General features: G+C 44.7%; 3 long non-coding RNA genes across 4 annotated transcripts; all 3 read left to right on the forward strand.

The window, feature by feature from the left end:
* Positions 1–11,442: 11,442 nt before the first annotated feature.
* On the forward strand, positions 11,443–52,051 carry LOC142740652 (uncharacterized). Its single transcript, XR_012880841.1, has 2 exons — positions 11,443–11,518; positions 51,927–52,051. It is a non-coding gene; the product is annotated as an uncharacterized LOC142740652 (long non-coding RNA).
* Positions 19,588–20,601, forward strand: LOC142740650 (uncharacterized). The gene is made up of 3 exons (XR_012880838.1): positions 19,588–20,155; positions 20,232–20,337; positions 20,430–20,601. It is a non-coding gene; the product is annotated as an uncharacterized LOC142740650 (long non-coding RNA).
* Positions 26,665–27,638, forward strand: LOC142740651 (uncharacterized). 2 transcript variants are annotated; one of them, XR_012880839.1, is made up of 3 exons: positions 26,665–27,192; positions 27,269–27,374; positions 27,467–27,638. It is a non-coding gene; the product is annotated as an uncharacterized LOC142740651 (long non-coding RNA). The 2 variants fall into 2 exon arrangements; XR_012880840.1 differs by having other exon boundaries at positions 26,665–27,187.
* Positions 52,052–72,089: the final 20,038 nt, after the last annotated feature.

The following is a 72,089-nucleotide window of genomic DNA, read 5'->3' on the forward strand; positions in this document are numbered from 1 at the left end:
TACTTACCCGGATGCACTCCGCACAGCTTATCCCCCCTCGCCTTTTTTTTTTTAATTCTTTATTTTCATGGCCGACAACCATATTTTTACATAATAAAAAACAAGAATACAGCAAATACAGAAAGGAAAATGAAGCACATAACCAATAATGAGAGTACAAAGTGTTTAACCACATACTGAAAACCTCAAGGGAGGTATAACCACATGTGACATCTCCCCCTTGATCTGATTGACATTCCCCTCTGAGAGAAAGGAGCAAGAGAGACTAAGCGAGATAAAGAAAGATAAATGAGAAGGATAAGGGGAGGAGGAAGGGGCACCACTCCCCACCGAGGAGGTCCTGCAGCACCCAAGAAGATCCATTGCGGGTTATCAACCAACTTCAAACCCACCCAGAATGTCTTTATAGGTGTCAGTGTCCTGGAACACTATCCAAGGGTACCACGTTAGGCAAAACCTAGCGTTAGTATCATGAACGCTTGAGGTCAGATCCTCCATGTGCATTAGATCGTTGACCATCGAAACCCAGAGGGACAGAGTAGGTGGGGAGACATTTTTCCATCTTAATGGAATGCAATGTCTAGCGGCCATCACTAAAAAGTGAAGCAGCGAGCTTTTGTAGATATTTTTTGGAATGTCACAATGATGTAGGAGGAAGAAGGCCGCGTCCAAACGAGAACTGGTATCTGTTACCTCGGAGATCACTCTCTTCACTCCTTCCCAGAATTCTGCGAGTAACGGGCAAGACCAAAAGGTGTGGAGGAGGGTACCATCTTCCCGACCGCATCTCCAACAGAGAGGTGAAACTGTCGGGAAAATACGATGTAAACGAACCGGGGTCCTGTACCATCGCGAGAGCAGTTTAAAACTGGCTTCTTGGTAACGCGAGCTGATCGAGGTTTTATGAGCCAAAGTAAGGATGCGGGTACATTGACTTGCGGTAAAGCTGATGCCCAAATCCGCTTCCCACTCCGCGATGTATCCTGGCGGGGGGAGGTCCGGCGGGTTTAGAAGGAGATGGTAGATCGTGGACAGTGTGTGACGGGCTGGTTCGGAGCCAACACACATCTCTTCCAACGGGGATCTAGACTCTTGAAATAAAGCCGGAGACGATAATGAAGAGAAAAAATGGCGGAGCTGAAATATGCGCCAATAGCCCAGAGGCTGGAGTTCCGGCAGATGCGACAGCTCCGAAAGGGAGAGCCACTCCGCGTTCTTAAGGAAGTGCGCTGCCCTAAATATACCAGACGTGAACCAAGCCCGGAAGACCGAATCTGTCAACCCTGAAGGGAAAGCAGGATTCCCCAGAATCGGAAACATTGGAGAGCAGATGGGCAGAAGGCTTGATCGGACCTTATGAAGAGAACAACATCGCAGTGTGGGGCTGATAGTGGGATGTTGGTGAATGGATTTAAGAAGTCCGCTTTGCCACCTGAAGAGGGGCCTCCGTGAAGCTTTGCTCAAGACCCACCCAAGACTTGTAGGGGGCGTGTCTACACCAGTCCACAACGCGCGCTAGATGAGTTGCTATGTAGTATGAACGGATGTCAGGAAGTGCCAGTCCCCCCGCCTCCCGTGTCCGACACAAGAGCGTTCGACTAAGGCGTGAAGGCTTACCATTCCATACAAAGGAAATTTGTAAAGAGTTGACTGCTTTCAAGAACGAGGGTGGAATTGCTATAGGCAGCGCTTGGAATAAGTAAAGTAATCGGGGAAGAATATTCATTTTAAAAATAGTGCAGCGACCCATCCACGTGAATGTGCCCCTCCTCCATCTGGCACAATCCGTTTTCACTTCGGTAAGAAACACTGGGAAGTTCAAATTAAAAAGCTCTTTAAGATCCGCCGGGATGCGCACTCCCAAGTATTTGAGCGCCTTCGAGTTCCATTTAAAGCTAAAGGATTGTTCCAGTGTGCGTAGAAGGGAGGAGGGTATGGAGACATTCATGGCCTCGGATTTGGAAAAGTTTATTTTAAAATTGGATAGACTGGAAAAGTGACGAAATTCCTGCATCAGATTCGGGAGGGAGATAGACGGGTTAGTCAGGAAAAACAACAAGTCATCTGCGTACGCTGCAACCTTGTCGACCCGAGTTCCCACCTCTAGGCCCTTAATGTCGAAGTTCGCTCTGACATGCCGTAGGAATGGTTCCAAGGTCAGGATAAAAATCAAGGGGGATAAGGGGCAACCCTGTCGGGTCCCGTTGTGGATGTTGAATTCCTCCGAAAGGATCCCGTTCACGCGTACCCTCGCAGACGGGCAAGAGTATAGCGACATTATCCATCCCATCATTTGTGGACCAAGACCAAGTCGGAGAAGAGTTTCCTCCATATACGTCCAATTAACTCTGTCAAATGCTTTTTCAGCATCTGTTGACAAGAGCATAAGCGGAACTCGAGATAGATTAGCCTTATGAATGAGATTGATTGCCTTTGTGGTATTATCACGGGCCTTTCTGCCCAACATGAACCCTGCCTGGTCAAGATGTATGACACCACTGAGTAATGGGGCCAAACGCCCTGCCAAAATTTTTGCAAAGAGTTTGACGTCTGCATTAAGAAGGGAAATTGGCCTATAGCTTGCGCATTGAGAGGGATCTTTCCCTGTCTTGGGGATCACTGCAATATGTGCCCTGAGCGCGTCAGGTGGGACGCGAGCGGCGGAAGAGAAAGAATTCAAGGACGCTAAGAGATGCGGACTAAGGACAGCGAGGAATTTTTTATAATAGGGAAGCGTAAACCCATCAGGTCCAGGTGCCTTACCAGAGGCGGAGTTCTTGAGAGCGTCGGATAGTTCCGGCGCGGTAATTGGGACCTCCAGCGCATTGAGAACCTCCTCAGACAGGGAGGGGAGGCCTGACTCCGCAATATAGGACTTAATATTTGCACGGAAATCTCTCGAGAGCGTGGCCGGATTGGTAGAGTCGGTGTCATAGAGTGAAGCATAAAAGTCGCGGAATTGCGACACTATGTCCAAAGGCATATTAACTCGAGTGGAAGGAGAGGTTGTAATAAACGGTACATAAGTGTGCGCTTGTTGGAGGCGCAATGCTGTGGCAAGAGACTTGCTACATTTGTTTCCGTACTCATAAAAGTGCCGTTTGCATTTGGCGAGAGTGGCTTTCGCCTTGGAAAGGAGTAAGGTGCGTAGCTCCTCACGTTTTTGAAGTAGCGCCACTTTTGCATTCCAGTTCGTGGGACCGTTTATGCGTGAACTCCAGTGCCTTAATTTCCGTTAGAAGCCGGGTAATGGCCAACGCGCGCTCCTTTTTCAACCGGGACCCATGCTTAATGAAGGTTCCCCTTACCACACATTTGTGGGCCTCCCATAGTACCCGTGGATTCGTATCAGAGGAGTTATTAGTGACGAAGTAGTCGTCAAGCGTGCGCGCTACATCAGAAGAGGCCAGGGAATCCTGGAGAAGCGAGGGGTTGAGTCTCCATTGGGATTGATGCAATATAGGAGTTTGCAAAGTCAAAGACAATGTGACAAGTGCATGGTCAGAGAAAGAGATTGAGTCAATGTCGGCAACTTGAACGGTTGGAAGAGACCGGTGTTTGACAAAGAACAAATCCAGTCTGGAGTAGACATCATGGACAGACGAGTAAAAGGAGAAATCTTTGTCTGCTGGGTGTAGTAAGCGCCATGTGTCCACGAAGTTGTGTTCGTGGAGCGCGCGTTTAATACGGCGCAGCTGGGAGTGTGGAATTGACGAATATCCCGTTGAAACATCCATGGTAGGCTCTAAAGCAACATTGAAATCCCCCCCCAAAACGATGGTACCCTCTCCAAACTCCTCCAGCACCTCCAGAAAGCCGATCAAGGCAGAACCTTGTCCCACATTGGGCATGTAGAAGGACGCAAAGGTGTAAATCTGAGAGTCTATGTTCCCCTTGGCTAAGAGCATTCGCCCCATCACATCACTGCGAGAGTCCAGGAGTTCCCACGGTAGAGAGCGGGAAAGAAGGATACTCGTCCCCCTGGATTTCGGGTCAAGGGAGAAACTATGATAAGCGTGAGGAAACCATTGATTAGACAACTTGAAGGGTTTCTGCTCACTCAGATGCGTTTCTTGAAGAAAAGCTACATGCAAGTGTCTAGCCTTCAACAAGTTAAACAGAATGGATCGTTTCCCAGGACCATGCAGCCCCTTGACATTCAGATAACCTATCCGCAGCTCTTTCTGGGATTGACTTGCCATGTCCCCGGCGGGGAGAGGGGAGGGGGAGGGGAGAGAGGGCAAAGAAGGTAAAAGTGAAAGACCAAGGGAAGGAGGAAAGAATAGAACAGGGGCCCAAAGGCCGGCTCCTTATAGGTATGGAAACCTGTGGAGAAAAAGTTAGTAACAGAACGGGGATAGGGAGAACCAAAGGCACAGTGGGGGGGGAGCCCCATGCAGCAGGCAGCACAAAAACATAAACAAATTCAAACTCGTCCGCTACCCACCAAGAGATGAGTAAGGGAGGCAACGATACTTTATAGACCCTGGCTCTGCAAGCAGGGCCCTATGTACAATGAACCAATTACCTTTTCCCCAATAACAATCGTAAATAACCACAAAGATTACCCATTCAAAATTATCGTATAAGTGTGATATCCACCAGCTACCGTTGCCTACAATGAGGGCAGTAAAGCTAAAGGGACATTAATATGTAAAAAGGGGGAGGGAAAGGAGTACACCTAGGCGTCAGACGAGAGCGGAGGAACAAGGAGTGGGAGAGGCAGAAGAGGGCTAAGAAAGTCAATACAGGCGTATACATCCCTTACCCCATTAGTGTACCCGTCAGCCAATCTTATAACCTATTAGTTAACAGGAAAATAATTCAGCCCTAGAAAATACATTAAAACATCCCGATATACATTAATGGAGACTGGCGCAGTGGTGCCGACAAGGTCCAGACCACTGCGCCATTCCCCATCCGATCACCATTAGGAGAGCGGGAGGGAGAGGGAGGGTAGGGAAAGGGAGGGGGGAGGGGATCAAGAATAAAAATGAGGGGAGGGTGAGGAGAGCGACAACAAGGGACAACAGAAGGTTACAATGTAAGCCAGAGTATATCTACGTTTCTGAGTATAATTGAGGAATCAACTGCTGCATCATGAGTCCCAGGGGACTCTCAGCGATCCGCTGTAGTATAAGCGAGGCAGCTCTCAAAGTTCCACTGAAAAAGAAAAACCCCTTCTTTGGAGTGGTTGGTAAAGGCACTTGTGACCGAGAAAAAGAACCACTAGGCACTGTAGGAGGCAAGAAGATACTAGGTGCAGTCAATACGTTGCCACGTGGTCAAGGCGAAATCTCAAGAAGGGAATCCCGTTCAGGCCTCTGGAGGTATCGGCAGCGACAGGTCCGGTTGAGATCCCGGTGACTCTCGGAACGGGGGCCTGATGCGGGGTAGGCTAGGGCGCCTATTGCGCCGACGTTGAGGCGGTTCAGGCCGGTCCAATGCCAACCAATCCGGTACCGGAAACGGCTCAATCTGCAGGAACCTGAATAGTGCATCCAGATCCGAGAAATGGCGAAGAAGAAAAGTAGATGCCTCTCTCCTGACGACCACGTGGAACGGGTGTCCCCATCTATAGGTGGCTCCTGTCGCTTTGATCCTTTCCAGTAATGGGTGTAGGAGACGTCTCATGTAGAGTGTACGCGGGGATACGTCCGGATAGACCGAAACCCTGCAGCCATCAATGGACACCGGTCCATGTGACCATGCTCCTCTGACAATTAGATCCTTGTCAGAATAGTAATGTAAGCGACATAGGACGTCCCGGGGATTTGAAGGGTCGTGCGTGCCGGGACGGGAGACTCTGTGAACACGGTCTAGTAAGAATGTAGCGTCTAGAGGTCTATTGGTGACCGTATTAAAGATGGCGGTAATCCTGGTCGAGAGATCATCTCTGAGGCCCAGATCTGGGAGGCCTTTCAAGCGAACATTGTTTCTGCGGCCCCTGTTTTCCTGATCATCCAACTGGAGTGCTAAGGACTGCATGTGTGATCTGTTGGAAATGGCCGCCTGCTCCAGAGCTAGCACTCTGCTATCAATAGAAGAAACCGTGTGGTCAGTGGTATCAATCCTAGTATCCACCCTTTCCACTTCTTGTTTTAAAGCAGCGATATCTTGTTGGTGGGATTGCTCTATTCTTGTGACCAGGGTATCTAAATCCTGTCTGGTGGGGAGAGCCTGAATCAGTGCCCTAAGTGAATGTAAATCCGCATGCAGGGATGGCTGTAATGGCAGATCTTCTGCAATATTAGGCAGGGGCACAGAAGCTGTCGGTAGCACAGAGGGAGGAAGGGCAGGGGACACAGGCGGTACCTCAATAGAAGCGACTCCATGCTGTGATGCGGTCGTGCGTCCCAGCGTGCAGGAGCCTGCAGGCATGTTCAGTGTGCCGTCTGATCTCCTCGTGGCCGGCTGCTGTGTGGGATCCGCCATGACACCTGGAGGCCTCGGTGTAGTTTGCGGCGCTTGCAAAAAGCGCTCCATACTTGTGCTGCGCGTCTGAGAGCGCGATAAGGAGCGGGAGGGTGTTGAGCCTAGTCCCCGACGCATTCCGGGCATCTCCTGCCGGTACAAGACGGACTCTGACTGCTCTTTACTCCACCGCTGCACGGAGCTCCCCCAAAGCACGACTTCACTCCGCCATGGCTAAGCCCCGCCCCCCCCCCTCGTCTTTCCCCTCTGAGCCCTGCTGTGTTTCCAGGCAGCTGATAACAGCCACATGTAGGGTATTGCCATACCCGGGAGAACCCACATTACAGTTTATGGGGTGTAGGTCTCTGGTCAAAATGCTCACTACACCTCTAGATGAATGCCTTAAGGGTGTAGTTATTAAAACGGGGTCACTTCTTGCGGGTTTCATCTGTACTGGTACCTCAGGTGCTTCTGCATACATGACTTCGCACTAGAAAATCCCCAGTAGGCCAAATGGTGGTCCTTTCCTTCTGAGCCCTCCCATGGGCCCAAACGGCAGTTTATCACAACAAATGGGGTATTGCGGCACTCAGAACAAATTGCGCAACAGAATGGGGTATTTTGTTTCTTGTGAAAATAAGAAATTTTCAGCCAAAACTACATATTATTTGAAAAAAATAATTTTGTTTTCATTCCCAGCCCAATTCAAATAAGTTCTGTGAAAAAACTATGGGGTCTAAATGGTCACATTACCCATAAATGAATTCCTTGAGGGGTGTAGTTTCCAAAATGGGGTCATTTGTGGTTGGTTTCTATTGCTTTGATACCTCTGGGGCTCTGCAAATGCGACATGGCACCCGAAAACCAATCCAGCAAAATCTGGACTCTAAAGAACACACAGCGCTCCTTTCCTTCTGAGCCCTCCCATGGGCCCAAACGGCAGTTTATCACCACAAATGGGGTATTGCTGCACTCAGGAGAAATTGGGCAACAAAATTGAGTATTTTGTTCCCTGTGAAAATAAGAAATTTTTATAAAAAATTACATCTTATTGGAAAAAATGTCATTTTTTTAATGTCACAGCCCAATTGAAATAGGTGCTGTGAAAAAACTGTGTGGTCAAAATGCTAACAACAACCATAAATGAATTCCTTGAGGGGTGTAGTTTCCAAAATTGGGTCACTTTTGGTGGGTTTCCATTGCTTTGATACCTCTGAGGCTCTGCAAATGCGACATGGCACCCGAAAACCAATCCAGCAAAATCTGGACTCCAACAAACATATAGCGCTCCTTTCCTTCTGAGCCCTCCCATGGGCCCAAACGGCAGTTTATCACCACAAATGGGGTATTGCTGCACTCAGGAGAAATTGGGCAACAAAATTGAGTATTTTGTTCCCTGTGAAAATAAGAAATTTTTATAAAAAATTACATCTTATTGGAAAAAATGACATTTTTTTCATTTCACAGCCCAATTCAAATACGTGCTGTGAAAAAACTGTGCGGTCAAAATGGTAACAACAACCATAAATGAATTCCTTGAGGGGTGTAGTTTCCAAAATGGGGTCACTATTGGGGGATTCCTACTGTTTTGGCACCTCAACACCTCTTCAAACCTGGCATGCTACCTAAAATATATTCTATTTAAAAAGAGGCCTCAAAATGCACTAGGTGCTTCTTTGCTTCTAGGGCTTGTGTTTTAGTCCACGAGCGCAGTAGGGCCACATGTGTGACATTTCTAAAAACTGAAGAATCTGGACAATACATATTTAGTAGTGTTTCTCTGGTAAAACCTTCTGTGTTACAGAAAAAATAATGAATAAAATTGAAATTCAGCAAGAAAAATGAAATTTGCAAATTTCACCTCCACTTTGCTTTAATTCCTGTGAAATGCCTGAAGGGTTAAAAAAAACTTTCTAAATGCTGTTTTGAATACTTTGAGGGGTCTAGTTTTTAAAATGGGGTGTTTTATCCGGGTTTCTAATACATAGGCCCCACAAAGCCACTTCAGACCTCAAGAGGTACCTTAAAAAAAAGGCTTTTGAAATTTTCTTAAAAATATGAGAAATTGCTGTTTATGTTCTAAGCCTTGTAACGTCCAAGAAAAATAAAATAATGTTCAAAAAACGATGCCAATCTAAAGTAGACATATGGAAAATGTGAACTAGTAACTATTTTGGGTGGTATAACCGTCTGTTTTACAAGCAGATGCATTTCAATTCTGAAAAATGCAATTTTTTCACAATTTTCTCTACATTTTGCAATTTTTCACCAATAAACACTGAATATATCGACCAAATTTTACCACGAACATGAAGCCCAATGTGTCACGAGAAAACAATCTCAGAATCGCTTGGGTAGGTTTAGGCTGGGTTCACACGACCTATTTTCAGACGTAAATGAGGCGTATTATGCCTTGTTTTACGTCTGAAAATACGGCTCCAATACGTCGGCAAACATCTGCACATTCATTTGAATGAGTTTGCCGACGTACTGTGCAGACAACCTGTAATTTACGCGTCGTCGTTTGACAGCTGTCAAAAGACGACGCGTAAAATTACAGCCTCGTCAAAAGAAGTGCAGGACACTTCTTGGGACGTTTTTGGAGCCGTTTTCTCATAGACTCTATTGAAAACAGCTCCAAAAACTTCCGAAAAAACGTCACGAAAACGGCGCGAAAAATGCAGCGAAAAACGTGAGTTGCTCAAAAAACTTCTGAAAATCAGGTGCTGTTTTCCCTTGAAAACAGCTCCGTATTTTCAGACGTTTTTGGCTCAGCGTGTGAACATACCCTTAAGCATTCCGACGTTATTACCACATAAAGTGAAATATGTCAGATTTGAAAAATGGGCTCTGAGCCTTAAGGCCAAAACTAGGCTGCGTCCTTAAGGGGTTAAAAGAAAGGTGTTATAATTATTTTTTTTCTATTTGATATGTTTTCTTTTATGGGCATAATTTTTCTAATTATTTTAATATGTTTCCGAAGGTAGCTATTTATTCATAAGTTTGTACGTCTGTGGGGGCAGCCAACTTTATTTTTATTTTTCATACTGCTCATTTTTGTTTTGCAGGTTCCGCTGGACCATTTGGAATACGTCGTAGATTCGTTGGACTACTTCGCTGATTTAAGTTTTATTTCTTTTTTTTTAATAAAATGGTTAAATTGGATTGTGGGGAAGAGTTGTCATTTCAATAAAATAAATTTCTTTATGTCTCTGTTTTTTAATACTTCATTACCACCTTAGTAATGGCTGCTGTCTGATTGAGAGCGTCCATTACTAAGAAGGGGCTTAGTGTTAGCCAGTAATAAGGCTAGCACTAACCCCTATTATTACCCCGGTACCCACCACCACCAGGAGTACCGGGAAGAGCTGGGTACGATCCAGCACCCGACCGTCTGAAGAGAAGGGCGGGTACTGGGGTGGCCACAGGCTGGTAATATCAGGCTGGGAATGGCCAAAAACCATGGCTCTTCCCACCCTGGTAATGCTAGGCTGCTGCTTTATTGTATCTGGCTGGTTATGAAAAATGGAGGGGATCTCACGTAATTTTTTTTCTATTATTTTTTTTTTTTTAAAAGACCCCACGTTCCCGCTATTTTTCATAACCAGCCAGATACAATAAAGCAGCTGCAGCCTAGCATACCAGCGTGGGAAGGGCCACGTTTTTTATCCCTTCCCAGCCTGGTAAAACCAGCCTGTGGCCACCCTGCTGCCTTATCGTCGCTTCAGATGGTCGGGTACTGGATCGTACTCCCCTCGCGGCAGTGAGAACCGGGGTATTAATAGGGGTTAGTGATAGCCTTTTTACTGGCTAACACTAAACCCCTTCTTAGTAATGGACTCTCTCAATCAGACAGCAGCCATTACTAAGGCCATAATAAAGTATAAAAAAAAACAGACATAAGAAAAACTTTTTTATTGAAATCTAAACTCCTCCATGCAACCCTCTTTCACCATTTTTTTTTTTTAAAAGTAGACCATCTAAGTAGTCCAATGCTCCAGCGGAACCTACCAAAAAAAAGCAATATAAAAATTTAAAAAACTTAAATTTGCCACAATAGAAACTAGAGGTCAAGGAAAAATAATTCCCCTTCATGTAACTGCTTCCTGTCAACTGAAAAGTCATCCGCCAGAGGGAAAAATGTTTCCCCATGGTGCAGTACAAGAAAGTCTAATTCCCAGGTCAGGCTTTCTAGTACTCCGCCATCAAGAAACATTTTTCCTCCTGACGGATGATTTTTCCATTGACAGGTAGCAGAGTTCTTCCGCAGCGGTGTTAGGGGGGCAAACTCGCCAATTGCCCAGTGCCCCCAGAATGGGCTGCTACTCTTGGGCCAGTGCTGTGTGCTTGCCCCGCAGACTAAAATTTGCCACTTAACCCCTGGCCATTGGCTCCCTGCTCCGCCGTTTGCTCTTGTAGGCCACTGCCTGGTTTAGACCTGAGGCCTACAAGAGATCGGGAGCATGCTGATGACATCAACTGCCCGGCACGATGACATCACTGCATCATGCCATCCACGCCGGGCCACGGAACTCAGTTAAAATTCATAAGTCTATTAGGTAATAAAAAGGGGGCATAAATAAGTGGCATACAAAAGGGGGCATCCTTATTGTGGCTGCATAAAGCAGGCATTTGAGTGTGGCAGAAAAACTAGCATTAGTACTGAATGGGGGCATAAAAGGCGGCATTACTACTGAGTGGAGACATTATTTCTGTGGGGACATAAAGGGGTATTAGTACTGAGTGGGAATTCTATTACTAGGTGAGGGCCCTAAAAGTGGCTCAATCACTGAGTGAGTTATAAAGGGGACACTAACACTGCGTAGGGGAACAAAAGTAGCACTTACTGTGTGGGGCCTTTGGGGGAACAAAAGGGTGTGTGTACTATTACTGTGTGGGGCACCTAGTATAGTATGTATAGGGAGTTTGTGTAGAGGTAGGGAATAGTTAGGCAGTGCGCTAGAAAAGCAAGGAGTCAAAGATATCTGTGTCATATTCTGCAGGGCTTAGGAAATCATGTCCGGGAGAAGTTGTCATTGCGGTCTTGGCTGGATAAAGAAGAAAAGGTGAAAGTGAGCGACTTCAATCTGAGAAGACGTCACCTGTGAGTCACTCGATATAACTATACTGTAATCACTTATATGGTCTGCAGATATCTTGTGTATAACTGGCATCTACCTCTATAAGGTCACTGTATGGTGGTAATATTGGGTCTATATATAGTGTGTTTTATTCACTAATAGTATGTTGTAGTAATATGTGATCATGGTTTGGTAGTTTTCTTCAGTAACCGTATGGAGTTATTATTCAGTAACAGTATGGAGGTATTATTCATTAATAGTATAAAGGTATTATTCAGTAACAGTATGGAGGTATTATTCAGTAACAGTATAAAGATATTATTCACTAACAGTATGGAGGTATTATTCAGTAACAGTATGGAGGTATTATTCAGTAACAGTATGGGGGTATTATTCAGTAACAGTATGGGGGTATTATTCAGTAAGAGTATGGGGGTATTATTCAGTAACAGTATGGGGGTATTATTCAGTAACAGTATGGAGGTATTATTCAGTAACAGTATGGAGGTATTATTCAGTAACAGTATGGGGGTATTATTCAGTAACAGTTTGGAGGTATTATTCAGTAACAGTATGGGGGTATTATTCAGTAACAGTATAAAGGTATTATTCAGTAACAGTATAAAGGTATTATTCAGTAACAGTATGGAGGTATTATTCAGTTTCAGTTTCAGTATGGAGGTATTATTCAGTAACAGTATGGAGGTATTATTCAGTAACAGTATGGAGGTATTATTCAGTATCTGTATGGGGGTATTATTCAGTAAGAGTATGGAGGTATTATTCAGTAACAGTTTGGCGGTATTATTTGTAATGTTGGTCTTACAATCTAAGTACATTACTGTGGTGGGGGCTGTGGGAAAGTGTGAGTGCGGCAGCAGAGGATCAGGCTAAGAGACAGTCTACAGATTGGCATGTGATGCACTTTGACATGTAGATGAGACTTAAGTGTAGGGTGTGGGCAGATAACTTATGCACAGCCCAGGGCCTAAGATCATATTAACCCACCACTGGCATCGAGCCAGCACAGGCAGACCACTACAATACAGCAGGTAGAGCAAAGAAACCAGCCCAGGCTGGCCGCTTCAAAACAGGCCTTGAAGTTTCACCTGGCAAGAAGATGTGTTAAACCATTTTCAGTGATAATGCTGCATTGTTGATCTATGATACTAAAGTAATACAGTAAGAAGAATTCTTTAAATCTTTTCTATACTTCAAACAGCACTTTAACAAAAAACAACAAATGTTTTCCTATTTAAAAAATGTACAGTGAAGGAAATAAGTATTTGATCCCTTGCTGATTTTGTAAGTTTGCCCACTGTCAAAGACATGAACAGTCTAGAATTTTTAGGCTAGGTTAATTTTACCAGTGAGAGATAGATTATATATTAAAAAAAAAAGAAAATCACATAGTCAAAATTATATATATTTATTTGCATTGTGCACAGAGAAATAAGTATTTGATCCCTTTGGTAAACAAGACTTAATACTTGGTGGCAAAACCCTTGTTGGCAAGCACAGCAGTCAGATGTTTTTTGTAGTTGATGATGAGGTTTGCACACATGTTAGATGGAATTTTGGCCCACTCCTCTTTGCAGATCATCTGTAAATCATTAAGATTTCGAGGCTGTCGCTTGGCAACTCGGATCTTCAGCTCCCTCCATAAGTTTTCGATGGGATTAAGGTCTGGAGACTGGCTAGGCCACTCCATGACCTTAATGTGCTTCTTTTTGAGCCACTTCTTTGTTGCCTTGGCTGTATGTTTCGGGTCATTGTCGTGCTGGAAGACCCAGCCAAGAGCCATTTTATTTCCTGGTGGAGGGAAGGAGGTTGTCACTCAGGATTTGACGGTACATGGCTCCATCCATTCTACCATTGATGCGGTGAAGTAGTCCTGTGCCCTTAGCAGAGAAACACCCCCAAAACATAATGTTTCCACCTCCATGCTTGACAGTGGGGATGATGTTCTTTGGGTCATAGGCAGCATTTCTCTTCCTCCAATCACGGCGAGTTGAGTTAATGCCAAAGAGCTCAATTTTAGTCTCTTCTAACCACAACACCTTCTTCCAATCACTCTCAGAATCATCCAGATGTTCATTTGCAAACTTCAGACGGGCCTGTACATGTGCCTTCTTGAGCAGGGGGACCTTGCGGGCGCTGCAGGATTTTAATCCATTACGGCGTAATGTGTTACCAATGGTTTTCTTTGTGACTGTGGTCCCAGCTGCCTTGAGATCATTAACAAGTTCCCCCCGTGTAGTTTTCGGCTGAACTCTCACCTTCCTCAGGATCAAGGATACCCCACGAGGTGAGATTTTGCATGGAGCCCCAGATCGATGTCGATTGACAGTCATTTTGTATGTCTTCCATTTTCTTATAATTGCACCAACAGTTGTCTCCTTCTCACCCAGCGTCTTACTTATGGTTTTGTAGCCCATTCCAGCCTTGTACAGGTCTATGATCTTGTCCCTGACATCTTTAGAAAGCTCTTTGGTCTTGCCCATGTTGTAGAGGTTAGAGTCAGACTGATTAATTGAGTCTGTGGACAGGAGTCTTTTATACAGGTGACCATTTAAGACAGCTGTCTTTAATGCAGGCACCAAGTTGATTTGGAGCGTCTAACTGGTCTGGAGGAGGCTGAACTCTTAATGGTTGGTAGGGGATCAAATACTTATTTCTCTGTGCACAATGCAAATTAATATATATAATTTTGACTATGTGATTTTCTTTCTTTTTTTTAATATAATCTATCTCTCACTGGTAAAATTAACCTAGACTAAAAATTCTAGACTGTTCATGTCTTTGACAGTGGGCAAAGTTACAAAATCAGCAAGGGATCAAATACTTATTTCCTTCACTGTATATATTGCGTGTTTGTTGTATAAAGCTAGTAATGATAGTGAACTCAGATAGATTGGGGGGGGGCGTCTTTTTATAGTTCGCCTCAGGCAGCAGAGAGGCTAGGTTCACCCCTGGTAACATATATATATATATATATATGTATATATATATATATATATATATATATATATATATATAATACAGGATCCACCATTTATAATAGACTGACCCTTTCTGTTCTGTAGAGATCATTTCTCAGCAGTCATCTCGTCATCGTCACAGATAGGATTACACTGACAGGTAACATGTATATATAGATAACACAGGATCCACCATCCATAATAGACTGATCCTTCCTCTTCTGTAGAGATCACTTCCCAGCATACATCTCATTATCATCACAGGCAGGCTTACACTGACATGTAACATGTATATGTATATATATATATATATATATATATATATATATATATATATATATATATATATTGCAGGATCCACCATTTTTAATAGACTGATCCTTCGTGTTTTGTGGAGATCACTTCTCAGCAATCACCTCATTATCATCACAGGCAGGATTAAGGTCTTATTACACGGCCCTGACAAGGACGTGTAGACGACTGCCGATCACTGAGACAGCTCGTTGATTGGCGCTCGTTTGCTCCTGTCACAAGGAGCTATGTATGTGAACGAGCACTCGTTACTCCGATCACTCGTCCCCATACATTATTATCATGTCGGCAGCACGGCTCAGGGAGATGTGCTGCCAACAACGATAATATTTTGGTTTTCTAAAACGATACGATTATCTGCTGATCGCTCCCCAGTTTACACAGGGCAATTATCGGTAACGAGCGTTCTATGAATGACTGTTTGCCTGATAATTGGCACATGTAAAAGGCCCTTTACACTGACAGGTATCACCTATATATAGATAACACAGGATCCACCATTGACAATAGGTGATGGACACAGCTCCCCTCCCTGCACAATGACCTCTGCACAGGTCACAGAGCACACCTAGAAAACTGCCCTGTAGAAGTCAATGGCTCAGCTCCAGACTACGGTTTCCTACGACCCATGTGGCTGCTGTAATCCATATCTCTTAATGCAGTTAAGCCCTTATTGACACGACAGGGTTTCCCGGCCGGGTGACGGCCGTTCATAAATCGGCCGTCACCCGGCTGCATTAGGAACAATAGACCCCTAATGGGGCTATTCACACGACCGATTTTTTCGAAGGCCCGGGAAACCTGGGACATTCCCTATTTTCAGCCGTTTACCCGGCCGCCTGGCTCCCATAGAAGTCTATGGGGCCGGGTAATACACGGCCATCACCGGAATGTGTCCCGAGTGATGGCCATGTATTCCGTCGCTCGCGCTCTCTCTCCTCCTCCTCCTCCTCCTCCTCACAGTGCAGAGCACATGTGAGGAGGAGGAGTTTCTTTTTACGCTCCCTGTAGAAGCCGGAATCTCCAATCCCCAGCCGGGGATTGGGGATTACGCTACAGGAGAAGTGAGTGACTACACTGTCCATATATGGACACAGCGACGTCACTCACTTCTGAAGCGGAATCCCCGACACCTTGGCCGGGGATGCCGCTACAGGAGAAGAGAGTGACTACGCTGTCCATATATGGACACAGCGACGTCACTCACTTCTGAAGCGGAATCCCCGACCCCGTGGCCGGGGATTCCGCTACAGGAGAAGTGAGTGACTGCGCTGTCCATATATGGACACAGCGACGTCACTCACTTCAGAAGCGGAATCCCCGACCCTGTGGCCGGGCATTCCTCTCCAGGAGAAGTCAGTGACTAAACTGTCCATATATGGACATTGATGTCAGTGACTTCTGCTGGAAGGGGGGGGGGTGCAACCTACAGGGGGCTGTATGACATTACCTACAGGGGGCTGTGTGACATTACCTACAGGGGACTGGGTAACATTACCTACAGGGGGCAGGGTGGCATTACCTACAGGGGGCAGGGTGGCATTACCTACAGGGGGCAGGGTGGCATTGCCAACAGGGAGCTGGGTGGCATGACCTACAAGGGGCAGGGTGGCATCACCTGCAGGGGGCTGCGTGGCATCACCTGCAGGGGGCTGGGTGGCATTACCTGCAGGAGGCTGGGTGGCATTACCTGCAGGGGGCTGGGTGGCATTACCTGCAGGGAGCTGGGTGGCATTATCTACAGACGGCTGTGTGTGGCAACAAATTTAAATGAAATTCATCCGATTTTAAAACGGACAGGGAATAAAACGGGTCAAAAGCGGCCGTTAAAAACGGCAACATGGCCCGGAACGGAATCGGAACGGATGCAAAACGGATGCAAACCGGCCGGGAAAGACGGACGATTTTATCGGCCGACACTCGGACCCTGTCGTGTGAATGAGGCGTAACAGCTCAGACAAAATGGCTGCCTCCATAACCCCTTCACGACTGCCATACGGCTATATACGTTCTAACTGCCGATGGTCAGTGCAGTTAGCACGTATATAGACGTTTGCAGCGTGCATCAGGGTTTAATGAGTGCAGAAGGTGCTTCTTTAAAAGTGCCGACACGTCTTTGACTTAGTTTCATAAAACAATCGTGTTTTTTTTAATGAAACTAAACTTACAAGTGCAGTCTGCAATTTTCTCTCTCTCCCGTATGTGTCTACACCTCCCCCCTCCGTTGGCTTATGCCCAGAGATAACAGAGCCAGTGTGCTTGTTATCTCGGCAGATAATGTACTGGAAGTCTTGTTTTAACTCTTTAGTCTTCTCTTTCCTGGAGAGTGAAGAAGGCTAACTGTTAAAAAGAATGTGTCGCAAATTATTTTTTTTTCTTCCATATGGTGGAAAGTATTAAAAATTAAATAATAATTTGACATGTTTTCCTATGTTGGCCACCAGGGGGAGCACTTCCCAGAATTACAGCAAGGTGAATAAGGCAAAGCAACCTGACTCACAGCTGCTGTAAATGTGGGAGGGAATCTCACCCCCCCCCCCTCCTACAAGCCAGGAAAAGGTGTCTTCAAATTGCTAAGCAGACGTTTTGGGTATGAATGTTTTCCGGCAGCCATTTTGGGTGTGATTCTGCAGCTGGCAGAAGCTATAGAACACCAAAAGGCTAAGGGTATGTTCACACGCTTACTAAACAAAGGGAAACCAGCTCCTGATTTTCAGCCATTTTTTAATCAAACTCGCATTTTTGGCGGCGTTTTTTACGGCCGTTTTTGGAGCTGTTTTTCTATAAAGTCAATGAAAAACGGCTCCAAAAACGGCCCAAGAAGTGACGTGCACTTAATTTTGGCGGGCGTCTTTTTACGTGCCGGTTTTGGAAAACGACCACGTAAAAAACACCTTCTCAGAACAGAACGGAGCAGATGCTTGTAGGCGTTCTGCTTCTGATTTTTCAGCTGAAAACATTGTGTGTGAAGATACCCTTAGAATGATGAAAGTGAAGGGAAAGACTTTTCAGTTGACCGGTTCACACGCCGTGTATTTGACACATTTTTTTTTTGCACATTTTACATGCCAGAAACCACATAAAAAAACGCTTGATTACACTTGATTTTGCGTGTTTGGGGGGATTTGTGTGTGTGTGGGGGGGGGGTGCTCGCCGCTGATTCTTCAAAACAGCTGATAAGCGGCTATGAAGTATCAGCGGCGCCTGTGCACACTCCGCTCTGCTACACACGCGCACACACACACACACACACACACACACAGCACTGCAGACACGGGAAAAGTCTTAAAGGGGTCGTCCAGGAGAACGTGGCGCCGCACCTGTCCTCAGGTCGTGTGTGGTATTACAGCTCTGTCCTATTCACTTTAATGGAGGTGAACTGCAATACCAGACACAACCTGAGGACAGGTGCTGCGCTGTGTCTCCAATCCGGACACCCCTTCTGTCCTGAGATGACCGACAGAGGAGGCGGGTGTCAGAGCCACCCACCACCATCACTGCAGACAGAACCACACAACTACGGCATGAGGGCAGGGCTTGTCCTGAGTGCACTGTCTCTTGTTATGGACAGATTTATAGTCACATGAACCCCGTCTGCATCAGAACCGATAACCTAGGTCCAATCACATGACAGAGGGGGATCACCAAAAACCCTGTGCACCCTCAGCCTGTCCATCCAGCCCTTTCCTGGTTATATCTGCTTCTGGGAAAGCTGGGTGACCACCATTACCCCTCCTACTGGAGTGTTTGGGGATGTGACTAATGAACCTCTCACACTCCAGTAGGAGGGGTAATGGTGGCCACCCAGCTTTCCCAGACCCATGATCGGTAAATCTCTCTAGTTGTGCTGAGCGTGTTTGGGGATGTGACTAATGAACCTCTCAGTCTCAGCACAACTAGAGAGATTTACCATTCAGGGGTCTGTGAAAGCTGGGTGACCACACTAACAGTGGGCATATTGTTTATCACCCAGCTTTCCCAGGACACTTACATCATGTGTCCTTTATACAGAGTCTCCTGCACGACTACAGGAGGGACCGTCAGGTGGGGGGGTTTATATTGGTTTTCCTACAAAGGCCATTTATGACATATCCACAGGTGTAATATCTGTAGAACGGGGCCCTCTAAGCCCCATTCTATCTTACCCGGCTCCGCGGTCTTCCGGCCACTTCACTTTCTAGTTACATGTTCGAGTTATGCAAACAGCGTAACTCTCTGAGCTACGCAGTTTCCGCAACTCCCATAGAACTGAATAGTAGTTACGGAAGCAGTGTAGCATGCTACGCTGCTTCTGTAACTGACATTCACTACTATGGGAGTTCCGGAAATAGCGTAGTTCAGCGAGTTACGCTGTTTCCGTAACTCATCCATGTATTGCAGTGTATTGTACCAGAGCTCTAATGATCGCTGGTTCAAGTCCCCTAGGGGAACTAATAAAATGTGTGTAAAAAAAAAAAAAAGTTAAATACATTTTCAGGTGTGTAAAAAAAAAAAAAAAAAGTTAAAAAAAAACATTTCCCATTTTTCCCCAAGCACAATGTAAAAATAAAAAAATAATACCAAAATTGGTATCGCTTCATCCGTAAATGTCCAGAACTATTACAATATAGCATTATTTGACTCACACAGTGAACGGTGTAATTTTTTTTTATTTAAAACCCCCTACTGTCTGTATTCTTCTACCATATTACGTTATATATGGCCGCTCTGTTGTAACGGTTCACTGGGATACGCTTCTTGTGATGTCATCTAGAATGTGGGCAGATTCTATTTCTCTGAGCGTGACGTCCTCTAGAGAATCTGAGCGTGATGTCATGTGAAGGGCGGGGCCTGTGATCTGCATGTGTTCCGTTTGCACATAATGGCCATCATGTTGTGACATCAGAAAGTCTATAAATTGGGGTCACACATTGACCGCGGTGTCAGTTTCTCTTGCTGGCTCTCATCATGGACGTGTCTCATGTGAAGAGGAGGATGGTGATGTTTCCAATGATGAGTACTATAGAGAAGATGGAGGTTGGCGGACGCCAGTTTCCGGAGGACGTGGAGATGGAGGAGGATCACAAGAGGATGGAAGTTGGCGGACGCCAGTTTCCGAGAGACGTGGAGATGGAGGAAGTGAAGGATAATAATGACAAAATGGAGGTTGGCGGACGCCAATTTCCAGCTCCTGATGTGGAGATGGACGACCTTTCGGGGGCTACAGTTAACATCAGGGCCTCCAACCCCCGAAAGAGAAAGTGGCCATTTTAGTAACATCTGCCGCTTGGGGCCCATTTACCATCAGGGCCCCCAACCCCCGCGAGAGATAGCGGCCATCTTATTTCAATCTGCCGCTCGGGGGCCCATTTACCATCTTTAGGTGAGGTAAGTGCCGTCCACTGATGATTCTCTGACCTCACGACTCTTCTACAGCCGCTTGAATTTCTGATTTTATTTGCAGTTGTCACCCCAACATCGTGGTCTTTACCACCTAAACCATCTGAAATTCCCATGCAGACTCCTCCAGTGCTGAGAAGCAGTGATGAGCAGAGCAGACGCGAGATCCGGTAAGTCTGACGTCTTCCGCTCGTCTTCATCTTCTCCTTGTGGTGAAGGTTTTGTGAATTTTTTTGCTTATTTGTATTTTTTCCTTTTCTAGGATCCGACTTTGAAAAAATATGAAAAACGTTTTCGGTTTCTTCTAATCCAGGACCGAGTTGTGTAAGGGTGGACTGGCGGCCATATCCACGGGTGAAGAAGGACCCTCCCTCTCTTCATCTCACCGATCATCGCATGTTAACGGGCCGGAGCCACAGAAAACCGCACAGAAATTCTACCAGATTCTATAATAAACATATTATTTTTTTTTACCATTTCTAGTGTATTCATTTCTAGATTGGGGAATTTATACAGGGAACATGTGTTCTATGGAGATCCGAAGGTTATAGGTGTAATACTCTGCAGAATATATCACTATGTATCTGTCAGGAGGTGGAGAGGACAGAGCAATGTTTTGCAGGTCTCTAGAGAGGTCAGTGGTGTAATAATCTGCAGAATATATCACTATGTATCTGTCAGCAGGTAGAGGAGCAATGTTCTGTAGATCCCTAGAGAGGTCAGTGGTGTAATAATCTGCAGAATATATCACTATGTATCTGTCAGTAGAGGACAGAACAATGCTCTGCAGATATCTAGAGAGGTTAGTAGTGTAATAATCTGCAGAATATATCACCATATATCTGTCATGTGATACAGGAGCAATGTTCTGCAGATCTGTAGAGAGGTCAGTGGTGTAATAATCTGCAGAATATATCACTCTGTATCTGTCTGGAGGCTTTTTGGAATTTTTCTTGAAAATATAAACAATTGCTGGTAAATTTATTAATTTTCTAACGTCATAAAACAAAAGGACAGATAAAAAAGTAATGCCAACAAGGGACAATATATTACCCCCCCCCCCCATAAAAAGTGGAGGTGAAATGTCCGAATGTTTTTCTTATTCTGCAGATATATCATTTTATTCCTTTATTTCACTAACACAGCAGATGATAACTGAGAATCACAGCTCAATATTTATTACCCCGATTCTACAGTTTTTAGTAATATGACATATATGGCCCTAGTGTGCGATGTGACTTATTGGACTCTTTGCGGTGCAACTCACGCGGCGCCAGTATAACAGCAGAAACGGGAGAACAAATATGAAAGACCCCCAGTTTGTGCAAAGTGAAATTGAGCTGGGCAGCATAAAGCACCCGTCAGCTGAGTGGACCCCCCTATAAGAGCAGTGGGACCCGGCATTTGCCTGGTTCGACCATGTGTGGACGGTGGCCCTGATCTGCATCCTGAGAACGCAGATGCAGTTGACACCGGGACATGCCAGCGGCCGATCGGGACATCACCCGGAATCTGGGACTGTTTGGAGGTATGGAGACCCTCCCCAAATGACCCCCTTTTGGATTCTACACCCCTCAGGGCATTCATTTAGGGCTGCAGTAGGCATTTTGACCCCACAGGTGTTACATCGATTGTATTAGAATTGAGCAGTGGAAATAAAAAGTAGTTTTAGCTCAAAATTTCTTTATATTCAAAAAGAAAGAAACGATAACAAGCCCCGAGGAGTACATCAGGGTATATGTAATCTGTCAGGAGTAAATCAGGGTACATGTAATCTGTGAGGAGTACATCAGGGTATATGTAAACTGGGTGGAGTACATCACGATATATGTAATCTGTGCGGAGTACATCAGGGTATATGTAATAAGTGAGGTGTACATCAGGGTATATGTAATCTGTGAGGAATACATCAGGGTATATGTAATCTGCGGAGTACATCAGGGTATATGTAATCTGTGAGGAGTACATCAGGATATATGTAATCTGTGCGGAGTACATCAGGGTATATGTAATCTGTGAGGAGTACATCAGGGAATATGTAATCTGTGAGGAGTACATCAGGGTATATGTAATCTGTGAGGAGTACATCAGGGTATATGTAAACTGTGAGAAGTACATCAGGGTATATGCAATCTTTGCAGAGTACATCAGAGTATATGTAATAAGTGAGGTGTACATCAGGGTATATGTAATCTGTGAGGAGTACATCACGATATATGTAATCTGTGAGGAGTACATCACGATATATGTAATCTGTGAGGAGTGCATCAGGGCATATGTAAACTGTGCAGAGTACATCAGGGTATATGTAAATTGTGAGGAGTACATGAGGGTATATGTAATATGTGAGTAGTACATCACGATATATGTAATCTGTGAGGAGTACATCAGGGTATATGTAATCTGTGAGGAGTACATCAGGGAATATGTAATCTGTGAGGAGTACATCAGGGTATATGTAATCTGAGGAGTACATCAGGGTATATGTAATCTGTGAGGAGTACATCAGGGTATATGTAATCTGTGAGGAGTACATCAGGGTATATGTAATATGTGCGGGTACATCAGGCTATATGTAAGCTGGGCGGAGTGCAACAGGGAATATGTAAGCTGTGCAGAGTACATCAGGGTATATGTAAGCTGTGCAGAGTGCATCAGGGTGTATGTAAACTGGGCGGAGTACATCAGGGTATATGTAAACTGGGCGGAGTACATCAGGGTATATGTAATCTGTGCGGAGTACATCAGGGTATATGTAATCTGTGAGGAGTACATCAGGGTATATGTAATCTGTGAGGAGTACATCAGGGTATATGTAAACTGTGCGGAGTACATCAGGGTATATGTAATCTGTGAGGAGTACATCAGGGTATATGTAATCTGTGAGGAGTACATCAGGGTATATGTAATATGTGGGGGTACATCAGGCTATATGTAAACTGGGCGGAGTGCAACGGTATATGTAAGCTGTGCAGAGTACATCAGGGTATATGTAAACTGTGCAGAGTGCATCAGGGTGTATGTAAGCTGGGCGGAGTACATCAGGGTATATGCAATCTGTGCGGAGTACATCAGGGTATATGTAATCTGTGCGGAGTGCAACAGGGTATATGTAAGCTGTGCAGAGTACATCAGGGTATATGTAAGCTGTGCAGAGTACATCAGGGTATATGTAAACTGGGCGGAGTACATCAGGGTATATGTAATCTGTGCGGAGTACATCAGGGTATATGTAATCTGTGCGGAGTGCAACAGGTCATAATAGGATGATGTAATAATGGGGAGAATGAATAATCCATGGGTTGGTGTGGTACGCTTTGAACCAATCCTTTATGCACAGGCCGGGTTTTGGGGTATTATATAAAATATCTGCGCTCCAGTGTTGCCTAATCTTTGACTTCTTCACTAGCCCTATAAGCCGCACAAGGCCCTAAAGTTTCCTCATCTCCGCTGCGTCTACGGGTTCCACCTGTGGGGTCCAGCAAATGACGATGTGGGATATTTAGTGAAATTCTACTGGACCTAAAAATGAGTATGGGCCGTCATTTAGAATAATTTTGCATCATTGCGTTTTGAGAGTCATAACGTGTTATTTTTCCGTTGACGGAGCTGTGTGAGGGCGCGTTTTTTGTGGAACGAGCTGTAATTTTTATTGGTTCCATTTTGGGGTACATGCGATTTTTTTTTTATCACTATTTATTCCATTTTTTGGGAGATGAGGAAACCAAAAAACAGCCCTTCCAGCACGTTTCTTTTTTGTTTGTTTTTTACAGTGTTCACCGTGCAGTATAAACAACATGTTAACTTTATTCTGCGGGGCGATACGATTACAGCGACACCAAATTTATTTCATTGTTTTACGTTTCACTACGTTCCCACAATAATAATACTCTTTTCTAAAAAAATCATGTTTTAGTGTCGCCATTTTCTGACAGCCATAACTTTTTTATTTTTTCGTTGATATCGCTGTGGGACGGCTTGTTTTATGCGTGACGAACTGTAGTTTCTATTGGTACCATTTTGCGTTACTTGCAACTTTTTGATCACTTTTTATTAAAAAATTTTTGAGACAAGATGACCAAAAAATAAAATGCTGTCATTGTCTTTTATTAAAAAATGTTACGGTGTTCACCGTGCGGTAAAAGTAATGTGATATTTTTATAGATCAGGCCGTTCCGAACGCGGCGATACCTATTATGTATAGTTTTTTTTTCATATTTTCATTTTTTTTCTAATAATAAAGGAGTTGATCAGGGAAACAGGGCAAGTGTTGTTTTTATTATTTATTTATTATTTATTAACTTTTATTTATTTATTTTTCTTTCACATTTTTTATTACTTTTTTTACTTTTTCTTTTACACTGACCTGGGGACTTGAAGAGCTGGTCTTCTGATCCCCGCTACGATGCACTTCACTACTTATGTAATGCAGTGCATCGTAACTGTCATTTTTCATTTGACAGTTAGCGTATTAGGTCCTGCCTCGGGCAGGACCTAATAGGCTACCGTACCTTGGCAACCAGGAAGCCTAGTAACGGCTTCCTGGTTGCCATAGCACTTCAATGCGGCGGACGTCATTGACAGCCGCATTGAAGGGGTTAAATGGCTGCGATCGGCGGTAACAACCATCGCAGCCATTGCAGCGGCATGTCAGCTGTGTATAACAGCTGACAGCCGCTGAAGATAAAGCGCGCACAGATCCTGTGCTCGCTTTATCTGCAGGGCGTAACTGTACGCCCGAATGCGGGAAATCACTTGGTTTTCGGCCGTACAGTTACGCCCAATCGCGGGAAGGGGTTAAACACGCCCAGTTGTACATAAGAAAGGCTCATTTGCATAAATATAAAAATTATCATAACTTGGCCAAAAATGCTCGTTTTTGAAAAAAACAAAACGTTACTGGTATCTACATTGCAGCGCCGATCTGCTGCAATAGGAGATAGGGGTTTGAAAATCTGGTGACAGTGCCTCTTTAAGCCCTTATTCACACGACAGGGCACCGCACCTGTCCTCAGGTCGTTTGTGGTATTACAGCTCTGTCCTATTCACTTCATAGGAGGTGAACTGCAATACCAGACACAACCTGAGGACAGGTGCTGCGCTGTGTCTCCAATCCGGACACCCCTTCTGTCCTGAGATGACCCGATGGGGGAGGCGGGTGTCAGAGCCACCCACCGCCATCACTGCAGACAGAACCACACAACTACGGCATGAGGGCAGGGCTTGTCCTGAGTGCACTGTCTCTTGTTATGGACAGATTTATAGTCACATGAACCCCGTCTGCATCAGAACCGCTAACCTAGGTCCGATCACATGACAGAGGGGGATCACCAAAAACCCTGTGCACCCTCAGTATGTCCATCCAGCCCTTTCCTGGTTATATCTGCTTCTGGGAAAGCTGGGTGACCACCATTACCTCTCCTACTGGAGTGTTTGGGGATGTGACTAATGAACCTCTCACACTCCAGTAGGAGGGGTAATGGTGGCCACCCAGCTTTCCCAGACCCCTGAACGGTAAATCTCTCTAGTTGTGCTGAGCGTGTTTGGGGATGTGACTAATGAACCTCTCAGTCTCAGCACAACTAGAGAGATTTACCGTTCAGGGGTCTGGGAAAGCTGGGTACCACACTAACAGTGGGCATATTGTTTATCACCCAGCTTTCCCAGGACACTTACATCATGTGTCCTTTATACAGAGTCTCCTACACGACTACAGGGGGGCCTGTCAGGTGGGGGGGTTTATATTGGTTTTCCTACAAAGGACATTTATGACATATCCACAGGTGTAATATCTCTAGAACGGGGCCCCCTAAGCCCCATTCTATCTTACCCGGCTCCGCGGTCTTCCGGCCACTTCACTTTCTGGTTACATGTTCGAGTTATGCAAACAGCGTAACTCTCTGAGCTACGCAGTTTCCGCAATTCCCTTAGAACTGAATAGTAGTTACGGAAGCAGTGTAGCATGCTACGCTGCTTCTGTAACTGACATTCACTACTATGGGAGTTCCGGAAATAGCGTAGTTCAGCGAGTTACGCTGTTTCCGTAACTCATCCATGTATTGCAGTGTATTGTACCAGAGCTCTAATGATCGCTGGTTCAAGTCCCCTAGGGGAACTAATAAAATGTGTGTAAAAAAAAAAAAAAGTTAAATACATTTTCAGGTGTGTAAAAAAAAAAAAAAAAAAGTAAAAAAAAAAGTAAAAAAAAAACATTTCCCATTTTTCCCCAAGCACAATGTAAAAATAAAAAAATAATACCAAAATTGGTATCGCTTCATCCGTAAAAGTCCAGAACTATTACAATATAGCATTATTTGACTCACACAGTGAACGGTGTAAATTTTTTTTATTTAAAACCCCCTACTGTCTGTATTCTTCTACCATATTACGTTATATATGGCCGCTCTGTTGTAACGGTTCACTGGGATACGCTTCTTGTGATGTCATCTAGAATGTGGGCAGATTCTATTTCTCTGAGCGTGACGTCCTCTAGAGAATCTGAGCGTGATGTCATGTGAAGGGCGGGGCCTGTGATCTGCATGTGTTCCGTTTGCACATAATGGCCATCATGTTGTGACATCAGAAAGTCTATAAATTGGGGTCACACATTGACCGCGGTGTCAGTTTCTCTTGCTGGCTCTCATCATGGACGTGTCTCATGTGAAGAGGAGGATGGTGATGTTTCCAATGATGAGTACTATAGAGAAGATGGAGGTTGGCGGACGCCAGTTTCCGGAGGATGTGGAGATGGAGGAGGATCACGAGAGGATGGAAGTTGGCGGACGCCAGTTTCCGAGAGACGTGGAGATGGAGGAAGTGAAGGACAATGCTGATGTGGAGATGGACGACCTTTCGGGGGCTACAGTTAACATCAGGGCCTCCAACCCCCGAAAGAGAAAGTGGCCATTTTAGTAACATCTGCCGCTTGGGGCCCATTTACCATCAGGGCCCCCAACCCCCACGAGAGATAGCGGCCATATTATTTCCATCTGCCGCTCGGGGCCAATTTACCATCTTTAGGTGAGGTAAGTGCCGTCCACTGATGATCTTCTCACCTCACGACTCTTCTACAGCCGCTTGAATTTCTGATTTGTTTTGCAGTTGTCACCCCAACATCGTGGTCTTTACCACCTAAACCATCTGAAATTCCCATGCAGACTCCTCCAGTTCTGAGAAGCAGTGATGAGCAGAGCAGACGCGAGATCCGGTAAGTCTGACGTCTTCCGCTCGTCTTCATCTTCTCATTGTGGTGAAGGTTTTGTGAATTTTTTTGCTTATTTGTATTTTTTCCTTTTCTAGGATCCGACTTTGAAAAAATATGAAAAACGTTTTCGGTTTCTTCTGATCCAGGGCCGAGTTGTGTAAGGGTGGACTGGCGGCCATATCCACGGGTGAAGAAGGACCCTCCCCCTCTTCATCTCACCGATCATCGCATGTTAAAGGGCCGGAGCCACAGAAAACCGCACAGAAATTCTACCAGATTCTATAATAAACATATATTTTTTTTACAATTTTTTGTGTATTCATTTCTAGATTGGGGAATTTATACAGGGAACTTGTGTTCTATGGGGATCCGAAGGTTATAGGTGTAATACTCTGCAGAATATATCACTATGTATCTGTCGGGAGGTGGAGAGGACAGAGCAATGTTCTGCAGGTCTCTAGAGAGGTCAGTGGTGTAATAATCTGCAGAATATATCACTGTATCTGTCAGCAGGTAGAGGAGCAATGTTCTGTAGATCCCTAGAGAGGTCAGTGGTGTAATAACCTGCAGAATATATCACTATGTATCTGTCAGTAGAGGACAGAGCAATGCTCTGCAGATATCTAGAGAGGTTAGTGGTGTAATAATCTGCATAATATATCACTATGTATCTGTCAGGAGGTAGAGGACTGCGCAATGTACTGCAGATATCTAGAGAGGTTAGTAGTGTAATAATCTGCAGAATATATCACTATGTATCTGTCAGGAGGTAGAGGAGCAATGTTCTGTAGATCCCTAGAGAGGTCAGTGGTGTAATAACCTGCAGAATATATCACTATGTATCTGTCAGTAGAGGACAGAGCAATGCTCTGCAGATATCTAGAGAGGTTAGTAGTGTAATAATCTGCAGAATATATCACTATGTATCTGTCAGGAGGTAGAGGAGCAATGTTCTGTAGATCCCTAGAGAGGTCAGTGGTGTAATAACCTGCAGAATATATCACTATGTATCTGTCAGTAGAGGACAAAGCAATGCTCTGCAGATATCTAGAGAGGTTAGTGGTGTAATAATCTGCAGAATATATCATTATGTATCTGTCAGGAGGTAGAGGACAGTGCAATGTACTGCAGATATCTAGAGAGGTTAGTGGTGTAATAATCTACACATTATATCACCATATATCTGTCATGTGATACAGGAGCAATGTTCTGCAGATCTGTAGAGAGGTCAGTGGTGTAATCTGCAGAATATTTCACTCTGTATCTGTCTGGAGGCTTTTTGGAATTTTTCTTGAAAATATAAACAATTGCTGGTAATTTGCTGGTAAGGACAGATAAAAAAGTAATGCCAACAAGGGGACTATATATTACCCCCCCCCCCCCATAAAAAGTGGAGGTGAAATGTCCGAATGTCTTTCTTATTCTGCAGATATATAACTTTATTCCTTTATTTCACTAACACAGCAGATGATAACCGAGAATCACAGCTCAATATTTATTACCCCGATTCTACAGTTTTTAGTAATATGACATATGTGGCCCTAGTGTGCGATGTGACTTATTGGACTCTTTGCGGTGCAACTCACGCGGCGCCAGTATAACGGCAGAAACGGGAGAACAAATATGAAAGACCCCCAGTTTGTGCAAAGTGAAATTGAGCTGGGCAGCATAAAGCACCCGTCAGCTGAGTTGACCCCCTATAAGAGCAGTGGGCCCCGGCATTTGCCCGGTTCGACCATGTGTGGACGGTGGCCCTGATCTGCATACTGAGAACGCAGATGCAGTTGACACCGGGACATGCCAGCGGCCGATCGGGACACCACATGGAATCTGGGACTGTTGGGAGGTATGGAGACCATCGCCAAATGACCCCATTTTGGATTCTACACCCCTCAGGGCATTCATTTAGGGCTGCAGTAGGCATTTTGACCCCACAGGTGTTACATCGATTGTATTAGAATTGAGCAGTGGAAATAAAAAGTAGTTTTAGCTCAAAATTTCTTTATATTCAAAAAGAAAGAAACGATAACAAGCCCCCAGGAGTACATCAGGGTATATGTAATCTGTCAGGAGTACATCAGGGTATATGTAATCTGTGAGGAGTACATCAGGGTATATGTAATCTGTGAGGAGTACATCAGGGTATATGTAATCTGTGAGGAGTACATCACGATATATGTAATCTGTGCGGAGTATATCAGGGTATATGTAATATGTGAGGAGTACATCAGGGTATATGTAATCTGTGAGGAGTACATGAGGGTATATGTAATATGTGAGGAGTACATCAGGGTATATGTAAACTGTGCGGAGTACATCAGGGTATATGTAAGCTGTGCGGAGTACATCAGGGTATATGTAAGCTGTGAGGAGTACATCAGGGTATATGTAATCTGTGCGGAGTACATCAGGGTATATGTAAACTATGAGGAGTACATCAGGGTATATGTAATCTGTGCGGAGTACATCAGGGTATATGTAATCTGTGCGGAGTACATCAGGGTATATGTAATCTGTGAGGAGTACATCAGGGTATATGTAATCTGTGAGGAGTACATCAGGGAATATGTAATCTGTGCAGAGTACATCAGGTTATATGTAAACTATGCGGAGTACATCAGGCTATATGTAAACTGTGAGGAGTACATCAGGGTATATGTAAGATGTTAGGAGTACATCAGGGTATATGTAAACTGTGAGGAGTACATCAGGGTATATGTAAAATGTGAGGAGTACATCAGGGTATATGTAATCTGTGAGTAGTACATCAGGGTATATGTAATCTGTGCGGAGTACATCAGGGTATATGTAATCTGTGAGGAGTACATCAGGGAATATGTAATCTGTGCAGAGTACATCAGGTTATATGTAAACTATGCGGAGTACATCAGGCTATATGTAAACTGTGAGGAGTACATCAGGGTATATGTGAGATGTTAGGAGTACATCAGGGTATATGTAAACTGTGAGGAGTACATCAGGGTATATGTAAAATGTGAGGAGTACATCAGGGTAAATGTAATCCGTGAGGAGTACATCAGGGTATATGTAATCTGTGAGGAGTACATCAGGGTATATGTAAACTGTGAGGAGTACATCAGGGTATATGTAATCTGTGAGGAGTACATCAGGGTATATGTAATCTGTGAGGAGTACATCAGGGAATATGTAATCTGTGAGGAGTACATCAGGGTATATGTAAACTGGGCAGAGTACATCAGGGTATGTGTAATCTGTGAGGAGTACATCAGGGTATATGTAATATGTGAGGAGTACATCAGGGTATATGTAATCTGTGCAGAGTACATCAGGGTATATGTAATATGTGAGGAGTACACCAGGGTATATGTAATCCGTGAGGAGTACATCAGGGTATATGTAAACTGTGAGGAGTACATCAGGGTATATGTAAACTGTGCGGAGTACATCAGGGTATATGTAATCTGTGAGGAGTACATCAGGGTATATGTAATCTGTGAGTAGTACATCAGGGTATATGTAATCTGTGCGGAGTACATCAGGGTATATGTAAACTATGAGGAGTACATCAGGGTATATGTAATCTGTGCGGAGTACATCAGGGTATATGTAATCTGTGCGGAGTACATCAGGGTATATGTAATCTGTGAGGAGTACATCAGGGTATATGTAATCTGTGAGGAGTACATCAGGGAATATGTAATCTGTGCAGAGTACATCAGGTTATATGTAAACTATGCGGAGGACATCAGGCTATATGTAAACTGTGAGGAGTACATCAGGGTATATGTAAGATGTTAGGAGTACATCAGGGTATATGTAAACTGTGAGGAGTACATCAGGGTATATGTAAAATGTGAGGAGTACATCAGGGTATATGTAATCCGTGAGGAGTACATCAGGGTATATGTAATCTGTGAGGAGTACATCAGGGTATATGTAAACTATGAGGAGTACATCAGGGTATATGTAATCTGTGCGGAGTACATCAGGGTATATGTAATCTGTGAGGAGTACATCAGGGTATATGTAATCTGTGAGGAGTACATCAGGGAATATGTAATCTGTGAGGAGTACATCAGGGTATATGTAAACTGGGCAGAGTACATTAGGGTATATGTAATCTGTGAGGAGTACATCAGGGTATATGTAATCTGTGAGGAGTACATCAGGGTATATGTAAACTGTGAGGAGTACATCAGGGTATATGTAATCTGTGCGGAGTACATCAGGGTATATGTAATCTGTGAGGAGTACATCAGGGTATATGTAATCTGTGAGGAGTACATCAGGGAATATGTAATCTGTGCAGAGTACATCCGGTTATATGTAAACTATGCGGAGTACATCAGGCTATATGTAAACTGTGAGGAGTACATCAGGGTATATGTAAGATGTTAGGAGTACATCAGGGTATATGTAAACTGTGAGGAGTACATCAGGTTATATGTAAAATGTGAGGAGTACATCAGGGTATATGTAATCTGTGCAGAGTACATCAGGGTATATGTAATATGTGAGGAGTACACCAGGGTATATGTAATCCGTGAGGAGTACATCAGGGTATATGTAATCTGTGCAGAGTACATCAGGGTATATGTAAACTGTGAGGAGTACATCAGGGTATATGTAAGATGTGAGGAGTACATCAGGGTATATGTAAGATGTGAGGAGTACATCAGGGTATATGTAATCTGTGCAGAGTACATCAGGGTATATGTAATATGTGAGGAGTACATCAGGGTATATGTAAACTCTGAGGAGTACATCAGGGTATATGTAATCCGTGAGGAGTACATCAGGGTATATGTAAACTGTGAGGAGTACATCAGGGTGTATGTAATCTGTGCAGAGTACATCAGGGTATATGTAAACTGTGAGGAGTACATCAGGGTATATGTAAGATGTGAGGAGTACATCAGGGTATATGTAAACTGTGAGGAGTACATCAGGATATATGTAAACTGTGATGAGTACACCAGGGTATATGTAATCCGTGAGGAGTATATCAGGGTATATGTAAACTGTGAGGAGTACATCAGGGTATATGTAATCTGTGAGGAGTACATCAGGGTATGTGTAATCTGTGAGGAGTACATCAGGGTATGTGTAATCTGTGAGGAGTACATCAGGGTATATGTAATATGTGAGGAGTACATCAGGGTATATGTAATCTGTGAGGAGTACATCAGAGCATATGAATATGTGAGGAGTACATCAGGGTATATGTAAACTGGGCAGAGTACATCAGGGTATATGTAATCTGTGAGGAGTACATCAGGGTATATGTAATCACTTCGCGTGGCCGTCGATTGTGTTCTAACCACTTAGAAGCCGCGAACGCTATTGAACGCGGCTTCTAAGGAGATAATCGGCGGGGACCACCGTGATATGTCCCTGGGTAAGGAGATGTGACAACTGCTGTTTGTGACAGCAGTTGTCATTGCTCATAGATGGGACGGGGGCGGAATGGCCGTTTTTACCAGGACGTACTATTACTTAAATAGCGAGATCACTCTGTAAATGACAGGTTACAGGGAGATTACGCTTTGCTCTGCTGTAAGTACCACAGAAACGTTAACGAAGTGTCGGGATTGTGAATAGACATCCCGTCCTGGCTGGAAGGAATGTCTATTCACTGTCTAAACACTTATAAACCAAGGGATGTATGATAAATTTTAAAACACTCTTTCATACAGAGCTCTGGTTATTCGGGACACGTGTCACATTGATATATTGTGTCATCCCTTATCGCCCTCTTATAGCAGACTTTGCACCTCTTTTGACTTTTTCCCTTCTTGCCAGTTTGGGGAACTTCTCCTGGAAAGTGTTGCTCTGGCACGATGCGTGTGGCCCCGCTTCTAGAAGTACTGGGTGCCCCCCCTTCTTGGTCCCTAAAGATTAGGTTCTTGATAATCACCTCTTGAAATTCCAGGAAAGTTCCCCTCTGGCCTGCACATCGATGTAGCACGTACGCATTGTACAATGCCATCTGTATGATGTGCCCGGCCAGCTTCTTATACCTCACAGCATGGCGCTGTAGGGCTTCAGGATTTGATCTGACAAGTCCATCCCTACCATGTACCTATTGTAGTCCAGGATGCATTCTGGTTTGGGGGTGGCCTTTCCTTCATATATCCTAAACCTGTAGGTATACCCTGATGCACTCTCACATAGCTTATACATCTTCACGCCATACCTTGCCCTCTTACCCGGCAGGTACTCGCGGAATTGAACCCTCCCTTTAAAATGTACCAGGGACTCATCAATAGAAATACACTTCTCGGGGGTGTATGCTTGGGAAAACCGGGCACTGAAATGGTCTAATAGGGGTCTCCGTTTATACAAACGGTCAAAACTGGGGTCATCTCGGGGTGGGCACGGCTCATTATCAGTATAATGTAAGAAGCAAATTATTGCCTCATTTATTTATTTTTTTAGGTTACAGTTCAGTTCTGAAGTTGCTTTAGGGGCCCATATATTAGAAACCCCTATCAAACACCCCATTTTAGAAACTAGACCCCTCAAAGTATTCACAACAGCATATAGAAAGTTTATGAACCCTTTAGGTGTTTCACAGAAATTTAGAGCAAAGTAGAGGTGAAATTAAAAAAAAATTTTTGGGCAGAAAATCCACTTTATACCATTTTTTTTATAACACAAAAGGATTTATCAGAGAAACGCAACTTAATACGTATTGCCCAGATTCTGCAGTTTTGAGAAATATCCCACATGTGGCCCTAGTGCGGTAATGGACTGAAGCACTGGCCTCCGAAGCAAAGGAGCACCTAGTGGATTTTGAGGCCTCTTTTTTATTAGGCACCATGTCCGGTTTGAAGAGGTCTTGTGGTGCCAAAACATTGGAAACCCCCCAAAAGTGACCCCAATTTGGAAACTAGACCCCTTGAGGAATCCATTGTAGTTTTCTTGGGGTGCATGCGGCTTTTTGATCAGTTTTTATTCTATTTTTAGGTGGCGTGGTGACTAAAAAACAGCAATTCTACTATTGATTTTTTATCCTATTTTTTTTACAGCGTTCACCGTGCTCTATAAATGATATATTCACTTTATTCTGCAGGGTGATTCGATTACGGCGATACCAGATGTTTATAGTTTTTTTTTATGTCTTATGGCGTTTGCACAATAAAATACGTTTTGTAAAAAATCATTCACTTTTTGTGTTACCTTATTCTAAGCGCCAGAACTTTAATATTTTTTCATCAATAAAGCCGTGCGAGGACTTATTTTTTGCGTAACGAACTGTAGTTTCGATCAGTACCATTTTTCGGTACATGCGACTTTTTATTCCATTTTTTGGGAGGTGAAGTGACCAAACAATTGTGATTGTGGTACGGTTTATTATTATTTTCTTTTACAGCGTTCACCGTGCGTGATAAATAACAAAATAATTTTGTAGTTCAGGCCGTTACGGACGCGGCGATACCAATTATGTATAGTTTATTTGTTTCTTTATATATTTTTATTAATAATAAATGACTGATAAGGGAAAAAGGGGGATTTTTACTTTTAATACTTTTAAAACTTTTATTTTCTTACTTTGACACATATTTTTTTTACTTTTTTTTAACTTTATTACTTTGTCCCACTAGGGGACTTTGTCCCACTAGTGCAGTGTATTAGAACTGTCAGCTACTCACTGACAGCAAGCATAGTGGGTCCTGACGTTGTCAGGACCCACTAGGCTTCCGTCTATGGCATAGCCGGACGCCATTGTTTGGTGTCCGATTGCCATAGTCACCATCGCCGGCCGCTATCGTGTAGCAGGCCGGCGATGGCAGCTTAACCCCTAAAAAGCCGCGATCTCTATAGAACGCGGCTTTTAAGGGGTTAATCAGTGGGGACACAGCGATCGGTCCCCGCTGTAAGAGCTGTGACAGCTGCTGTACGAGACAGCAGCTGTCACAGCTCCTGTATGTGTCGGGAGGACGGCCGAAACGGCCGTTACTCCCGAGACGTACTATTAGGTCATGGAGCGCGAACGATACAGCTGCCATGACCTAATAGTACGTCCAGGAGCGGGAAGGGGTTAAGAAAGTAATTAGCATAAAGCTAAAATCGCTCCTAACGTGGTAAATATAGAACGTTTTTCTAAATAAAAAGCACTGCTGTCACCTACATTATAGCGCCAATCTCCTTATGTAGGAGATAGGCCACTTATAATGTGGTGACAGAGCCTCTTTAAGCATAACCTAATAGTACGTCTTTGAGCGGGAAGGGGTTAATAAAAAATAATTAAAAGAAAATATTGTCTATAAAGTTGTACACAGCCTTTAAGAGGCTAATAAGCAGGTGACACTGACAGTTTTTTTGGTTGGCAGAGAAATCTTAAACTAGAGGCGCCGTGTGTCCCGCCACTTTCAAGTGTATCCGCAACCACAGAGGGCAGATACAGTTAAATACTATGGTGGAGCAGGGATCTGCGCTCTGGTAGGCCACAGTCTACTTTAGGCCTGCGTCTTACAAGGTGCAGGAACATCAGCACAGGTAGTGAGGACCTCAATATTATAATATCGGCTCTGATCAGTAAACATAGAAGTGTAGAGAGAAGTGTCTGATATATAGACAGATATACAGTAGTCATGTATTCAGTCACTGTGTGTTTCCTACAGATGGATCCAGTAGGAGAAATCCACCAGAGAGATGTCCCAGTCCTCTGTATTCCCAGGACTGTCCAGAGGATATTCACAATGTCCCAGAGAATCATCAGGTAGATGAAGCTGAGCCCTATACCAGATCTATATAGGGGGGTGCAGAGCTTTTTGGTCCTGTGGTCATTAGGGTTGTCACGATACCAGAATTTGGACTCCGATACTGATACTTCGTGTAGTATTGCGATTTCGATACCAAAACGATACTTTAGCAACAGTAATAAAAAAATAATAAAAAAGTTCTTAGATTTTGTGATGTGAGGCGCGAGGTGCGATGATGAATTTTGAATGTGCCTCACACTAATAGTAATTAACCCCATCATGTTTCTCAGTCACAATGGGTTAATGTGCGAGGTACATGATGGGGTTAATTACTATTAATGTGAGGCACATGGAGGTTAAATTCATCGCACCTCGTGCCCCACAATAAGTGATAGAAAGCAGTTTTTATTGTATCTTTTTACAGCGTACACATCATAAATGATGCGAAAAAATTGTTGTGCAGGTTATTCCGGCTGCGCCAATACAGAATATGTATATGTTTTATGTATTCAGACTATTTTCATGTTTATTCTAAAAAATGTGTATGCGTATTTTTTTTATTTAACATTACTTTGTTTTTATTTTATTTTTAAACTTTAATGTACTGGCATATATCTATATGCCAGTACATTAGCCTGTGTACGGATAGTACACAGGCAGTGTTTAGGACATACCTAAGTATTCCCTAACAACAGGAGATGTGGTAAGACGGCCCTGGGTTGTCTGCCCATATATGGTATGTCCCTCAATCGCGTAACAGGGATTCCTGCGATGCGATCCAAGGGGCATCTCCCCTTCTCCTGAATGCTGCAGTCCGCTGTGATCGCAGCATTCAGGGGAATAGTGGCGGAGATGAGAGGTTTCTCTGATCTCCGCCGTTATAGAGCTGGGCTGCGGATGCGTAATACAACCATTGCCCTGCTCCTGACAGTAAGTGATTGATTAACTGCTGCCCTCGTTCGCCCGATCATTTACCCATGTAAAAAGGCCTTTAAAGAGGCTCTGTCGCCACATTATAAGTGCCCTATCTCCTAGATAAGGAGATCGGCGCTATAATGTAGGTGACAGCAGTGGTTTTTATTTAAAAAAACGATCTGTTTTCACCACTTTATTAGCGATTTTAGATTTATGCTGATGAGTTGCTTAAAGCCCAAGTGGGGGTGTTTTTACTTTATACCAAGTCTGCGTTGTACAGAGGAGTGTATGAGGCTGACCAATCAGCGTCATGCACTCCTCTCCATTCATTTACTCAGCGCATAGGGATCCTGCTAGATCCTTATGTGCTGTCTTATACTAACACATTAACGATACTGAAGTTTTTAGACAGTGAATAGACATTCCACGGGATGTCTATTCACAATCTCTGCACTTCTTTACTGTTTCTATGGTAGTTACAGCAGAGGAAGCGTAATCTCGTTGTAACCTGTCACTTACAGCGAGATCTCGCTTCCTCTGCTGTAACTACCACAGACAGAGTAACAAACCACGTGCTTTTCTGTTTACAAACATCCAAACGGAGTGTCATAATGATAGCGGCTGCGCGAAAATAACGCAGCCGCGCATCATATGGTGATGACACACGGAGCTGTTAAGTGCCTTTTGCGCACGCAAAACGCAGCGTTTTTTGCGTGCACAAAGCACACCCGCTCGTGTAAACCAGGCCTAAGACAGCACATACTGATCTAAAAGGATCCCTATGCGCTGAGTAAATGAATGGAGAGAAGTGTATGACGCTGATTGGTCACTGATTGGTCAGCGTCATACACTCCCCTGTACAACGCCCACTTGGTCTAAAGTAAAAATACGTCCACTTGGGCATTAAGCATCTCATTAGCAGAAATCTAAAATCGCTAATAATGTGGTAAAAATAGATTGTTTTTTTAAATAAAAAGCACTGCTGTCACCTACATTATAGCGCCAATCTCCTTATGTAGGAGATAGGACACTTATAATGTGGTGACAGAGCCTCTTTAACCCCTTCAGACACAGCCTGTTTTGGCCTTCAGGACACAGCCAATTTTTTCAAATCTGACATGTTTCACTTTATGTGGTAATAACTCCGGAATGCTTTTACCTATCCAAGCGATTTTGAGATTGTTTTCTCGTGACACATTGGACTTTATGTTACTGGCAAAATTTGCTAGATACATTAAGTATTTAATTGTGAAAAACACCAAAACTTAGCGAAAAATTGCAAAAATTTGCATTTTTCTAAATTTATATGTATCAGCTTGTAAGACAGATGGTAATACCACACAAAATTGTTGCTAATTAACATCACCCATATGTCTACTTTAGATTGGCATCGTTTTTTGAACATCCTTTTATTTTTCTATGACATCACAAGGCTTAGAACTTTAGCAGCAATTTCTCACATTTTCAAGAAAATTTCAAAAGGCTATTTTTACAGGGGCCAGTTCAGTTGTGAAGTGGATTTTAGGGCCTTATATATTAGAAACCCTCGATAAGTCATTTTTCTTTAGTCCCACTAGGGGACTTGAAGGTCCAACTGTTTGTTTGATGTTCTAATACATTGCACTACCTATGTAGTGCAATGTATTAGAACTGTCAGTTGTTCACTGACAGCAAGCCGATCAGGCTCCGCCTCTGGGCGGGGCCTAATCAGCTTACGTAATGGCAGACAGGAGTCCATTGTTAGGGCTCCTGTTGCCATGGTAGCAGTCGCCAGCCTTGCTATCGCGTGGCAAGGCTGCCGATTTGCTACAAACCTCTAGGATGCACCGATCACAATGGATCGCTGCATCGAAGGGGTTAATGCCAGGAATCGGAGCTAGCTCCGGTTCCTGGCGATAGATCGGGGTGTCCGCTGTAACATACAGCGGACACCCACTGCTGATGACGCCGGCTCAGCTTCTGAGCCGGAAGCTGAGCCGGCGCCATCTTGCCGATGGTACCGGAAGCCTCCTGGGCCCCGCCGACGACGGGGCATAGGAGGATTCCGTTACAGGCTGATCGGGAGGTAAGCATTAGCCCTCCGATCGCCTTTGCAGCCACCGGCAACCCAGCGATCACGTTGCTGGGGTGCCGATGGCTATAAACTCCTCAAATGCTGCAATCTCTATTGAACGCAGCATGTGAGGGGTTAATCGGTCGGATCGGAGGCTAGCTCCGGTCCTGGCCGATACCTCAGGGTGCCAGCTGTAACATACAGCTGTCACCCGGCGGTGATGTCGCTGGCTCAGCTCCTGAGCCAGCTTCATCTCCATGACGTACAGTTACGTGGAGATGCGGGAAAAGGCCATCTCCCATGACGTAACTGTACGTGAAATTGCGGGAAGGGGTTAAAGGCTGGTTTACACTGGCATATTTCTGCCCATGATGATCACCGATATAACAAGTCGATCGGTGCTCTCCTCTTAATAAATTTGTTGCATCTTTAGCTGTCTGTGCGCCACTGAATGCAGAACGTAAAGTTTCCCTATCATTTACAACAGTTTCTGGTATAAATTATAGTAAATGTGTCAAACAGTGGATGCCCACGCCCCCTTCTCTTAAGCCACTTCTGTGACTTTTGGATCGTTTGCGACTTTTCTACGCCTACTGGAATAGAAACGTTGTTAAATTCCCTTCATTCTCTATTAGCATATTGCCTAATGATATCTGTTGTTTTAACCTATCAGGCACACTTGGTGACTTGGCACGGTGGCTCAGTGGTTAGTACTGTGGCCTTGCAGCACTTGGGTCCTGGGTTTAATTCAATCAAGGCCAACATCTGCATGGAGTTTGCATGTTCTCTCCAGGCACTCTGGTTTCCTCCCATACTCCAAAAACATACTGATAGGTTAATTGGCTTGTGATGAAATGGTCCGTTTGTAGATATGGGAAATTAGATTGAGATTGTGAGCCCCATTAGGGCCTCATGTGAATAGTCACTATTTCTGTACAGCACCATGGAATATGTTGGCGCTATATAAGCAACTTGAATTAAGGTAAATTGGGTCAGGAGCAATATCAGACTTCGGACAGTATGCCTGTATCAACGCAAAACTATCCCATTGCTTGAGCTGCACTACAAAAAGGGATGCATGTGTTATTTTTTAACCCTTTCCCACTACAGCCATTTCTCTCATTTTCACTTTCGTTTTTTACTCCCCACCTTCCAAAAGCCATAACTTTTTTGTTTTTTCAACAATATTGCCGTCTGAGGCCTTGTTTTTTGCGGGACGTGTTGTAGATTGTCAGGGCAACATTTATTGTACCATATAATGTAGTGGGATACTGGAAAAAACATATTTGAGGGGTGGAATAGGAAAAAAACAGCAATTCCTCAATATCTTTATGGGGTTTTTGTTTTTACGGCGTTCACCGTGCAGTAAAAATGGCATATTAACTTTATTCTGCGTGTCAATAAGATTACGGGGAAACCAAATTTATATTGTTTTTTTTATGTTTTACTACTTTTACAAAGAAAAAACTGATTGTTAAAAATAAAATGTAAGTTTTGTCGCCACATTCTGAGAGACATAATTTTTTTTATTTTTCAGTCGATTGAGCGGTATGAGGGCTTATTTTTGCGGGGTGAGCTAGTTTCTATTAGTACCATTTTGGGGCACATGAGACTTTTTGATCGCTTTTTGTTCAATTTTTTGTGGGAGATGAAATGAGCCAAAAACAGCGATTCTGGCGGTTTTCATTTTTTATGGTGTGCACCGTGCGGACGAAATAATGATATATTGTAATAGTTCAGACTTTTACTGACGCGTCGATAACAGTTATGTTAGTTTTTTTATTTCTTTTTACATTGTGCTTGAGAGAAAATGTGAATTTTTTTTTAACTTTTACATTTTTTTATTTATTAAAAAAAATATATATTTTACTGTTTTTTACTTGTCTCCCTAGGGGACTTGAACCAGCGATGCATGATAAACTGTAAAACTAACGTATTGCAGTATATCGTGATACTGACACTCGGAGGCAGGGCTTCGTAGGAGTACAAAGACGGCAAACTTGGGGCCTTCATAAAGCCCCAGGCTGCTATGCCAACCAAGTGCACCCCACGATCGTGGAACGTTACACCCCTGTTTTTATTCATTTAAATGCCGCGGTCCCTATTGATCGCGGCATTTAACAGCTCACACAAGCAGGATCGCCCTCCAGCGGGATCCCGCTCGTTACCCTGAAGAGTCGGCTATAAGGCCTCATTTACACGAGCGCAATATACGCGCGTGCGACGCGCGTGCTTTTCACGCGTGTCGTACGCACCTATATTACTCTATGGGGCAGTGCAGACAATGCGTGATTTTTGCGCAGCGCTCCTGCGTTGCGTAAAACTCACGACATGTTCTATAATCGTGCGTTTTTTGCGCGTCACGCACCCTTTGAAGTCAATGGGTGCGTGAAAAACACGCATGACACATGGACGCTCCTGCGTTGCATGCGCGAATTTCACGCATCACTTGTTATGTCCATGAAAAAGAGTTTATAAAGCTGGACAAAGCAAACAAAAACCAGGAAGTGCTTGCGTTTTCACTGCGAGTGGGCAAGCCTGTTGACAGAGACATTTTTTACTCCACTGAGATCTGCTGCCATGCCGCGTGGGATTGACGTGGAGCGCCTCATCACCCTGGTCCAGGGCCATGGGGCTATTTGGGACACTCGCGCGGAGGCGTACCACGACCGCACGGTCAAGGAGGATGCCTGGGAGGAGGTAGCAGAGGAGCTGTTTGGAGAGGAATGGGAGAGTGGCCGAACCCGGGACCGCAGTCGGTTGGGTGAGTACCATGTTTTTTCCTGCAATGCAATGTCATCCCTATTGAACAACTGAGGCCCTGTATGTGTCTTCCGCGCAATTGCCCAATGACCTTTTGTGGAGCAGGCGCATCACCGTGTACCATGTCATTGGCAGGGTAGGGCCCCTCATTTTAGTGTCAGGGCAGAGTTCTTATGGCGTTATATTTGTTTTTCCTCCAACAGTCCAAGATATAAAAACACTGTGGCGGAGCTGCCGTGACCAATTCAGGAGAGAAATGGGGGAAAAGGGACGCAGCGGAGATGGGGGCTCGCGTAAGTGCCCCTACATGTATACTAAACAATTGATGTTCTTGAAGGACATCATGGAGATGCGCACGTAAGAGATTCTGCTTTTGCATGTGTCTAATGTGTGTTCGCCCATGTCCTGTTTGCCATCGTGTTGTTGTGAGCATTGTTCTATATTCTGTTCTTACGCAGTTTTCCCATTATAGAACCACCGACAATTTGGAGGACACAGCTGAGGACACGGACATCGGATAGTCTCTGCCGCAACCTCCTGCTGCCCATGTCCTGCCCCTTAGCCCGGAGCCAACACCCCTGGACCCCGCCCCTGTCCAGTCTGCACGGGCCGTCGCCTCCCCGGCTGAGGAGCGCCCCGTGCGTGCCCCGACTCGCAGGCGCCATGCTCCACAGCCCTCCGCCGGTGGCCAAGTTGATAGCCGGGTACTGGAATTTCTACGCCGAGCCGCGGATGAGGACGGCAACGACTTCTTTGGGGGCAGCATAGTTCCCCTACTCCGCCTGGTCCCCATGGATCGCATGGCCCGGCTACAAGCGTCGATCATAACCTTGATCAACGCCTCCACACCCCCCCACAATCCAAACCACTGCTTCACGGCCATAGAGCAGTGGCGCGGATTTGCCATGCCGGCCACCACGCCCCAATTGCCGGCAACATACCATCCAGCCACCCAGATGGCCCGGCCGCACCCCTATATGCGCCCTATGGCTCCCCACTTCATTGCCCCAACGTATCACGGACAACATCAGCACCACTATGCTGGCGAGGAACAACCTCCGCAGCTCCAGGTCCAGCATAGTGGTGCTGAAATGCCCGCGTATTCCTCCCCGGGCCACCACTACCAACACCTGTGAGTGTGTTGGTGTCGTGATAGTTGGGCGGACAATTTGTTTTATTAAGGGATGGCAACTCGTCCTCTATAATGTTGGTTACACCATGTTGGTGTTCTTTTGTTGATACTATGTGTTTGTTTATTTTACTGGCCACACCATGTTTCCGTAGTGTGATATACGAACACATAAAAAACATGGATGTTGATTGTTTCGATTGCGTGTTGTTTTTATTTCACACCCCTCAACACAATCTTTGCCCCACATTTCTTTGGTCTATACACTCACACACTTCTGGCCTTTGGCCCCAATGCATGCACACGTGTTATGAGGTTTTAGTTCATCTCTCGGGGTTTGACATTGTTTGCAAGAGGTGAGAACGTTTGGGTGCAGTCATGGGCCCCGAAGCACACTAAGTACACTTGCACTTGGACTTGCCTAACTTTTGGCCGCCCATCATTCTATCTCCAGAAAGCATGTAGCCAAATGTCAAAGGTCCTGCTCAAACCCCGACAGATGTAAGCTCGCAACCCACGTCAAGGGTCCTCATGTTTTGCGAGTCCCTAACCCAACCCGAACCCAAAAAACGTCAAAAAACCCTGGCCACATGTGACGTGTGCAGTGAAGCCTCCAAACAACAGACAAGCATTCAAAGGTCATCACGCCCCCACGGTGCGGCTCCTGATGGGCACTCGAAATATGCCGCAAAAGTATCCCGCACTCGAAGGCCGGATGAGAGAGATCGGCCGAGAGGAATAACCGGGACAGTGTGCTGCTGCATGTGTTAGGATATATTCTGCATCAAAGGTAGCATCATTAATGCGGCAGAAGTTATGCAGAACGACACACGCTTGTATAACACGTGTGACATTCTGCATGGACAATTGCATTGTCGTCAGAAAGACACGCCACCTGTTCGACATAATGCCAAAGGCACATTCCACACATCGACGAGCTCGGCCTAGGCGGAGATTGAACATGCGCCGACGGTCATCTAAGCCCCTTCTCGCAAAAGGACGCATGACTTGCCTTGTCAGGGCAAACCCCTCATCCGCCACGATGACACACGGGATTGGGGGTCCGCTGGAGCCAGGGAGGATGGAAGGTTCCGGCACCGCCAGTCGATTATTCACGAGCCGCTTCCCCATTCTTGATGAACGGAATATGCGGGCATCTGCTGAGCTTCCATACGAGCCGATGTCAACAATAGTGAAAGAATAATTCGTGTCCGACAAGGCCAACAATACCATGAAAAAAAACTGCTTGTATTTATAGTATTGCGAGCCACTGCGTGGGGGCTTTCTCACACGAATGTGTTTGCCGTCTAGGGCACCAATGCAATTTGGAAATTCACTTGCTCTAAGAAATCCCTCTGAAATTCTTAGCCACTGTTCTGTCGTGGGCTGAGGCATGACCGTGGTCTTTAACCTCTGCCACAACACGACACAGGTGGATGTAACAATGAACGAAATGGTGGTCACTCCCAAAAGAAATTCAAAATGTAACGAATGATAACTATTGCCTGTGGCCAGAAATCTATAAATCAAAGAGAAAGAAGAAGAAAGCCACAACACATGTTAGGGGGGGCTGGTAAAACAGACAGCGTCATTGACTAAGTAATAGCAACTGCGAAATGCAGCGTCTCATGTTGGTATTCTTGTAGGTGAGACCAGAGCGAATCTGCTCAAGCAGAAGGTCAAATGTGCCCACAGACATATGGCAGAAGGCTCTAAATTTTTCAGGATGCCGTCGTAAGTCCTCATACAGGCTATGGAAATGGCCTTTCGTCGTACGTTGGGCCACAAGTGGATGAACCCAAATGCGACATCTTACAGGCGTCTGGTGCTGCAGCATGGGTCGACGCTCCCCAAAACGACGTGAGATCATCCAGGCAAGAAGCACACGTGCCAGCGACTGAGAAGGCATAAGTGTGCGGTGCAAAGCCAATTCCAACTTCAATGGAGAAACACACACTGGGGTTTCAGCAGAGGCAGAAATTAAGGTGCTAAACCTGCTTCTCCCAGCAAGCAGGGGTTGGGCCAGCTGGCCTATTTGTAGGCTGGCCTCGCATTAATCCCCTCTGAGTTTTTTACGCGCGTTGCAAACGCTAGTCGTGCGCGCGTTTAAAACGGAACAACGCTGCGTATACGCAGTGCAAACGCAATGCCAACGCGCGCAATACGCTGCGTTTTATTCGCGCGCAAAACGCACACGCTCGTGTAAATGAGGCCTAACTCACAGCCAACAAACTCGTTCAATAGAGCGGGCACAGCTCGTGAGCACGCTCCATATTCCCCCACCCGAGGTGCGCCGTATATATACGGCGGATGTCGGGATGGGGTTAAATTTGGAGCAATTTCAACTTATTATTGAGATTATCATTATCATTCCCTTTTGATGTCATAGTACATGCTGCTGACGTCTTCATATGAGAATTCTGAGCTATAGACATATAATACTTATCATATTTATCACTAATTTTGTTTTTAAATTTTGTCTGTAAAAAATGTTGGTTGCCCATGATTTTTGAATAAGGCTTGGTTCGCACACGTTTAGCGTGTACGTTGGGAAAGCTCCCCACGTAAAGGCTAAAAACTCTAGGGTTTCATTAGATCAACAGAGCTAAAAAAAAGGTGTAATTTTAGCCTCCCTTGGGCTGGTATACGTCAGTATACCTTTTTGGGAGGATGGAATAATGTACTAGACTACAGTATTTCATCCTGAGAGATCCCGCAAAAAAACTTAAACCACGCATTATTGTTTTGTTTTTTTTATCATGGGAACCTATGTGTTACGGATGCCACTGTATGGCATCTGTCAGAGGTATACGTTAAACTAATACCTCGGTGGAGTATCCTCAGGGTGGAAGTCCCCAGGAAGAGCATCAGGTAGTGCTCAGCCCGGGGATTCGGCTCTGGGGAAGCCCCTGACGTCACTGTACATATATGGGCAGTAACGTCAGGGGCTTTCAACTACAGAGTCCAAGCGTGAGGATCAGTAGCACTCTGGCCAGGAAAACAAAGAGGGAGCCTCCAGCTCACCTTGTATGTGGACTTTGTAATTTGTAGTCACTGCGCACGGGTCCTCGTGTCGGCACACGAATAGATAATTGCAAATGAACAGGAGAAGTTGGATCCAGTACTGTGAGAGGTTAAAAGGAAACTATTTCCAAAATTTAATGATATCGATTTTAAAACAGGATCAAAGGAGAAAGAATGAAGATGTCCTGAAATGCAGAGAGTTTTCAATGAGGTAGGTAGCCTACGCGTTTCGAACGCTAGCTGCGTCCTTACTCATGGCCAGGGACTCCAGGACTGGAGAAGCCCCTGACGTGACTGTCCAAAAATGGAAAGTAATGTCAGATGCTTCCCCAGTACCGGAACTGCTTTGAATGCTCTAACCGTGATGTCATCAGCGTTTGCAGGTAAGTAGCTACATCGATTTACCTGCAAACGCTGATGCTGCTGCAGAATCAACTGTAGCCTCTGGTGCCGATGTGGCCGACACGATGCAGGACCTGTGAGTGACGTCACAGATCTGCACTGCCAGAAGCTGGGCGTTCTGAAGAGAAGTGGATGATACTTCTCATCAGAACGCCCAGCTAGTAAAAGTAGTAAACACGCCCCGATGTACGCACATAATACACGCCCAGTTGTACTTTTACTTTTCAACACGCCCAGTTGTACTTTTGCAAGCCTCATTTGCATAAATACAAAAATGGTCATAACTTGGCCAAAAATGCTCGTTTTTTAAAAATAAAAACTTTACTGTAATCTACATTGCAGCGCCTATCTGCTGCAATAGCAGATAGGGGTTGCAAAATCTGGTGACAGAGCCTCTTTAAAGCTCCTTAAATCACTGTCCATATATGGACAGTGACATCAGGGCCTTATCCAGGAGCGGAATCCCCGGCCTTTCAGATGCTAATGCAGGGATTTAGGGTTTTTAAAGCTCCTAACGTCACTGTCCAAGTCCAAGTGAGAGTATCACCGTCAAAGACAGGAGTCCCCGGACAGAGCGCTTGCGCTATTATTAAAACCACGGACACCCTAATGGAAACTTGACAGAACCCATTAAAGTCAATGGATTCTGTCGATCGCCGGTGGTGCAACCGAGCTGGCGCTTCCCATTTTTCCCTTGTTCAGTTCCTCTGATGGAGCAAAACAACGGAATGGGAAAAGCTTATGTGAACGAGGCCCAAATTGGCAGAAGATTCACTGGAACCTTGGACTAGTGTTTTTTCCATTCTGACTGTGGGCAGCAACTGTGGCTCAGGGCTAGAGTCCTGGGTTCGAATCAGTCCTAGGGCAATATCTGTGTGGAGTTTGTATGTTCCTCCCACACTCCAAAAATATATAGATAGGGAATTTAGATTGTGAGCCCCATTAGGGGCAGTGAGTGATGACAACATCTGTACAATGCTGCAGAATATGTTGGCGCTATATAAGTAACAGAAATAAATAGAATGTCATAAATTCAAAAGGATTATTGGTACTGCATCAGTGTCCCGGGGTCCCACATGCTGTTTTCAGACTATTTTAAGAATGTGTTTTATGTCCACTATGAGCTCATAGATATTGGTGCAAGCCCATGACATCACTGTCCATATATATATACAGTGATGTCAGGTCAATTTACTGGGCACAGCGCTTCAGTGGGATACATGGCTACCTTCCATCGGAGGTATATGTCAGGACTCCTCCCAACATATATTTCTGATGGAATAGTAAAAACGTGATATGAACCAGGCCTAAGTTGTCTAGAAGTAAAGCCCTGATCATGAGACACAGATGTGATAAGGTGTTAATGCCAGACAGCTTGTTGATCGAATTTTGTTTGCTTTTTTCACAAGGAGCAAAACTTGGTTATGTCCATACATTTCCATCATGTCGGCAGCACATCTCCCTGTTTACACAGGGAAATGTGCTACCGACAGCGATAATATTTAGTGCTGCATAAACGATACGATCAGTCAATTCATTAGCTGATCGTTGCCCTGTTTACACAGGGCAATGATCGTGAACAAGCTTTCACGTAAATGCTTGTTTGCCCGACAACTGGCCCGTGTAAAAGGGCCTTATGTCTAATGGTGTAGCCTAAGGGTAAGTGCACACACAAAATAAAAAACGTCTCATAATATGGAACTGTTTTCAAGGGAAAACAGATCCTGATTTTCAGACGTTTTTTTAATCAAAGTTGCGTTTTTAACGCCCGTATTCGGAACCGTTTTTCTATAGTCTATGAAAAAGGCTCCAAAAATGGCTGAAGAAGTGACATGCAGTTCTATTTCGCGGCCATTTTTTTACGCGGCCGTTTTGAAAAATGGCCGCGTAAAAAAACGCTCCGTCCGAACTTAACGCCGTTTTTTCCCATTGAAATCAATGGCCAGATGTTTGGAGGCGTTCTGCTTCCGATTTTTTAGCTGTTTTTCGGGACGTTTAGAAAAACAGAAAAGTGGCTGAAAACACTCCGTGTGAACATACCCTTAGCCTTTTAAATACCACACAGTTTTGTACCCACCCCAGTGTATTGTATTATATCTCCATCATCGTTATTCAGCAAGACAGAACAAGCCTGAGAGGAGATTAAGGCATTATAAGTCAAACAATTGCTGAGCAATTAATTTAGAAAAAATGTGTTACAGCCCCTAACCTGCTGGTTTGGAAGAAGTTTTCAGAGATGTATTTTCTTTGGCATTGAGATTTCAGGCGATCAGACATTAGTGGCGAAAAGCTCCAGCTGATTTTTCACTCTTTTGACAGTCTGTAGCAGCCGGTATGGACTGTAGAGATGGAATGTTGTCCTCTTTGTCAGCTACAAATAAAAATATGCAAATATGTTATCATGCACTGAATGCCACATTTCCATGAGAAGGACATCAGTCCAATTCTTAATATTCCTATTTTTAAATAAACGCTAGTAAACAATAGTAATGGAATTATAAGAATAGCATGCTGCGCTATTATTTCCGGTAAAACCACGGACACCCTAATGGAAACTTGACGGAACCCATTAAAGTCAATGGATTCTGTCGATCGCCGGTGGTGCTGGTGGTGCAACGGAGCTGGCGCTTCCCATTTTTCCCTTGTTCAGTTCCTCTGATGGAGCAAAACAACGGAATGGGAAACGCTGATGTGAACGGGGCCCAAATTGGCAGAAGATTCACTGGAACCTTGGACTAGTGTTTTTTCCATTCTGACTGTGGGCAGCCACTGTGGTTCAGGGCTAGAGTCCTGGGTTCGAATCAGTCCTAGGGCAATATCTGTGTTGAGTTTGTATGTTCCTCCCACACTCCAAAAATAAATAGATAGGGAATTTAGATTGTGAGCCCCATTAGGGGCAGTGAGTGATGACATCTGTACAACGCTGCAGAATATGTTGGCGCTATATAAGTAACAGAAATAAATAGAATGTCATAAGTTCAAAAGGATTATTACTACTGCATCAGTGTCCCGGGGTCCCACATGCTGTTTTCAGACTATTTTAAGAATGTGTTTTATGCCCACTATGAGCTCATAGATATTGGTGCCCCCCAAGATCAAAGCATTCATCTGCTGAAACACTCTGTGCTGCTATGTTCAAATACTCTTTCCCAACATGTGTCTTTTTTCAGCCGTACTAACTATGTAACTTCACAATTGACAATATATTTGAACTGCAGTGAAAGATTAGAATAGGTCAACCCGACATACTGTGCTGCCTCAAATATTCTGTTAAGATCGGGGTCAAGGGGTAGACACACGTATTCTTTTTTACACAGAAGTATTTGTGACCAGCGGTTTTTTTCACTTGTAAGGAGAAATATAAAACTTTCCAAAACAGATCTTCCAAGATTTGACCTTGTCTTTTGCAACAAACACAGACCACAGACATATAAAAAGCCCATACATAGATACATGAACATATGACACAACTTTTGGAAATGCGAAAGATACCACGGGGCCCCATAACAGGAGAAAATAGATTAGCTTTACTGTTTATTATGGTTGGACAGAGCACTAAGTGTACAGGATTTCTCATGCCTAATCATTATACTGGAGAAAAAACTTGTCTTCTCCCAGGGGCCCCACATCAGGGACATTAGGGCCACATCCAGCTCCAGGCCGCCAGTTAGGCTTAACTGGATAGGTGGTCAAAGATATGTAATAGTTGTCAGTTGAATGATCATTTGGCCAACTGCTACATATTGATGCATATTATCTTGTTTCAATAGAGCTGGAGACATTTTAGGCACTGCTTATATCTGGGGAAAACCAAGGGCCCTTCTACACCGGCCAATTATTGGGCTTTCACAAAATACTCTTTCCTTATAATTTCACTGTGTAAACAAGGCAACGATCAGTCGATGAACGAGCAAATACTCGTTCATCAGCTGAATGTATAGTTTACGCAGCCAATGGGAGGCGATTTCAGGTGTTCTTTGGTGCTGATTCCGATGTGGTTTCAGCATAAAAATCAGCACCAAAATGAAAATGAGTCAAACGTTTGGCTTACCGACTCCACATTCCTGATTACAAGAAATCTATGCTGTGGGCAGCGGCGTAACTACTGCGGTAGCAGCTGTAGCGGCTGCTACGGGGCCCGTGGTTTGAAGGGGCCCATGGCGCCAGCCGACACGCCCCCCCCTATATGCTCGGTGGTGCCGCTAGCAGCCATTATGGCTGCTACAGCAGTAGAGCCGCTACTATGGGGCCCGCGCCGCCGAGCCTCCAGCAAGTATGGGCCGGGTGACACAGGCCCTCTCATGCCTGTAGGCGTCGCTAGCACCAGAGGGGGCCCCGCTGCTCGCGACAGCCAAATACATATATTAGCACTGAATGTCCGGTCATGTTCCGTGCCCGACCATTCTGCGCCTTACAATGACGCTGATTGGCTAGTGGCGCGATGACGTCATCGCGCCGCTTCCATGCTTGAAAGGCACTGCTTGACTGGGTAAGTAATTCTGCCCCGCCAATCAGCGTCATTGGACGACGCTCGTTTAGCTCCTGCAGACCCGCTCAGAAGAGAGCAGAACTGCATCACCAGCTAACAGGAACGGGATCATGTGAGTATGTAAAGTTTATTGTTTTTTTTTCTCATAAAACAGTTAACGGCATTATCGATAGTAGGGGCTCTAGCTATAGGGGGGTCGTCTATATGTGGGCCACTATATACAGGGGGGGTCTATATGTGGGGATGTGGGGCACTAGCTACAGGGGTGGTCTGTATGTGGGGATGTGGGGCACTATATACAGGTGGATCTATATGTAGGCCACTATCTACAGGGGGGGTCTATATGTGGGGATGTGGGCCACTATCTACAGGGGGGTCTATATGTGTGGCACTATATGTGAGACACTATACAGGGGTGGGCTATATGTAGAGCACTATCTATAGGGGAGCTATTTTTTAGGGCACTTTCTATAGGGGTGGGCTATATGTGGGATACTATATTCAGGGGTGGGTTACCTGTGGGGCACTAGCAACAGGGTGGCTATATGTAGGGCACTGTCTACAGAGCTGGGCTATACATGGAGCACTACCTATAGGGGAATCTATATGTAGGGCAGCACGGTGGCTATGGAGGGCACTATCTACAGGGGGAATGGTGTGTGTTTGTGTGACAGTGTATGGTACTATTATAATCAGGGACACAGTGTATGGCGCTTTTATAGTTAGAGGTTCAAGAGGTGTTGAGAATTTTAACTTTGTTTATAGGTGCAGAATATGATCCAGCAGACAGTATCACACATAATAGGCTTAGTCACAGGGTCCAGCGGATAGTATCACACATGGGGTGATTTAGATACAGTGCCCAGCAGACAGTATCACACATGGTAGTCTTAGATACAGGCAGGGCCATATTTAGAATTGATGCTGCCCTAGGCACTTTTAGTGCCGACACCCCCTATAACTCCCGAAGTTACAGAAACAGATTAGCTTACTGACACTTTGCAGCTTCAGCTGTAGACCCAGGAAAGGTAAATATAATAATTGTTTTGCCTTTTTTTATTTGTTACTAATTATTATTATTTTTTTACAGGTTTGGTTACAAAGTTAATACGGTTGAAAAAAGACACATGTCCATCAAGTTGTTGGACTACGTCGGATTCGAGGACTACTTCGATGATGGCGGTTTTTATATTTTCAATAAAATGGTTAATGAGGGTTGTGTGGGTTTTTTTATTTCAATAAAATATTTTTTCTACATCTGTACTTTTTTTTTTTTCATATCATATTTTTTTTAATTGAGTTTCAATACACACAGATACAGAACACAGTGGAGGGAAGGCCTCCACACATTAAAGGAGAACAACAAACAAGGCCAAATACCAAAGCAAAAAAGTGTGTATCACATCTCAAAACAAAGGACATTATTCGTTATACAGCAGCAGCATGAATGAGCCTAAAAGCAAAACATCAGAAGGTACAATGAGGCCACTGAATTCAATCGGAGAAGGAGAGGCACATTACAATAGACAGGGGAAGAGAAAGAATAGAAGAAGGCAATAAGAAGGGGGGAATAGAAGGGAAGGGAGGGGGGAAAACATGGGGAGCCTGGACTCCAGTTCATGAGTGAAAACAGAAGTGAGCAAGAACCGCAATACACTTCACAGGGGCATAGTCCGACTCAAGTTACAGCAGTAAGATAAGAGGAGGAAGAAAGGAACGCAATCCATGGAGACCACGTAGACGTGTATTTTACAGCAGTCGCCGGGGAATGGGCCACCAGGTGTTCCATTCTCTGTATCAAGGCAACCTCCTGAAACCACTCATCTAACGTTGGGGGTATTGCCGTTTTCCACCTACGCGGGATCACTGACTTTGCCGCCTGAAGGAGATGTCTAGTTAGGGAACTTTTATAAACGTGTAATGGCATCGGGAACATAAATAAAAGAACCGCTTCAGGAAAATTTGGAACAGAGACACCAGTATCCGCTAATATTAAATTAAGTACCGCATCCCAAAAACTCCTCCACGAGGGGCAACTCCACCAAACCTGAGACATGGAACCTCCCACAGCACCACAACGCCAACAATTGTCAGGCACGGAGGGATACCATTTATGAAAAGCACCTGGGACCCGGTACCATCTAGAGACAATTTTGTAACTAGTTTCCTGGGCCCTAATGGCTATAGAGGCTTTTTGAGAAAGGGAGAAACACCGCTTCCATTGTGCATCAGTAAATTTAGTTTTGTAATTCTCTCTCCCAAGCCCCGCAAAAGGAAGTGAGTTGGTGGGATCGCTGGGAGAGGAGTAATTTATATAATGTGGAAATGGCATAGGTAGGGGGCAGGGTGGAAACACATAAGCGTTCAAAATCAGTCTACAACAGGTGAAGATGGGCGCGGCGATTAATAGTTCCGTAAAAATGCTTTAACTCGGAGTCATATGGCATATGGCGAGTAGAAACATATGGCGAGTAGAGGGCATCTCAGCGGGGCAGATGGAGGCTAAAGGGAGAAGAGAGGAATCAGAGAGGACCTGAGCAAAATACATGGGATCGGTGGATGACCTACCTAGGAGGAGCGACCAGCCCTACCAGCAGGAAAGGCTGGATTATCCGTAATAGGAGTTAAAGGACCCAATGGGTCTATAAGCGAACATCCCGGCCCTAAAGACCGCAACGCCAAGAGGGTATGGTAAACAACAAATGAGGCTTGAGTCGGTCTGTTCCCAGACAGGGTCCACGGCAGGGTAGATAGGGTACTGGGACAGAGTTGTTGAGCTAAACGGACCCACAGTTTGGATTCGCGATTATGAAAAAAATCCAAAACACGCGCATGAGTCGAAGCCAAGTAATAGAGCCGGCAGACCAACCCCACCCGCATCTCTGGCTCGAGTAAGAAGAGCTCAACTCAAACGTGGACAACGTGTCGGCCAAATGAAGGATCCAAAGCACTGCTGGAGTCTCAACCAATAAGAAGATGGGATGGAGATGGGGATCGTCTGCAGGAGAAAAAGTAATCTGGGAAGGAGAGACATTTTGATAATATTAATACGGCCAAACCAGGAAAATGCAGTCTTATGCCAGGAATTGAGATCCGTGCGAAACTTGGCCAGTAGGGGAATGAAATTATTTGTAAACAGTTGTGTGAGGTCACTACTTATACGGGCACCCAAATATGTTATACCCCTGGAGGGCCAAGAGAAGGGGAAATTGCTTTTGAGAAGCGACACTAACGGGACCGGGAGAGAAACATTCAACTCTTCAGACTTAGAGAAGTTGACCTTGAAGTTAGACCATGTTCCAAAACGGGACAGCTCGGACATCAATGAGGGGAGAGAGACATGAGGGTCTGTGAGATAAACCAATAAGTCATCAGCAAATGCAGAGCAATTTTATTCCATCCCTCCTATGGTAATACCCTTAATATCTGTACTTTTTTTTACTACTGCCTTAGTAATGGCTGATTGACAGTGTCCATTACTAAAGGCCCTTTTACACCAACTGATAAGTGGCCGGTGCAGCGAGCGCCGATCAACAAGAGCTGAAGTCCCGGGCAGAGCGCTAGTAAAGGCTCTGCTCCGGTACTCTGGCTCTGGGGAAGCCCCTGACATCACTGTCCATATATGGATAGTGATGTCAGGGGCAACCCCAGAGCCAAAGTCCCGGGCAGAGCGCTACTAGCACTCTGCCTAGGAAACTGCTCTGCTCCTGACATCACTGTCCATATATGGACAGTCATGTCAGGGGCTTCCCCAAAGACGGAGTCCCGGAGCAGAGCCGCTTCTCTCCTACTAACATTACGGTCCATATATGGACAGTGATGTCTGGGGCTTCCCCAGAGCCGAAGTCCCAGGCAGAGCGCTATTAGCTACTAGCACTCTACCTGGGAGTCTGTAGCGTAGTAAATGGCAGAGCGGGGAGATACCTCCCTGGTCTGCCATAGCGTTCAATACTAACTGCGTCCTAAGGACGCAGATACTATTGAATGTGGTGTCTCTAGCATAGCGGCTACTAACGGGGCCACTGGGCATGGGGGGGAGCCGTAACAGCAAACAGCACAGGCCCCCTAATGCTGCGGGCCCCGTGGCAGCCGCTATGGCTGCTACAGCGGTAGTTATGACGCCTCCTAGACAGTGGCTTCCTCTAGTAGCAGAATCCCCGGCAAAAATCTGGCAAGGGATTCCTCTCCTTGAGGAGCAATGACGGCAGCGGCAGCACCCGGCGGCCAAGTGGCCCCCTGAAGGAAAGTGGGCCCGGCACTTGCCCGGGTTCTCCGGGTGGTGATGTCGGCCATGCCAGGAGTAGAACCACAGGAACCAAGCAACAAATCCAAAGGGCGAGACAGGAGTGTTATCCAGGAACAAGGTTGAGGTCAATAACAGGGTCAGCTAGCATTAGGAGCAATAGCTCAACAAAGGATGTATCTTGATCTGCAGGCAAGGCATGGCAGGCTGACTCCCCTTTAAATAGGCCGCCAGGTTTGATGTCATCAGCAGGTGCCAATAGCCCCAAGAACCCGAAGTTGCCGACCTTGGTGAAAAGAAGTTGCGTCTGGATCCAGCAGGGCTGAAACTCAATGCTGGAGCCGAGTGAGGTGAGTAACAGATAGTCAAGGACAGGCATACATTCGAGCACAAGCAAACGCACCCAAATACAGCATTTACACAGTTACATCAGCAACATGGTCCCCGTTGACCAGTTGAGCACCAGGAGAGCTTCATTTAGATATAGAGTTGTCCTCACTGTACAATCCCTTTATTTCATTTATTTATAGGATATTGGGTTAATTTCTTACTATAATGTAACACTGAATTGTTTGTTATTTTTATCCAAACTTCTTATGTCTATGGCCAGTTTTAGCTATAATTTCTACTAAGCCTTAATCATAGCCTTTGAGCATTTTATAAAATGACTGACGCAGACAATGCTATTATAATTTAACTGATTTTCCTTAGCCACAATGTATCCTGGGAAGAATAAAAACATCTACTAATCTCAGGGATTTGTCTTGTCTGGTCAATTGAATCATATGTTATGTTAAAATCGGTTTTCTTTGATTTTGCCCTGTATGAAGATTAGATTAGGAAATTGCCATCAAACCCGGTTTCATTTATTTTCTGTGTCTGGGAAATCTTCATTTAGCTTCAGTCTCCTTGAAGTACGTGAATATAACAATTATTATTTATTTTAACATAATTCAAACTATAATAATTTGTTTTGTTTGACATAATGTTTGGGAAACTGATGTATATATTTATTTCTCTGTAATTAATATTTTTGTCTACCGACCAACCGATTTATTAATGTAAGACAGGGAACACATGAACAATAGTAAGTTTTAATGTGGTATATACAGTATAATTGTGGTATAACAGGGTTTTGGATTTAAAGGGAATGTGTTGCCAGAAAAACATGTTTTTGTTTTTTTTATTAAACATTTAGTGTGTGGGTGATTAAACATTGTTCAAATTTTTTTTATTTTTTTCACGAGTCAGGAAATATTATAAATTAATTCTAATTTATAATATTACCCATTTCTGGTCACTAGATGGCGCTCTTCCCAAAATTGCAGCATTGCAAAATTGGGTAAAAAGCCCTCGCTCTAGTGAGCTCTCAGCATCCCCCCCCCTCCTTTATCCTGGCTAGTGCCGGGATAAACGAGGGGTTTGAACGGTGTAACCTCCTACACTGTGTGTCGCCATTTTTTGAGCTAACACACAGTGTAGTAGGTTTACATACAGTAGTAAACACACACAAACACGAACATACATTGAAATCTCTTACCTGCTCCTGCCGCCGCGGCTCCCTCCGGCCCGTCCGCTCCGTCTGCTGCCGCTGGTCCAAGTGCACAAGTCCGGAAGCCGCGACCGGAAGTAGTAATATTACTGTCCGGCCGCGACTTCCGGTCCACAGGAAAATGGCGCCGGACGGCGCCAATTTCAAATTGGACTGTGTGGGAGCGGCGCATGCGCAGTTCCCACACAGACGCCGTACACACAAGTGAATGGGACGGGAGCCGTTCGCAGTCCCTATGGGACTGTGGCTGCCGTATTCCATGTCTGTATGTGTCGTTAATCGACACATACAGAAATGGAACAAAAAATGGCAGCCCCCATAGGGAAGAAAAAGTGTAAAAATAAGAAAAAGTAAAACACAAACACACAAATAAATATAAACGTTTTTAATAAAGCACTAACATCTTTAACATATAAAAAAATAATTTGTGATGACACTGTTCCTTTAAAGGGGTTCTCTGTCCTCTTGCTGTCACTGTATTGGTGGTCCTGTGGCAGGCGCATATATAATGTTATAATTAGTTTACATAGAGACAGACATGCACACTGCCTTCACCTTTTTTATGTCAGTTTTTCACAGATCCGTGTGTCAGTAACGCTATCCATGTGGTTTCCGTTTGTACTCCGTGTCCATTCCGATTTAAACGGACGATGTGCTTCCGTTTGACTTCCGTTTTTAAAGGTCCGTTAAAAAAGGTATTAAACTTCATTTGAACTTGTCACATGAAACACCCATAGGAATGTCATATGATCATTTTGGCGCGGTTTTCTGTAGCTTTCATAGCATAGAGAACAGTTTGAGATTCCTCTGCTTGGCTTGCTCTGGTTTCTTGTGACTTTTTGACTGAAAAGATGAGCTCCAAACCAGTTGATCGTGTCCTTTTAGCCTGGCTTCTTTTTCGGTGCTTTAGACAGCAATCTGCTATGCTGGAAGAAGAACCGAGGAGGAGGATGTATTGGGTCTATCCCATTGTCTCCCAACAGGCTTCTAAATGGCATTTCCATACCCTCTACCGTGACCTGCGGCAGCACCCAGAAAAATGTGTAAATTTCTGTCATATGTCAATCAGCACATTTGATTGTCTGCTGGAGGCCGTGCGTCCTGGAATCACTCTTCAGGACACATATATGAGGAGCTGTATTTCTCCTGAAGAACGACTGATCGTCACCTTAAGGCTGGATTCACACGAGCACATTACGTCCGTAATGGACGGAACGTATTTCGGCCGCAAGTCCCTGGCCGAACACACTGCAGGGAGCCGGGCTCCTAGCATCATAGTTATGTACGACGCTAGGAGTCCCTGCCTCGCTGCCGGACAACTGTCCCGTACTGTAATAATGTTTTCAGTACGGGACAGTAGTTCCATGGAGCTTTGCGCTCCACTGCCAATGGGCTCTTCGTTATGCAGACGCCACAATACCACTGCACGAAAGATGGGCCTTGGATCATTCGGTGGGTTTGCTGCCTAGAGCAGAACGATGATTGCTCCCTGTATTCGAAGACGACGATCTATATGAGGAGATTCCGTTGGTGGCGTCGACTCAGCTTCCAGGCTTCTCTAGTTGCGTAGCATCACTGTCAACTTCCTGGGCATCTTGCAGATTGTCAGTTGTTCTTTGAAATTTAAAAAAAACAAACATTTTAATTACATGAAAATAAACTTGTGTTGAAATTAGTACTTTTTGCATAATTAATAAGGGATACACTTTCCTCATAGTAGTAGGCCATCTACTGTACATCCTATTGGTGGGTGTTGCGACTACATGCACCCACGACTATCAGCTGTCATGAACATGGCATAGTGCTCGGAGCTACGGTTCTTTCGACAACATCGTTTAGAACCTGTTTGGATGGTCAATTTCTGACACACTTGTAGTGGTGGTTCACAGTATTCTTTTTTTTTTGCCACTATGTGTGAAAGTTTGACATTGCAAGCAGGTTAAAAAAATTAAGGGGAAGTAGGCCTCCTACAAGCGCAACGTCCTCCAAAACAGCAAATATGCATACGATCTTAAAACAAAATTATTAATAGGCCTGTAATACGTCATGACAAATAATATAGTATAAAATTAAAATCTTAATTTAAAATTGACTTGAAACAAATATACTTACGGACGAAGTTCCATTACGTGTTTGAGGAACATCAGCTGCTTCGTAAACATGTAGGATTTTTTCTTGGTTGGCGCCTGACGGCTTTTTGATATTTGGGACTGCTCGTGTCTGAATTGGTCCCGGTATCACGTTGGGTTCGAGGACCCACTGGGCTGTACCGCCTTGGCGGCATGGCAGCTGGCCAACAGGGCGCAGGTTAAAGTCTATAGTTCGTATAGGGTACCTGTGGCAGCTCGGACAGTAGCAAGGCAGGCTCGGCTGGGACTAGGCAGCAGGCAGGCGTCAGGCGTGGTGAAGCAGGACAGGCGTGGTATACAGCACAGCACGACTTCAGCTCAGCACGGCACTAGACCAGGATAGCACGGGATGCAGGAAACATGAGCAGGGAACACTGGGAACTGGGAGACACTAGGAGACCATTTGCATAAACAAACTTAGGGTATGACAACAACGCTTGGGCATGGGAGGAAGGCGCTGAGCCCTTCTTATAGTCCAGGGTGTTATGGGGTAATTAATCATGAAAGTCCGGTGCGTGCGCTGCCCCTTAAAGAGCGGGCACGAGCGCACCCTACGTGACCCGGCTGAGGTGAGCGGAAGTAAGCGCTGGCGTCTCCTGAGGAGGAGACTGGGGCCAATGCCCGCAGATCCATGGCTGCGGCCGTCAGGAGGTGAGTGAGCCTGACGGCCCGCGGCCATGGGCATAACAGTATCCCCCCTCTTACGCCCCCTCTTCTTGGGACCAGAGCGAGAAACTTCTTCAGAAGGGTAGGAGCATTGAGGTTCTCCTCTGGCTCCCAGGACCTCTCTTCAGGACCAAATCCCCTCCAATCCACCAAATAAAAAGTCTTTCCTCTTACTTTCTTGGTGTCCAAGATCTCCTTAACGTCGAAGGTGCTCAGAGTCTTGGTAAAGCGGTTCAGAACCACCTGTTTCAGGAGGGAGACATGGAAGGAGTTGGCAATCTTGAGGGTAGGAGGCAGCCGAAGCTTGTAGGCGACAGGGTTGATCTGCTGCAGGATCTCGAAGGGTCCGAGGAACCTGGGAGCAAACTTGCAAGATGGCACCCTCAGTCGGATATTCATGGAGGACAGCCAGACCTTCATGGGAGGGAGAAACTGAGGCGGTTCTCTTCTTCTTGTGTCCGCCTTCCGTTTCATGCGGTCGACCGCCAGCAGGATGGAGGATCGAGTCTGCTGCCAGATCTGCAAAAAGTCCTTAAAAGCAATGTCAGGAGCTGGTACCTCGGACGTATCAGGCACCGGGAGAGGAATTCGTGGGTGTTGGCCAAAGATAATAAAGAACGGTGTCTTCCTTGTGGACTCGCTGGTATGATTATTGTAAGAAAATTCAGCCCATGGGAGCAACTGCACCCAGTCATCATGCTGCTTGGAGATGAAATGGCGTAGGTAGTTCTCCAAGATCTGATTGATCCTCTCAACCTGACCATTGGACTGAGGATGGTAAGCTGAAGAAAAGTCCAACTTTACACCTAGGAGTCCGCAGAGGGCTCTCCAGAACTACGAGGTGAGCTGAACTCCCGATCAGACACAATATGCTGCGGCAAGCCGTGCAGGCGGAAGATGTGTTGAATGAAAAGCTTGGCCTGTTGAGGACCAGAAGAAAAACCGGTCAGCGGAACGAAGTGGGCCATCTTCGAAAATCGGTCCACCACCACCCAGACAGTACTGCATCCCGCAGAGAGAGGCAGGTCAGTGATGAAGTCCATAGCTATATGCTGCCAGGGAGCATCGGGCACAGGCAATGGCTGGAGCAGACCAGTAGGTCTGGAGAGAGCGACCTTGTTAGCCGCACACACTGAACAGGAAGATACGAAGTCCATAATGTCTATGGGCAGCGTGGACCACCAGAAATCACGGGCAATCAGATCTTGGGTCTTACGGGTACCCGCGTGACCTGCCAGTCTAGAGGAGTGTCACCAGCAGAGGATTCTCCCTCTGTCAGCCAGGCGCACAAAAGTCTTCCCTGGAGGAATGTCCCCAACTTGCAGGGGGTTGACAGAGACAATGCAAGACGGATCAATAATGTTCTGTGGAATCTCCATGGTGTCTTCTGTCTCGAAAGACCTGGACAAGGCATCGGCCCTCACATATTTGTCAGCCAGGCAATAATGGAGCTCAAACTGGAACCTGGTAAAAAAACAGCAACCACCTGGCCTGACGAGGATTCAGTCGTTGGGCCGTCTGGAGATAAGTGCGGTTTTTGTGGTCCGTAAAAATTAGGATAGGTTGAGCTGCGCCCTCTAGTAGATGTCTCCATTCCTCCAGAGCCAATTTGATGGCCAGTAACTCCCGATCCCTAATCGAGTAGTTGCGTTCTGCGGAAGAGAAGAGCTTAGAGAAATATCCACATACCATTGACTTGCCCTTGGAACCTCTCTGGAACAGGAGTGCGCCAGAACCGACAGAGGATGCATCCACCTCCAATGAGAACTGTAGCGAAACATATGGATGATGGAGGATAGAGGCTGATGTGAAGGCATTCTTCAGGCTAATGAATGCGGACTCTGCCTCAGGAGTCCACACCTTGGCGTTCATGCCCCTCTTGGTGAGGTTAGAGATGGGAGAAGTCAGTGAGGAGAAGTTTGGGATGAACTGTCTGTAAAAATTGGCGAATCCCAGAAAGCGCTGTATGGCCCTCAATCCTTGAGGGCGTAGCCATTCCAGGACGGACTTTACCTTTTCAGGATCCATTTAGAGGCCTCGATTCGAGACGATGTAGCGCAAGAAGGGTAGAGCATCTTTCTCAAACACGCACTTCTCCAACTTGGCGTACAGACGATTCTCCCTTAACCGCAGCAAAACTTGACATACATGTCTCTGATGAGTCATAGGATCTGGAGAAAAAATCAAGATGTCATCAAGATAGACCACAACACAAACAAAACGGAGGTCACAGAAGATGTCAATAACAAACTCCTGGAAGACCGCGGGAGCATTACACAGGCCGAAGGGCATTACTAGGTACTCATGGTGTCCGTCACGGGTGTTAAATGCAGTCTTCCATTCGTCACCCCGGCCAATCCGGATTAGGTTGTAAGCCCCACGCAGGTCTAGTTTGTAAAAAACCTTGGCACCACGTATACGATCAAACAGTTCTGAGATCAGTGACAATGGATACTTATTTTTCACCGTGATCTGGTTGAGACCCTGGTAGTCGATAGAGGAAGATTTCCGTATGAAGCCCCTCTCCAAGTTCTCTTTAACATAGGCGGACATGAACTGAGTCTCTGGGAAGGAGAGAGGATATACCCTACCACGGGGAAGGGATGCACCAGGAATCAGCTCAATAGGGCAGTCATACGCCCGGTGTGGGGGCAGCGTCTACGCCTCCCTCTTGCTGAAGACATACGAAAATGCAGAATAATGACCAGACAATCCTGCCAATGACTGAGGCAGAGGAGACTGAGCCGAACGAATCTGTCCCAGGCAACGCTTGTGACACTCGGGGCCCCACTGGAGAACCTCTCCAGAGTTCCAGTTCCGGACTGGGGCATGTAATCGGAGCCAAGGCAGGCCCAGCAGCACGGGGTTAACAGCCTTGGACAAGACAAAGAACGATAACAGCTCTGAGTGAAGAGCTCCCACTTGGAGCCTCAGCGGCTTGGTCACAGCAATAACTGGATCTGTCAGAGGTAGTCCATTCACAGATGCAACCGTCAACGGCCTCTCCAGAGGGGTAGTGGGTAATTGAAGAAGATCCATCAGGTCTCTACAAATGAAATTAGCAGCGGACCCAGAGTCCAGATATGCAGAGACCTGATGCGTTCTCTTGCCGGACACTATGGTCACTGGTATGGACAATTTAGTCGGAAGTCCCTTTTGATCTAAGGTTGTCTCTCCTAGCAACCCTAGGCTTTGGGACTTTTGGGGACACAGACGCACAAGATGGCCTCCGAGGCCGCAATATAGTTCCGAAGTGCGTCTGTTTTGTTTCTCCTGGGTGGATAGCTTATTCTGGTCTATCCTCTCAGGCTCCTTAGGAGGGTCGGCACCTGAGGACAGCTGAGGTTGTTGCAAGGGTGGGACTGGACTAGGAAGGCCTCCCTCCCGACGAGCCTCTTGGAGCCGTTCTCAGATCCTCATATCAATCCGGGTGGACAGAAGGATGAGGTCATCCAGGGTAGACAGTAGATCTCGAGCGGCAAGTTCGTCTTTAATTTTAGGAGACAGACCCTGACAGAATGTAGCCACCAGGGTCTCATTGTTCCACAACAGTTCTCCCGCCAGGGTGCGGAAGTGGATGGCGTACTCGCCCACGGAGGTGTCTCCTTGGCATAGGTTTAGCAAGGAAACCGCTGCAGATGAGACTCGTCCAGGCTCCTCAAACACCATGTGAAAAGTCGGGAGGAAGCCCTGGAAGTTACGGGTCTCTGGTCCTTGTCTTTCCCAGATAGGATTCGCCCACGCTAGAGCCTTGCCAGTAAGAGGAGAGATGATGAAAGCAACCCTTGTGCCATCAGACGAAATTTCCCTAGGATACAGGCTGAAGTGGATTTGGCACTGGTTCAAAAATCCACGACAGGTACTTGCGTCTCTATCATAGCGATCAGGAAGTGGAAAAGAAAAACGAGGATCCACACTGCCAGGAGGTGTAGTCTGAGGAACAGTACTGCCAGGAGGTGTAGTAGGAGAAACGGCAGCTCTTATATGGACAGGGACATGAGGGGCTCCCTCTAGAAGTGGAATCCTCGGCAAGAGCGCCGTTAACGCTCTGGCCTGGGATTCAGCTCCTAGATAGCAGCATAAGTACCCGGTGGGCCTCTCTAGGGGTAGTGGGCCCCGGCCCTTGCCTGAGTTAGCCAGGTGCTGGGGCCCTTACATAAGACTCAATTGTATCTGCGTCCTTTGGACGCGAATAAAATCAACAGCGCTGGCTAGGCAAGGGATTCATGGGTTCCCTTCCCTGCCATTCGGCGCATTTTTGTGATGCAGACAGCACAATGATGTCATCGCTAGGGTTGCACGATGCATAGAAATACTGATACTATTTTGATGCCGTGCACCCTGAAATGTTTAAATACCATTAATTCATGTATTTTTATACTAAGCTTGGCGGCCGCACAGCTCGGTATTGTAACACATGAATGTAGTCAGAGCGGGGCTGCAGCTGTGTAATACAGCCACTGCCCCGCTCCTGACAAGTGATGCGGCCGGTGCTGCACATATGCGCGCTGGCAGTGAAGACAGAGCACATGGCGGGTGCACCGCAAAACACGCCCGCGTTCCATCTTCAGTGCCGTCGCCACCGCTGATTAGTGCAGCGCCGGCCGCATCATGCTGACCATGCGCGCACACTTGTCAGGAGCGGGGCAATCGCTGTATTACACAGCCACAGCCGCACTCTAACGGCGGAGATCAGAGAAACAATCAAAGCTGATCGCAGCATTCAAGAGGAAAATTATAAGAGGAAATGCATCACAGGGAACATCTGTGACGCGATAGAGGGACATACCATATATTGGCAGACAGCCCAGGGTCCATTGAAGGACCCCAGGACTGTCTGACCATATTTCTTGTTGTTAGGGCATACTCAGGTATGTCTTAACAACTGCCTGTGTACTATCAGTACACAGGCTAATATGCTGGCATACAAATATATGCCAGTACATTAAAGTTTAAAAATAAAATTAAAAACAAAGTAATGTTAAATGAAAACATTTTTTTTTTTAAATACACACACATTTTTTTACAATAAACATTAAAATAAAAGTGAAAAAATAGAAAAAATTATTACAACAAGTTCGCTCACTGCGTTTCCACTGCGTTAATTCATAAAATTTATTGATTCCACGTCCAAATGTTGCAGGTGCTTGAAGATACTCCCAAAGAAATCCTGAGTCGACAGCAGGCATACAAGGCAATTGAAGTGGACAATGAATGGTGTATCCAGCACTCATTATAAAAAATTATGGTTTTATTTGGTCATTTTAAAACGGAAAGATTAAAACAAAAACCCCAGGACCATGCTTACGCATTTCAGACCGCTAGGCTCCTTAGTCATAGCTATAGCTACTTAGTCATGACTTAGGACACTAGCGGTCTGAAACGCGCAAGCGGGGTCCAGGCTTTTTTGTTTTAATCTTTCTGTTTTAAAATGACCGAATAAAACCATAATATTTTATACTGAGTGCTGGATACACCATTCATTGTCCACTTCAACTGCGTTAAAATAAAAGTCTCAATATATAAAATATACACATATTCAGTATCATCGTGGCCATAATAACCTGCACAACAAATTTATAGCGTCATCTATGATGTGTACGCTGTAAAAAAAATGTGGGGCACGAGGTGTTATGAATTTAGTACCTCCATGAGCCTCACATTAAAGAGACTATGTCACCACATTATAAGTGCCCTATCTCCTACATAAGGAGATGGGTGCTATAATGTAGGTGAAAGCAGTGCTTTTTATTTAGAAAAACAATCTATTTTTACCACGTTAGGAGCGATTTTAGTTTTATGCTAATTCGTTTCTTAATGCCCAAGTGGGCGTGTTTTTACTTTACACCAAGTGGGCGTTGTAACCAATGTAACCATTGTGACCAATCAGCGTCATGCACTTCTCTCCAAGTCAGCGCATAGTGACACTGCGTTGTTCGCTATGTGCTGTCTTATACTGACATATTAACGTTACTGAAGTGTTTAGACAGCGAGTAGACATTCCTTCCAGCGAGGACGGGATGTCTATTCACAATCCCTGCACTTCGTTAACGTTTGTTTGGTACTTACAGAAGAGCAAAGCGTGATCTCCCTGTAACCTGTCATTTACAGCTGTAAGTACCACAGAAACATTAACGAAGTGCAGGGATTGTTAAAAGACATCCTGTCCTGGCTGGAAGGAATGTCTATTCAATGTCTAAACACTTCAGTAACGTTAATATGTCAGTATAAGACAGCACATAGCGAACAACGCAGTGTCACTATGCGCTGTCTAAATGAATGGAGAGAAGTGCATGATGCGGATTGGTCACTGATTGGTCATCGTCATACACTCCTCTGCACAACGCCCACTTGGTCTAAAGTAAAAACACGCCCACTTGGGAATTAAGAAACTAATTCGCATAAAGCTAAAATCACTCCTAACGTGGTAAAAATAGATAGTTTTTCTAAATAAAAACCACTGCTGTCACCTAGGAGATAGGGCTGTCATGTAGGAGATAGGGCACTTATAATGTGGTGATAGAGTCTCTTTAACCCCTTAATGACCGGGCCATTTTGCACGTTAATGATGTTTTGTTTTTTCACGGTCGCATTCCAAGAGTGGTAACTTTTTTTTATTCCGTCGACATAGCCGTATAAGGGCTGTTTTTTTGCGGGACGAGTTGTATTTTGTAATTGTACCATTTTTAGATGCTTATAATATATTGATTAACTTTTATTAACTTTATTTTAGGAGAGAATTGAAAATAAGCAGCTATTCCAGCATTAATTTTCACGTTATAAATTGATGCAGTTTACCATGCAGCATAAATAACATGTTAACTTTATTCTATGGGTCGGCACGATTACGGGGATACCAAATATGTAAAGGTTTTAATATGTTTTCCTACGTTTGCACAATAAAAACCCTTTTTGAAAAAAATTACTCGTTTTTGCATCGCCGCATTCCAAGAGACGTGATTTTTTTATTTTTCCGTCAATGTGGCCGTATGTGGGCTTGATTTTTGCGGGCCAATGTGTCGTTTTCATTAGTACTATTTTGGGGTACATAGGACTTATAGATTAACTTTTATTTAATTTTTTATGGGGGGAATGGGAGAAAAGAGAGAATTTAGCCTTTGTTTTCTGAGTTTTTTCGGACGCCGCTCATCCGGCGGTTTAATTAATGTGTTAATTTTGTTGTTCAAGTCGTTACGATCGCAGGAATACCATATATGTGTATGTGTTATTTGTTTTGACACTTTTACTAAATAAAACCACTTTTTGGGCAAAAAAGAGTAGTTTTATTTGATTTTGACTGTAATTTTTTTTTTCCCACAAACTTTATTTAACTGATTTACATTTTTTTTTTTAGTCCCACCAGGGGACTTCACTATGCGATCTGCCGATAGCATATATAATGCTTTGGTATACTTAGTATACCAAAGCATTATTGCCTGTCAGTGTAAATCTGACAGGCAATCTGTTAGGCCATGCCTCCGGCATGGCCTAACAGGCATATTCTGAAGACAGACCTGGGGGTCTTTGATATGCCCCCGGCTGCCATGGAAACCCGACGGAGTCCCGCGATTTGTTTGCGGGGGCGCCGATGGGGTGAAAGAGGGAGGTCCCTCCCTCTGTCAAACACATTAGATGTCGCTGTCACTATTGACAGCGGCATTTAATGGGTTAAACTGCCGGAATCGGAGCGTGCTTCGATTCTGGCAGTTGCAGCAGGAGCCAGGCTGTGTATAACAGCCGTGCTCCTGCCGCTGATCGCGTGGGTACAGTGGCAGTACCCGCGCCATCACAGGACGGATATATCCGTCCTCCTGCGCGAACTAGCAGCTGCAGAGGACGGATATATCCGTCCTTCGGCATTAAGAGGTTAATAGTAATTAACCCCATCATATACATCACACATTCACCCAATGTTGTCCATTATGACTGAGAAACATGATAGGGTTAATCACTATTAACGTGAGGCACATGGAGGTTCAAAATTCATCACACCATGTGCATCACATCAGAAAATGGAAGGACTTTTTTTTATCATTGTTGGCAAAGTATTGTTTTGGTATTGAGAATCGCAATACTACACAAAGTATCGGTATCGAAGTCCAAATTCTGGTATTGTGACCCTAGTCATCGCGCCGCCTGCGTTGCTCCGATTGATGAGGCCTGGTCAGAAGAGACCAGGCCTGCATCGCAGGAGAAAAGGATGGCGCAGGAACGGGGACAGGTGAGTGTGGCGCTATTTCCAGGGGTGCAGTGTGGCACTATCTATGGGGGAGGGAGGTGTCACTATCTACAGGGGGCTGTGTAGCACTATCTTCATGGATGTGTGTGGCACTATCTACAGGGGCGTGTGTAGCACTATCTTCATGGATGTGTGTGGAACTATCTACAGGGGGGTGTGGCACTATCCACAGGGAGGATGTGGCACTATCTACAGGGGAGAGGTGGCACTATGTACATGGGGCTGTGAGGCACTATCTACAGGCTGTGTGGCACATATCTACAGGGGGCTTTGTGACACTATCTATAGGGGGCTTTGTGACACTGTCTACAGGGGGTGTGTGGCAGTATCTACAGGGGGCACTGTGAGTGGCACTTTCTACAGGGGGCAGTGTGTGTGTGTGTGTGTGTGTGTGTGTGTGTGTGTGTGTGTGCGTGTGGTGCTTTACCTTACAGTGTTTGACACAATTGTATTCAGGGGCACGGTGTATGGTACTATTATATTCAGGGGCACAGTGTGTAGTACTATGATATTCAGGGTCGCAGTGTATGGTACTATTATAATCAGGGGTGCACTGTATGGTACTATTATATTCAGGGGCACAGTGTACTATACTATTATATTTAAAGGAATAGTGTGTAGCACCACAATAATTTTTTCTTCATTTATGGGTGCGTAAATGTTGAAAAAGTGAGGAGATGAAGACATCTGAGTGCCAAATTCTGAAGAAATGGGCCATGGCCTGGAGAAATCGTCATGAGGTGTGGACCAGATGGAGAAATGAGAAAAAGAATGACTAGAATCTGAGAAAACGTCTCACGTGAGTCAATGGAGAATCTGTCACCTCTCCTGACGTCTCTTATAGTCCACAAAAAGTCTAATGCAGTCCAGGACTAATAAACAAATTAACGTTACCATTCCCCCTGTCAAAAGGATGTGTCCATACACAGTGTGATGCTGTCAGCGATGGTTGGAGACGGTCAGTTTGTAGGGATACAGCCCTTTGACAAGGGGAATCGCAAAACTTATTTTTCAATGCTAGCACACGGCGCGGCAGGGCGGCGGTGGTGGTGGAGGGGGTCCCAAGTTTGGGGAACAGCCCAGGGTCTATGGTCTACTCAATCCGCCAATGGCTATGAGCAGATGTAAGTTTTCCACAAAAATTTGGGGAATTTCTTCTCATTCCATATATGACTTAAACTACGTCTTCTGGGACACTACACACATTTTTCTTGTCATTTCATAAATTTGACGAGTGAGAATTTAGTGCATGTTCCATTGCAACTTTTGAAGTCGCATTTTACTCCAAAAACTTGCTTAAACACATTGATAAATGTGGGCCAAAGAGTTTTCTCATGTTTACGGGCAGCTTTACACTTTACACGCTTCAAACTTTGCTAATTTCCTGTGTTCAGTTTATATGAATATTAGGAATTGTTATCATCAGCCATACACACTAACAAGCAACATTGCCAGGCAGGCATCTAAAATGATCATGATGAACCTTTTACACAGGGTGATTATCATGTAAATCGTAATATTGAGTAAAAGTTCACAAGCATTGGCTAGTGTAAACATGTCCAGCGCTTGCATGATTGATCAACCAGTAAAAGTTGGTTTGTCGTTGATCAGATCTTTTAAGATGAGCTAAAAATGTGTGTTTTTTTGGCATTATATCACCTTGTGTAAACAGACATCTCGTAGTTATTAGCAGACGCGATCGGAGGTGTTGAATTGTGGGCCGGAAAAACAATATCAAAAGCGATCAAATTAATCAAAAACATATGATTATTGCTACATATAAACGCATGTTTTTACAATGTTTACAACTCGATAAATGATCAATCGACACTCGTTTTCACAAATTTATCTTCACGAGTAAAAGGACCATAATGGGCAGATAATAGTTACTTTTGGAGTCTATTATGTCTGTTCATGTCCTAAAAACTTTCCTACAGTTGAACAAACATTTCAAATGTGTTAGTTTCTACCAGTGTTTATGGGCATCTCAAAGTTGTCCATAGAAGAAGTGACCCGGCTGCCTGAGCTTTCAACTTTTTGTTGACAGTGGCACATGACAAAAAAAGAGAAGTTCAGACAGGTCTCCACTCCCTTGTCAGGAGACAACAGAAAATATGGTGCAGGTGTCTCGTTCATACCTTCCATCTGACCAACATGGTGTCTAAGTGGTTAAATGTCTGCTGGTAACCATGCCATCCATCTCGAGGGATATCGATAGAGAAGGTCTAAAACCAGGCAAGTGAATTGACAGAGAAAGGAGATTCAATCAGTTACTTGTCATAAATAATTGCAGATTAAATAACATGTCAGGACGTGGAGTGACTTAAATAGTACTTTGGCAACAACTGTGTAGTTCTACATCACTCACCTGTCTCACAAATATCAACAACTATGAGAGAATGCTACAGCAATAAGAAAATCTTTACATGACGCAATTATCCTCCAGGGAATAAAGGTGAACTGACTTGACTGATATACAGTATATATATATATATATATATATATATATATATATATATATATATATATATATATATATATATATACATATATATATATATATATATATATATATATATATATATATATATAGGGGTCACCCAGACAATTTTGTGTTTTCCATGAAAACTCAAACTTATATTTATCAAATGAGTTGCAAAATGACTAGAGAATATAGAGAATATAGTAAAGACATTGACAAGGTTAGAAATAATGATTTTTATTTTAAATAATAATTTTCTCCTTCAAACTTTGCTTTCGTCAAAGAATGCTCCATTTACAGCAATTACAGCATTGCAGACCTTTGGCATTCTAGCTGTTAATTTGCTGAGGTAATCGGGAGAAATTTCACCCCATGCTTCCAGAAGGCCCTCACACAAGTTGGATTGGCTTGATGGGCACTTCTTGCGTACCATACGGTCAAGCTGCTCCCACAACAGCTCTAAGGGGTTGAGATCTGGTGACTGCGGTGGCCACTCCATTACAGATAGAATACCAGCTGCCTGCTTCTTCCCTAAATAGTTCTTGCATAATTTGTTGGTGTGCTTTGGGTCATTGTCCTGTTGTTGGATGAAATTTGCTCCAATCAAGCGCTGTCCACAGGGTATGGCATGGCGTTGCAAAATGGAGTGATAGCCTTCCTTATTCAAAATCCCTTTTACCTTCTACAAATCTCGCACTTTACCAGCACCAAAGCAACCCCAGACCATCACATTACCTCCACCATGCTTGACAGATGGCATCAGGCACTCTTCCAGCATTTTTTCAGTTGTTCTGCGTCTCACAAATGTTCTTCTGTGTGATCCAAACACCTCAAACTTCGATTCGTCTGTCCATAACACTTTTTTCCAATCTTCCTCCGTCCAATGTCTGTGTGCTTTTACCCATATTAATCTTTTCCTTTTATTAGCCAGTCTCAGATATGGCTTTTTCTTTGCCACTCTGCCCTGAAGGCCAGCATCCCGGAGTCGCCTCTTCACTGTAAACGTTGACACTGGCGTTTTGCGGGTACTATTTAATGAAGCTGCCAGTTGAGGACCTGCGTCTATTTCTCAAACTAGAGACTCTAATATACTTGTCTTGTTGCTCAGTTGTGCAGCGGGGCCTGCCACTTCTCTTTCTACTCTGGTTAGAGCCTGTTTGTGCTGTCCTCTGAAGGGAATGGTACACACCGTTGTAGGAAATCTTCAGTTTCTTGGCAATTGGAATAGCCTTCATTTCTAAGAACAAGAATAGACTGTCGAATTTCACATGAAAGCTCTCTTTTTCTAGCCATTTTGAGAGTTTAATCGAACCCACAAATGTAATGCTCCAGATTCTCAACTAGCTCAAAGGAAGGTCCGTTTTATAGCTCCTCTAAACAGCAAAACTGTTTACAGCGGTGCTAACATAATTGCACAAGGGTTTTCAAGTGTTTTCTAATCATCCATTAGCCTTCTAACACAGTTAGCAAACACAATGTACCATTAGAACACTGGAGTGATGTTTGCTGGAAATGGGCCTCTATACACCTATGTAGATATTGCATTAAAAACCAGACGTTTGCAGCTAGAATAGTCATTTAGCACATTAACAATGTATAGAGTATTTCTGATTAATTTAATGTTATCTTCATTGAAAAAAACTGTGCTGTTCTTTCAAAAATAAGGACATTTCTAAGTGACCCTAAACTTTTGAACGGTAGTGTGTGTATATATATATATATATATATATATATATATACACACACACACACACACACACAGTATACGGACACTGGACCATCACACCTATACAAGCTTGTTGGACATCCCATTCTAAAACTATGAACGTTTATTTGGAGTTGGGCATCATTTTGAAGCTACAACACCCTCCACTCTTCTGGGAAGGCTTTCCACTAGATTTTGGAGTGTGTCTTTTTGAGATTGTGCCCATTCTGCCAAAAG

This window comes from Rhinoderma darwinii, chromosome 2 (genome assembly GCF_050947455.1).
Source record: "Rhinoderma darwinii isolate aRhiDar2 chromosome 2, aRhiDar2.hap1, whole genome shotgun sequence".
In the NCBI taxonomy this organism is placed as follows: domain Eukaryota; kingdom Metazoa; phylum Chordata; class Amphibia; order Anura; family Rhinodermatidae; genus Rhinoderma; species Rhinoderma darwinii.